Genomic DNA, 72089 nt, shown 5'->3' on the forward strand with positions numbered 1-72089 from the left:
ATCTTCAACCAAAAGGCGTGGACCACGTTGGAAATTGTCAATCAAGCACTCTCCCAATTTGAGGAATGGAATGTGCTTGCATCTGATTCTCATGAAGGTTCTTCTGTAGATGGATCTGTAGATGGACTTGTTCCTTCTTGGTCCTTGCCACCTGAAGGTTGGATTAAGTTCAATGTTGATGGAGGCTTCATTGCTTCCTCTACTATTGGCAGCGGTGGCCTGTTGGCGAGAAACAGCCTTGGTGAGATTTTGGGCATTGCGGCCTTTTCTTACCCGTTTGCTTCCTCTCCCCTTGTCGTGGAAGCCTATGCAATGCGAGATGCTATTCTCTTTGCTTCGAGACATGGGTTGGATCTTATTGAAATTGAAAGTGATTGTCTGCAGCTGATCAATTGTCTCACTGATGTGAATTGTCATATTCCTGCCTCATGCTCAGCGATTGTTCAAGACATTCTTCATCTTTGTCATGATTTTTCTAATTGTGTTTTTTTGTTTGTTGTCAGAGATTGTAATTGGGCGGCTCATAAGTTAGTCTCAAAAGCCCTTAGTGATCCACTTTTTGTTTTAGATTGGAACTTGCTCTATTATAAAAAAAAAAAATTCTAATTTGGTTAAAAAAAAAGTAATTCTAGTAAAAAAATGTATAGTGTATAGTATCAATATGTTAGAGCTAAATATTGGGCGAAATACAAGGGCTATGTATTAAGCCTACACAAAAAAAAGTTTCCATATTCTTCCATTTTCGTCTTGTTCTCTCATTTCATGATAATTGCAGAAGTGACAATGTCCCAAACTTTAATTCCTGCTGCTCATCGGATTTCAGTCTCACGCTCTTGGTTAATTCATCTCAAACTTCCTTGCCGGGGAGAAAAGATTTGCTTACTAGAAGGTCAGTTTTCTCTGCTATTGCTTCAATAGAAGAATAAAACTAGGTTTTTACTAAATACATGTGATTTGGGGAAACTTATCTTCTTTAGAGATTTTCAATTCCAAACTATAATACAACTTCCGGCCAGTCCCGTCGAGTTAACAAATTCTGGAAATAGAACTTACGGAAATGTTATCTCTGGAAAACTCAATTCCTATGAGTAATAATCGATTAGGGTTGATGTTCCAATTAGTGCATTTAACATTAAAATTATAGTTCAAAAGGAAATTCTGAGCCTATGTTATGAAACCAGAAATGATAATTATTCATGATAGATTATGGCTTTATTATATAATGATCTAATAGCTTAATTACTTTTGGTTTGGCATGCTAAACTTTCGATAACAGAGCAAATAAATAGACTAAATAAACAATAAATTAAGCAAAACAAAAATGTATAACCAAAAAATAATTATTGTCTTCAAAATTTATTTACAGAACTTAATTATAATGAAGTTCCTCAATATGTTCCTACAAAAAAGTAATTATTAGTTTCTCTTATTCTCTAACTCTGTCTCACTGGTACTTCCAGCTTGAGATTTGCTCTTATTTACACTGTAAGTTGTAATGGAATGTAATGAAGAAACACATGCCTTCCTAATCATCATTTTCCGATGCCGGCCTGCCCTTTCATACCCATCTTGCCGCTGAAGCTCATTTCAGCTTTGAAACTCAGCTTGGCTTTGATAAGAGTGTCAAATGATGGAGTACAGTAGCCTTTGTTGAACAACAAGTCAGCTAAGAATTTGTTCATTGTTTCAGTGTAGTGAACTCCATCCCAGCTGATGTAGTTTTGGGGGTTTTGGCAAGCTGAAGTGCCCTTTGCGCCACAAAGAGAGTGCAAGTTGAAGTTGTATAATCCACCTCCAGCTCCGCAACATGACTTGAATGGCTCTTGGAAATGGTATGTTTTGTGGTTTGTGATGATTTCTCTGAATGCTTTCCATGTATCTGCATAAACTATTGTGCAGCCTGTGTGTTGTGCTCGGAATTCTTCGATTTTCTTTTGAAGAAGTTCGTTGTGTGCCTTGATCATTGAGTTTATGATTGGTGAACATCCCATTTCATCCCTTCCTTTTAGTGCATTCAAGAATAGTTGCAGTGGGCAACATCCTGCTGGTGGTAACCCTTGAACAACTAGAAACTTTGCTCCTCTTTCCAAAAATGCCTGTTCAAATAAACAAGTTTTAGCAGTGAGAAACAAATAGTCGGGAGAGTCTATGATCGAAAATATGTTAACAATTACAGTTTTTTTGACTAGGCATCAACGGTGGAAGATTCCATCAGTGATGCCAAACTGGTCACATAAGAAGATGAGTGTTTTGAGTGTTGCATACCTTGAGAAATTTGGTGACATGATCGACAGATACTTGTGTAATAGATTGACCGGAAAGTGCAGCACCGAACATGCGAGCATAATCGCTGAAACCAATAGCACCAAGCCAGAAGAGAGAGCCTTGAAGATGGGTCTTGCAAGCAACATCATCCATACCTTTACAAGCTGTATTCTTGAGATAAGTGTTAAACCAATCGACTTGAGTCAATACATTTTGAGGCTTCTGAGACCACATTAAGGTGTTTGGGATTTTTTGCCTAGCAAAGAAGTCAGATTTCAAGCAAGTTGACCCTGCAACAGCAAAGTTAGCTCCACTGGAGAAATTACTAGAAGCTTCCTTATATGCTTGCAGTGAAGGCAGTCCAAGTGAGTCACAAAGGAAATCAATCATCAATTTTCCATTGCTCAATCTATGGCCTTGCAATTTCTTTGCCACAATCGAACCAATAAATGATTTCAGGCCTTTAAGTGCATCAGCATTTCCGGTATCAGTAAATGAGTCACCGAACGCGTAAACCTTATTGAAACAGCCTTTGTATTCTTTATTTGCGCTGAAGGAGCTCTCGCCGCTTGCACTTGCACTTCCACTGGCTTCGCCACCACCTTGAGCTGAAGCTTCACCTTGAGCACCACCTTGGGCTGAAGCTTCACCCTGGGCACCACCTTGGGCTGAAGCTTCACCCTGAGCACCACCTTGGGCTGAACTCTCCTGACTTCCTTGACCAGAGGAACCCTGCTCCATATTTCCACCTGAAGAAGCACCTCCTTGAGTGGTCATAGTTGCAGAACCAGAGCCTGAGCCAGAACCTGAACCTGTGACTGAACCAGAGCCAGAGCCTGACCCAGAGCCTGAGACTTCGCCAGAGCTTTCGCTTTTGCCCGAACCGGAACCTGACACTTCGCCAGAGCTTTCGCTTTTGCCCGAACCGGAACCTGACACTTCGCCAGAGCTTTGGCTTGATCCTGAACCTGACCCTGAGACTTCGCCAGAGCCTTGGCTTGATCCTGACCCTGACCCTGAGACTTCGCCAGAGCCTTGGGTTGAGCCTGAACCTGACCCTGAGACTTCGCCAGAGCCTTGGCTTGAGCCTGAACCTGAACCTGAGATTGAGCCAGAGCTTTCGCTTTTGCCTGAACCGGAACCTGACACTTCGCCAGAGCTTTCGCTTTTGCCTGAACCGGAACCTGATACTTCGCCAGAGCTTTCGCTTTTTCCTGAACCGGAACCTGACACTTCGCCAGAGCTTTCGCCTTTGCCTGAACCTGAGATTTCGCCAGAGCTTTGGCCTGAGCCTGAACCTGACACGGAGCCAGAGCTTTGGCCTGAGCCTGACATTGAGCCAGAGCTTTGGCCTGAGCCTGAGATTTCACCAGAGCTTTGGCCTGAGCCTGAACCTGAGATTTCTCCAGAGCTTTGGCCCGAGCCTGAACCTGAGATTTCGCCAGAGCTTTGGCCCGATCCTGAACCTGAGATTTCGCCAGAGCTTTGGCCCGATCCTGAACCTGAGATTTCGCCAGAGCTTTGGCCTGAGCCTGACCCTGAGACTTCGCCCGAGCTTTCGCCTGAAGCAGAACCTGAACCTGAGATAGATCCTGAAGCAGAACCTCCTCCTCCACCGCTAGGGCAACCAAAAGGACAACCGCCACCGCCATGATGTTCAATGATTTTCTTTAAATGAGCATGGGTTACTGATGAAAAGGATAATGATATGATAAATATTGAAATGCATAAGAATAAGCACTCATATTTCCTCATTTCTTTAGTTTTGATTTTCTAATTTTTTATATATATATATATAGAAGTTACATAAACGTTCTTTTTGTTGTTATTGAAGAACTTGATTTTGAAGTTGCAACACTTTGGCATATTTATACATAGTTTTATCCTACATTGATGAGTGTTCCTCCATAATTGTAGAAGATTTAAGGCTTTCCAGTGTTCCAAGTGTTAACTTTTGAAATGCAGTTTTCCTTTGAATATAGAAAAACCTTTAGTTTAGGAAACAAATATTGACCCTGATTATTTCTCAGGATATTCACTCATTTTAGCTCTTAGGAATGGGTCTTCATTTTTTATTTTTATTTTCAGTATTCTGAAAAACTAATTTACATTTTCAGATTATATTTTGAGGTTGGAATTCGAATTAGATTTTTTACATTTTCTTTTCTTTTCTTTTCTTTTCAGGAGGGAAAAACATGTAGTTTTGCATTTTGCAAGGGAAAGTTTAATTTTATCTATATTGTAAGAAATAGTTTAATTTTGTCCACATAAATCAATTTTAACTCTTTTCCAAAAAATTAGGCATTAATTTGCTTTAGTATTTACATAGAAATTTGTAAAATTGAACTGAAGTTTTTATCGTATAGGAAAAAGTGGAGTATTTTTGCACAACAATAATAAACTTGAACTTCTTCTATAACATTAGGGGTGAGTTTCACTCTTATCTATTTACCTTAACTATTATTATTAATTTTGCTTTAGCCTAATTGAAAAATGATTGGATGTCTTTCTCAAGGCCGATCCTAGGTCTAGAGGCGAAGTCGTAAATGAGGGGTCTTATGTAAAAAAACCAATTATCTAAATTTTTTTATTTAAAACATTTTTTATTACACGAACTAATAAAAACATAGTTTTTCAATAATTTTAACCGAAAAAATTCTTTGTGTAGACACAACGGTCACTGATATAGTTAGGAGGATTCGAAAAGTAATTGAAATATTTGGATAACAATCTGATGATGCTTTTGACAAATTCAAGAATTTCAAATACTGACATCAACAATTTTGGCAAAATCATTTGGGGTTAGTTACACCCATGACCACTGAACTTTACACTTTTTAACACAGTGGTCATTCAACATCTCAAAACGACCGTTGATGGTCTCAAAATAAAAAATTCGAAGAGTTAATAATATTCTAAGGAACTTTAATTCCTATAAATTTTCATTTTGAGGTCTTTTAGGTATTGTGTTAGGAGCAAGAGTGAATTTTTAGAGAGATAACGTTTCAAAAAAAGATGATTTTGGAAAATAAGAAATGTGGTTTCATGGTAAATATCGTTTTGAACAACTTTAATTCTTGAATATTTTCATTTTGAGGTCGGTAACAGTCATTTTAAGTAGTTGGTTAAAGTTGAATGGCTACTGGCGTTAAAAAGTGTAAAGTCTAGTGACCATACCATTAAGAATTGAAATGCAATAGTCACAATCTTAAAATGGATAAAATCCAGTGATCATGAGTGTAATTTACCCAAATCATTTGTAGCACTTTTAATTTCTAAAAAATAGCATCCGCATTGTTATAAGAAAATATAGTTATAAATTTGTATGTTCTAATTGTCTAGGTCTAAGAATTATATTTATTGTCGTTACATCTTTTAAGAATTTTAATTTCTGTATTTCTTTTAACAAATTTTTTATTTTTGGACTCCTCCATCCATGTGTCTAGATGTGTGCTGCGATTTGTTTAGGTCTAGGGTTACTTCTCTAACTATTTCATCTTTTAAGATTTAATTTCTATATTTTTATTATTATTGAAAAAATAATATTTTTGGATCCCTATATTCCTTGGGTCTTGGACAGACGCCCTTCTTGCCCATGCCCAGGGACGGCCCTAGTCCTTGTAAAACTGAGTATATACATGATGTGATGGGTTTTAAAATGAAATGAATTTCACATTAAAAATAGAGAGTGAGAACCTAACTTATATTCATAAGATGTATTTTAAATTCGGAGACTAAAGAAATAGGACTTAGCTTAAAGCGGACAATATATACATAATTTTAGATTAGACTTTTACACTTAAAAGAAAGTTGCATGTAATTTACTCCTAAAATAACGAGAATATATTTCACATTCTATAGAATATATTTCACTACTCTTAAAACAACATGGAATAACTGATTTTTTATTTCAAATAAATCATTAAACAAAGTTTGAAAACAAAAAATCTAGTTAAAAAAGCTAAGAAACTGAAAGATAGAAAAAATTAGAAAACCGACATCGCAATTCTAATCCGGTAAAAAATAAATAATAATGATCTAAAAAGTATTAAAAATATTTAAAACCATTTAAAAAAGAATTAAAAAAACTACAAAACGTTCAAGTTCATATATTTTTATTCAACTTTAGCATTACATAAATTCAATAAGAGTGGATGAAAACCACTAAAAGTGAATGAAATCGTTATAACTCAATTTCAAATCATTGAAAAACATTAATAAATCATAGAAAATAATATCAAAAGCAGCAGAATAGACTTTGCCTTTGATATCCTTCTGTTGGGATTATCCTCGCAAATCGCAGCGGAAAACACAAAATTTCTTCGCTAAATCTCATAAAGTAGAGTAGGATCACAGACACGATAATGGTATGATTAACAAAAACATGCCATTCTTCTTTGGATTGAGAGCGAGACAACTTGAATTAACCAAGAATGAATAAGGAGATGCAACTCTAGCGACCTTCCTCCACATTCTCACACACCGAAAAGCTTCTGATTAGATCGTGTGCTAGCTACCGGTCTATTAAAATTAGGGTTCTAACTTTTTGTGTGTAAACAGAAAACATAGAAAAGAATGTACTAACTTTTCTAACTAGTCTAGAATTTTGAAACAACCCCAAATCTTGGGGGAAAGAGATGGGGGACACTCTAGGTAAAGGGGAGAGTTTTCCAACTCAAAACTCTATTTTATTCTAATTAGGAAATCTGATTTTATTCAATGTAGTGAATTCTAGCCGAGCTGATGTAGTTTTGGGGATTTTGGCAAGATGAAGTGCCTTTTGCGCCGCAAAGAGAGTGTAAGTTGAAGTAGTATAATCCGCCTCCACCTCCACCTCCGCAAGATGACTTGAAGCTTGGGTAGTTCTACTGTCTTTTCTATTACGTTTTAAAGTTCAGTGGTAGTACAATGAAAATAAGTAAAGTTCAATGACTATAAGTGCAATTTATCCACTAGATATATATTAGACCAACTTTATATGATAAATTTTTATTTTTATAATTTATACATTTATTAGGTTTCAAAATGATCAAAAATTTTTAACACTCTTTAACATTAGATGTAAGAGAAATTTATTCTTAACTAGTAAAGCGCTTAATTCCATCGCCTTGGGAAGACCTCTCTTGACTTCCTTGACCGGAAGAACCCTGCTCCATATTTCCACTTGCAGAAGCACCTCCTTGAGTGGTCGTAGTTGCAGAACCTTAAGGAGTGCCTGCTGAACCAGAGATTGAGCCAGATTTTTCAGCTTTGCCTGAACCTGAGAACGAGCCAGATTTTTCAGCTTTGCCTGAACCTGAGAATGAGCCAGATTTTTCAGCTTTATGGGAACCTGAGAATGAGCCAGAGGCTTCGGCTCTATGGGAACCTGAGAATGAGCCAGATTTTTCGGCTTTGTGGGAACCTGAGAATGAGCCTGACATGGAGCCAGATTTTTGGCCTGATATGGAGCCAGAGCTTTGGCCAGAGCCTGAACCTGATATAGAGCCAGAGCTTTGGCCTGAGCCTGAACCTGAAGCAGAACCTGAACCTGAGGCAGAACTTGAACCTGAGACTTCGCCCGAGCTTTTGCCTGAGCCTGAAGCAGAACCTGAACCTGCGCCAGAGCTTTCGCTTTTTCCTGAACTTGAACCTGAACCTGAGACTGCGCCAGAACTTTCGCCTTTGCCTGAACCAGAACCTGAGATTGAGCCGGAGCTTTCGCTTTTTCCTGAACCTGAGACTTCGCCAGATTTTTCGCCTTTGGCTGAACCAGAGATTGAGCCAGAGCTTTCGCTTTTTCCTGAACCTGAGACTTCGCCAGATTTTTCGCCTTTGGTTGAACCTGAGACTTCGCCAGATTTTTCGCCTTTGGCTGAACCAGAGATTGAGCCAGAGCTTTCGCTTTTTCCTGAACCTGAACCTGAGACTTCGCCAGATTTTTCGCCTTTGGCTGAACCTGAGACTTCGCCAGAGCTTTCGCTTTTTCCTGAACCTGACATGGAGCCAGAGCTTTGGCCTGACCCTGAACCCGACATTGAGCCAGAGCTTTGGCCGGATCCTGAACCTGACATGGAGCCAGAGCTTTGGCCTGAGCCTGAACCTGACATTGAGCCAGAGCTTTGGCCTGAACCTGATAATGAGCCAGAGCTTTCGCTTTTTCCTGAACCTGACATAGAGCCAGAGCTTTGGCCTGAAGCTGAGCCAGAGCTTTGGCCTGAGCCTGAAGCTGAAGCTGAGCCAGAGCCTTGGCCTGAACCTGAAGCTGAGCTAGAGCCTTGGGCTGAGCCTGAAGCTGAGCCAGAGCCTTGGCCTGAACCTGAAGCAGAGCCAGAGCTTTGGCCTGAACCTGACATTGAGCCAGAGCTTTGGCCTGAGCCTGAACCTGACATGGAGCCAGAGCTTTGGCCGGATCCTGAACCTGACATTGAACCAGAGCTTTGGCCGGAGCCTGAACCCGACATTGAACCAGAGCTTTGGCCTGAGCCTGAACCCGACATTTGGCCAGAGCTTTGGGCCGAGCCTGAACCTGACATTTGGCCAGAGCTTTGGGCCGAGCCTGAACCTGAGAATTGTCCCGAGCTTTGGCCGGAAGCAGAACCTCCTCCTCCACCGGAAATACCAAATTTGGATCCACCAGCGCAAGCACCAAAATGACAACCTCCATGGTGGTGTCCAATGATTTTCTTCAAATGAGCATCGGTTACTGATGAAAAGGACAATGATATCACAAATAGTGAAATGCATAAGAATAAGCACTCATAAGTCCTCATTTTTCTAGTTTTGGTTTTCTAACTTTTTTTTTTTTTATAAATAGAAGATATATAAATGTTCTTTTTGTTGTTATTGAAGAACTTGATTTTGAAGTTGCAATACTTTGGCATATTTATACATAGTTTTTGTCCTACATTGATGGGTGTTCCTCCATAATTGTAGAAGATTTAAGGTTTTCCAGTGTTCCAAGTGTTAATTTTTGAAATTGCAGTTTTCGTTTGAATAGGGAAAATCCTTTAGTTTAGGAATCAAAAATTGACCCTGATTATTTCTCAGGATATTCACTCAGTTTAGCCCTTAGGAATTGGTCTTCATTTTCTATTTTTATTTTCAATATTCTGAAAAATTAATTTACATTTTTAAATTATAATTTGATGTTAGAACTGAAATTAGATTATTTACATTTTTTTTTTCTTTTCAGGAGGGAAAACCATGTATTTTTGCATTTTGCACTTTAAGTTATTGGGAAAGTTCAATTTTAATATAGTTTAAGTTTGTCCACATTTTAAGACTCGTACAATACATCTTTCGCATTTAACGTACTTTTTTTACGGCCGAGTGATCAAATGATTACATTTTACGCAAGTTTAGGGGCTAACTGAACATTTTTTGCAAGTTCAGGGAGCTATCAGGACACTTTGAAAGTTCAGGGTGCCAATCAAACTTTTTGAATAAGTTCAGGGGGCAAATGATGTATTAAGCCCATTAAAAAATTAAAAATATAGAATGAGATACTAAGTTATAAGTTATATTAATAGAGTGTATTTTAAATTTGGACACTCAAGAAATTGGATTTAGCTTTAACCATGTGTATATAATATTAAATTAGACTTTTATAATTAAAAGAAAATGTATGTAGTGTATCAGTGATTTTACCTGGTCAATGACTTACCAAGTGAATTTGGTAAGTCACTGTTAGATTTAAGTTTGTTAAAATCATATGGTGGAGATTAAAACAATTGTATGGTTTAGCTTTGCACCTTCTATATCTAACGGTGACCGACCAAATTTACTTGGTCAGTGACAACGTGAAAACTACTTTTTACTTTACTCTAATTACTATCACTTGAGTTATAGATACACTTAAATTAATAGTGGGTTCGGGGATGCGTATTTTTAGGAGCAAGTCTGCTAGGCCCACCTTATCCCGACCAATAAAATAAGTCCAAACACAATTAGATAAAACCGATTTAGCCAAATTATTTCAAGTGTCAAACACACGAATTATTTAGAATACTAGAAAATCGAAGGAAGTATTCCTTAAATACTTTTTTTACAACATTCCTAAATCTAAACTTTAGGATGTTTTAAATCTCTGCTCTATGATTCTAATAAGCCTAAATCTAACCGTTTGATCATTTAGGATACATGTGAATACTATTGTATAAATGTTTACTAAGCCAAACGATCTAAATTCTTTACATATCAAAATTCAAGCTACGCACAACTCTAGATTAAAATGCAAAGAAAAAGCATTTTCACATTCAATATCTCTATGAAATATATCTCACTACTCTTAAAACAACATGGAATAATTGAATTTTTGATGTGAAATAAATCATTAAACAGAGTTTGAAAACAAAAAATCTTGTTAAAAAAGCTAAGAAACTGAAAGTTAGAAAAGCAACATTCAGAATCTAGATAAAAAATGATCTAAAAGGTATTAAAAATATTTAAAATGATTAAAAAAAAGAATAAAGCTACTACAATCAAATCAATAAAAACACGTTGTGGACACGGGTTCTATGACACAAGTACGCAAAGAATCGAAGTGGGATGGAGCAGTTTCAGTACCGCCAAGCTTGTAGCCACCCATGGAGATGTCTGATTAAAGGGGCGGAAGTCTTATAGAACTGTTAACAATGGCAAATCATGCAGGTTCTGGACCGGATGGAAGGATGAACAGACGTTAGCAGAAGTAGCGACAGGAAACATCCCAGAAGAGGAGAAATCAAGAACAGTTGAGTCATACTGGGATAAGACGGTGGGATGGAAATGGTCCGAGTTTTCAAGTATCATTCCAGTGGATTGGCTGCTGAAAATAGCGTCGTGTGTCATCTTTGATGAGGTGGAAGAAGAAGACGAATGGAGCTGGCCGGAATCTCCAACTGGTCAATTCACAGTGGCCTCGCCTACCAGCTTCATCAGCGACAAGGAAGTGTTCAGATTCAAGACATGATTTATGAACTAATTTGGAAGCTATGGACCCCTGAGCGTATCAGATACTTCATCTGGATGCTCACAGGGGATAACATTTTATCAAATGTTGTGCGAGTCCACCGGCATATTGCAACTGACCCGTTTTGCAAATTTTGCTCCCAACCTGAGACCGCGCTTCATATTGTTTGCGATTGCTATCGGGGAAAGGAAGTTTGGGCACTACTATAGCCAGAACGGGTGGTACAAAATTTTTTCATTGGGAACATTAATTCGTGGATCAGAATTAACCTTGAATGCACGAGATTATGGGACAGAGTCCGATGGGGTGTGTGGTTTGCAACTGTCGTGTGGTGGCTATAGAGATGGAGGAACTCTGCAATTTTGGACCCAGAGTTTAGAATGCCCAGCGACGTGATCCAGTTCATTCGAAGCTAGAGGGTCGCCTTTGTGAGAGCCTTTTCGATAACGAAGGGAGGTATCAGAGGGGATCAGATGGAGATTAACGTAGGATGGAAGCCACCAGAAATAAATTGGGTCAAAATCAATTCCGATGGAGCTAGTAAGGGAAACCCGGGGTTTGCAAGCACGAGAGGTCTCATTCGAGATAGCAACGGAATTTGGCGAGTTTTTTTTTTTGATGAACTTAGGGATATGCACAGCGGTTCTAGCCGAGCGATGGGGATTATACTTTGGGCTAGACTATGCTTGGAAGCAGGGATTTAGACAGGTCATCATGGAGCTTGACTCGCAAGTTGTAGTCCGACTCATGCAACATGATGTGACCCGACATAGATACTCTTGGTTACTCAGGCAATGCAAAAAACTTCTGGCTAGGAATTGCGTTGTAAGACTTCAGCACGTCTACAAAGAGAGTGACCAAGCTGCTGATTGGATGACAAACTTCGCGGGCTCTCTAGCCTTGGGTCATGTCGAGTGTGGTGTGCCGCCTGCAGGCATCCAGGATATTCTTCATCGAGATAGATTGGGGACTTCTTTTCCTCGCCTAGTTAATAGTTAGTTTCCCGGGATTTCACTCCATGTAACAAAAAAAAAAAAAAAAAAAACAAAAACACATCTACTTTCATATACTTTTATTCAACTTCAGCGTTACATAAATTTAATAAGAATGGATGAAAACTAATGAAAGGGAATGAAATCATTATAACTCAATTTCAAATGATTAACAAAATTAATAAATAGTAGAAAATAATATCAAAATACACTACTTTCAAATAAACTTCAAAAGAGTAACACTTAAACTCAGAACACCAACTTTCGATTCCCCACTTCGTCAAAATTTAGTCTTCATTGGTAGGTGATCTGTAAATTCCACTGTAAATCCTCATCGAGGTCTGTGATTTACCTGACCTTGAAAGTGGGTAGACCTACCTTTACCTAAATTTTTTTCTAAAAGTGTTGGCAATATTTAAGTGCATCATTAATATTCAAAATTTAACATTCAAATATTTAAATTTTTTAAATATTTTTTTATATATATCATTTAAAAAAATTAAAATTAGTGAGATAGAAATACTATAAAATTTATATAAATATGAGATTAAAATTATTTACAATTTATAGATATAATTTTTTTAGATTTCATTAGGGTCAAGTAACCCCACCCTTTTGGATGAAGTTCCGTCTTTTCCATCTAATTTCGTTTTGAACTTTGCAGAGTTCATAACTGACTTGAAACCCTCCACCATGACCATGATGATGACCATTAGCGGTGGACAAAAAATCCGATCAAACCGGTAAACGAATCGAAAACCGGTAACACGAACCGGAAAAAGCGGTTAACCGAATTGGTGAATTTCTTAATGGTTAAAAAAATAAATAGGTACTGGTTTCGGTTTCAGTTTTTGGTTAGCGTGTTGACAAACCACGGTTAACGTTAACCGAACCATTTAATAAATATAAATTTTAAAAAAATATATATATTATATAACATATATTATATAACATAGAGTATTATAAGATTAAAAAAAAAAAAAAGCCTTTAACATATATTAAAAAGTAAAGCTGCCTGGCATAATAAACATAGATCACTATTCTTCTCCTCTCACACACCACGCCACTTACTATCGTAAGTTTGTAACCTCTCTCACACCGCCCGCTGTCTCTCTTCCTCTCCTCCTCTCTCACACCGCCCGCCGTTTCTCTTCCTCACAACGCCGTTCCAACGTGAGACTCCTCCTCTCACACACCACCGTCCTTCCGATCTCGCACACAACCGTTCGTCTCTCCTCCTCACATCACCGCTGTCTCTCCTCCTCACATCGCTGATGTCCTTCCAATCTTGCACACAACCGTCCGTCTCTCCTCCTCACACCGCCGCTGTCCTTCCGATCTTGCACACAACCTCCGTTGATTTTTAGTTAACTAGTGAGAATTAGTTAAAAACCATTAACCGAAAAACCTAATCGAAATTAATGGTTAACCGGTTGTATAGTTAACCGATTGATATGGACCGGTTTCGGTTTGGATGGTTAAAAAACCATTGGTAACGATTCGGTTAATTTTAGTTATACTTTAATTTACTTTTAAACCAAACACGACACGTTATTAAATCTTTACTTTATATTACCTTGGTTCCAAACACAATACAATATTTCATAGGATATTATTATACTTCATCTTAATTACCTTACTTTATCCAAATATAGTATAAGTTATAAACTTATAGGGACAGAATAACTCTTTATTAAAACTTGAAGATAAATACAATACACACATATATATATATTGTGAAAACCAAAACCCTAGCCTTTGCCTCATAATCGTAGTCGACTTCATAAACCGTGTGGAAGACTAACTTTAATCAATTGTTTCCTATACAAATATACTACTCATTTGCGTATGTGGTAATTATCCTTAGACTGCGCCAGAACCTGAACTTGAACTTGGACCTGAAACTACGCCAGAACTTTCGCCTTTGCCTGAACCAGAACCTGAGATTGAGCCGGAGCTTTCGCTTTTTCCTGAACCTGAACCTGAGACTTCGCCAGATTTTTCGCCTATGCCTGAACCAGAGATTGAGCCAGAACTTTCGGTTTTTCCTGAACCTGAACTTGAGACTTCGCCTGAACCAGAGATTGAGCCAGAGCTTTCACCTTTGCCTGAAGCTGAAGCTGAGCCAGAGCTTTCGCCGGATCCTGAACCTGACATGGAGCCAGAGCTTTGGCCTGACCCTGAACCTGACATTGAGCCAGAGCTTTCGCCGGATCCTGAACCTGACATGGAGCCAGAGCTTTGGCCTGAGCCTGAACCTGATAATGAGCCAGAGCTTTCGCTTTTTCCTGAACCTGACATAGAGCCAGAGCTTTGGCCTGAACCTGAAGCAGAGCCAGTGCCTTGGCCTGAGCCTGAAGCTGAGCCAGAGCCTTGGCCTGAACCTGAAGCTGAACCAGAGCCTTGGCCTGAACCTAAACCTGAAGCAGAGCCAGAGATTTGGCCTGAACCTGACAATGAGCCAGAGCTTTCGCCTGAGCCTGAGCCTGAACCTGTCATGGAGCCAGAGCTTTGGCCGGATCCTGAACCTGACATGGAGCCAGCGCTTTGGCCTGAGCCTGAACCTGACATTTCGCCAGAGCTTTGGCCCGAGCCTGAACCTGAACCTGACATTTCGCCAGAGCTTTGGCCCGAGCCCAAACCTCCTCCTCCACCGGAAATATCAAATTTGGATCCACCAGCGCAAGCACCAAATTGACAATTGCCATGGTGGTGTCCAATGATTTTCTTCAAATGAGCATGGGTTACTGATGAAAAGGATAATGATATCACAAATAGTGAAATGCATAAGAATAAGCACTCATAAGTCCTCATTTTTCTAGTTTTGATTTTCTAACTTTTCTTTTTATAAATAGAAGATATATAAATGTTCTTTTTGTTGTTATTGAAGAACTTGATTTTGAAGTTGCAATACTTTGGCATATTTATACATAGTTTTGTCCTACATTGATGAGTGTTCCTCCATAATTGTAGAAGATTTAAAGGCTTTCCTGTGTTCCAAGTGTTAATTATTGAAATTGCAGTTTTCGTTTGAATAGGGAAAAAACCTTTAGTTTAGGAAACAAATATTGACCCTGATTATTTCTCAGGATATTCAGTCATTTTAGCTCTTAGGAATTGGTCTTCATTTTCTATTTTTATTTTCAATATTCTGAAAAATTAATTTACATTTTTAAATTATAATTTGAGGTTAGAACTCGAATTAGATTAAATTAGACTTTTACAATTAAAAGATAATCTCTATCACTTGAGTTATAGGTACACTTAAATTAATAATAGGTTGGCTGCGTATTTTTAGGAGCAAGCCTGCTAGGCCCACCTTATTCCGACCATAAAACAAGTCTAAACACAACTAGATAAAACCGATTTAGCCAAATTATTTCAAGTGTCAAATACACGAATTGTTTAGAATACTAGAAAATTGAAGGAAACATCCTTTAAATACCGTTTTTACAACATTCCTAAATGTAAACATCATGTGAATACTATTGTATAAATGTTTACTAAACCAAACGATTTAAAATTTTTTCCATATCAGAATTCAAACTACGCCACCACAACTCTAGATTAAAATACAAAGCAAAAGCATTTTCACATTTAGTGTACGGAATATATCTCACTATTTTTTTTTTTTGGAGAAATCTCATGACTCTTAAAACAAGATGGAAAAACAAAAAATCATTAAACAGAGTTTGGAAACAAAAAAATCTAATTAAAAAAAGCTAAGAAACTGAAAGTAAAAAAAAAAAAATTAGAATCCAGGTAAAAAATAAATAACAATGATCTAAAAAGTATTACAAATATTTAAAATGATTTAAAAAGGAATAAAACTATTACAATCAAATCAATAAAACATCCAATTTCATATACTTTTATTCAATTTCATTAATAAGAATGGATGAAAACTAATGAAAGTGAATCAAATCGTTATAACTCAATTTCAAATCATTAAAAAAATTAATAAATAGTAGAAAATAATATCAAAATACACTATTTTCAAATAAACTTCGAAAGAGTAACCCTTTTTTAAAAAAATTTTGCGCACAATGCACTTACATTAAAGAAGAAAAAAAAATCCCCATGATGTGATTCGAACCCATGACCTCCCAAGGCATAGGTAAGCTCTCAACCACTAGACTAAGAGCTTCACCACTTCGAAAGAGTAACCCTTAAATTCACAACACCAACTACAATATAAACACGAACAAGACATACAAAATAAACTCAAAAGAAAGAACAAAGAACAATTAGTATAGTGACATTTTAGGCTATAAATTGCATTAGCCAAGCTTAACTGAATTATTTATAAGCCTAGATATGTTGCAGATACTTGGTCTTCTTTTACTCAGGCACCACCAGATACATACACATACATCATTTGGTATTGACCAGAATATTACCAATTGAAAGGTCCATTTTGATAGGGTTTTTGTTAATTGTTGCAAACTGTCGGAGATAGTTCTTTAATACGGACATGATATTTTGTAATTACGGATGTTATTAACTTAGTCTAGTTGCATAGTTTGTTTTGTCATTTTGTAACGTTATATTCTATTTTTGTTACTAATGTAATTTTAACCTTTTAACTTTTTCTTATTAATGAAAATTATTAGTTTTATTCTTATTACTTTTTTTATAAATAAACTAATATTGTTGTTATAATCTATTTAATTTGTTCATATGTTTAATAAATAGCTAAATAAATCAAATAATAAAAAGTAAATATGATAGTGTGGATTAAATATCTCCACAAAAAGCGATTTTGTTTTTGTTGGGATTCTAATTCCTCACAAATAGTAGCACGGGAAATTTTTCCCCACAAAAAAGCATTAGTATTTGTGGCGATTTTGCAATCCCCACAAAATAATAGAAAGATTAGTGGGGAAATTTTCCCCACAAAAACTACATATACTAATGGCGATTATTTCCGCCACAATAAAGAAACTCTATTGGCAAAAAACGAGTTCCCCACAATGAAGAAACTCTTTTGTGGCGAAATAGAATTTCGCCACAGACATATACCAATTGTGGCGAAATATTTTTTCGCCACACATACCTTTAACGTCGCTCTAACAGTGGCGAACGTGTGGCGAATTAATTTTCTCCACAAATGACCTTTAGTGGCGATTTTTCGATCTTCTGTGAGGAAAATTTTCCCCACAAAAAATCTGTTTTCTTGTAGTGATGGTTAAATGCTAGGTACTCTTCATATGGCTTGGGCGGGTGAAACACCCGCCTAGGCCAAAATTGACGTTTTTTTTTAAATTCAAATTTTTTTATTAAAATGGTAAAATTGTTCACATTGGAGCGGTAAGTAGGAAAAATGGGTGGTAAATAGCAACCCACATTAAAAATGGTAGATTTTCTAACACTCCAAATTAGAGTGTTGAAAATCCATGTTATGTAACTATATGTACAAAAATACCATCTTTTACTTCAACTAAAAGTAATCATCCACACATTTTCTCGCAAGGACACAATAGCCCTAGCCTAGCCTCATAATCCTAGTCGACTTCATAAACCGTGTGGAAGACTAACTTTAATCAATTGTTTCTATACAAATATACTACTCATTTGAGTATATAGTAATTATCCTTATCAACCACCTCAAGTTGTATAGGGTGGAAATGAATTATCATAATAAATTAATACAATTTATTATCCAACTATTTTATTTTAATTTATTTTCTTTCTCATAATAATTTTTTCTAGCAAATGTAAAATAAAATTTCTGAAAGTTAGTGTCTTTTTGAAAAAAGTACAGTAAAATCTCTATAATGCATATCCTTAGAATCGGAAAAAAAATATTCATTAAGCGAGATTATTTATTTATCGATAAGTGAATAAATTATTCATTTATCGATAAATTAATAAATTATCCATTTATCGATAAATATTTATTAAATATGTAATTATCTTGTTTAGGAAATATATTATTTGATTGATTTGTAACTATCACATAGCATAATTACAAATCAATCAAATAATTGTAGGCACAATTATAGGTCTTGTTTTGTCACGTCCGTGTCTAAATTTCTAGAATTTATATCTTGATAGTAATATATATTATAATTATTAGGTGTGTGATTTTTATTTGGTGGTATAGAAAAAAATTTGGAGTTAATTTGATGGTGTTATGTGTAAAATAAAAGTTTAGAATAATTTTAAAAGATTATAAAAAGATTAAGGATCAAATATGATATTTTCCAAATTTGGATATATATCATCCAAATTCATCCGGAACCATCGTCATCCTCATCTTCTTTTTCTTTTCTCTATTTCTGATAAATTTATCAGTTTTCTCTGAACCGTTTCTCCACCGTTTCTTTGATTTACGGAGATTCGACCGTCCGAATCACTCGAAATTGGAACCATAGTATCCTTATGCATAGATCTAAGTCCTAACCGAAGGATTTTTGAGTTTCGGCAGTGTTTGGAGGGAAACGTCTTAGACGGAATTTAGAGGAGAATTGAACGGGTGTGTTTTCTTCAATTAGTAGCCAAGATAAGTAACTATCAACTATATTTTGAGTTTTATATATATATATATATATATATATATATATATATATATATAATCAAATAATTTTCAGAAAGTGATATTTTAAGGTTATGCAGGAATTTTGTAAAATTGAGGTTTTCTCGATCTTGCTTTTATTATGAAATTATGGTTCAAATGAAGCTATTGACTATGCTTCTATGTGAATTTCAGATTTGACTTGATTAAGTTGATTTAAGGCTTGATTTGGTTGATTTACATATATACATATATGTTTTTGGTTTCAATATATGTCTATATTGAACAAAATGAATTTGATGATTTCTTACGAATTGTTTTTGGATTGAGAAATCTGTTGCGATTATTGTTGTTATTATTTTGGATTGAAGTCCAAATATGATTTTTATGATACAAGAGGGCTAATTGAAGCCAAATGATTTATGGTTATGAAATAGTTTGGAATTTGATTGTGAAAGGAAATTTGAGTACGTTATGATTTTATGATTTTATATCCATCGAGAGTTATCCGGATCGGTGGTTTTATATTTGAAGACCATGTTCAGTGAGGGACATGGCCTATGTACACAGTCTGAAGACCTATTGGGTATGGCAGCGAAGTGTTGGATAAGACCATATGGGATAGGCAATGTTAAGAGACATCTCGATTATATATGTGGTTATGGATTGATACTTAAGGGGAGAAACTCGAGGATGGATACAATGTTTTAAGTTCATTTGGATTATGTTTTCAGTTATGATTGATTTTGATATAAGGTTTTACGTTTGATTGATTACGAGTTGGTTTGATAAAATATTTATTTGATTCCAAGTTGGTTTGATAAAACATTCATTTGATTATGAATTGGTTTGATGAAACGTTTATTTGTTTTGATTCGTTTTGACAAGATGCTTTATATATATAAAGTTATATGAACTTAAGTTCTGAGTATATTTTATAAGGTTTTGATTAAATCCCTTTATAAATGTATATATGTAGCTATGTTAAGTAAAATTGGTTTTTATAGCTGATAGTTTCTTACTGAGATTTTTGTCTCACCTTTTTAAATGTTTTAATGTTTTTAGGTGAGAAAGTACAAGGTATAGAGAAGGTTGATTGGAAGTTGTTACTTATTGTTAGAATTATTATTAGAACCTTAGTATTACAATTGTAATGTAATGGAGTTGGTAAATATGTTGAGGTTCTTGAATGACTAATGTAGTAAGGATATTGATTTATTTAGAATATATATCTAAGATGAATACTTGAGAAGTTTGAAATTTATGATATTTGGATAATTTGGAGACTTGTTAAGCCCAAAATATACCTAAAATATCATTAACATTTACATCATTTTTATTACGAATTTGTGTTATTTATATCTGTTTAGATTACTTTTACTTTCGAATATCTTTCTTTCTTGCAAGGTACTTGAATATTTGGTAAAATCCAAATAGGAACGAAAAAGGATCTAAAACAGAAGAAAAACCCTACAAAAGGAGTCAAAGATGACGTAAATCGAAAGCGCCAAGTCGAGGACACGAACGAAAGCAAGAAGTAAGAAAACCTGCCGGGCCGCGACAGTGGATCCTAGACCCGCGGCCGCGACACGCGCGGTACAACCAATTCTCCCCTTCGTCCATCGCTCAGCTCAGTGCTACGTCATTCACGGCCGCGGATTACTATCCTCGGTAAGTGCAGAAATTCACCAAGAGCATTTAACACATGCTGAAAATCCAAGAAACGCGTTCGTTCAAGTGGATAAAGACGTCCTTTCACAACGGACACGACTCTTAACCAACGGATACATCACTTCAAACACAACCCTTCAACATCTATAAATAAAGAGTTGATGTTGAGAAAAAGTGTAATGAAATGCTATAATATAGATATAGAAATCAGAGCGTAGAACTTATGTCGAAGTTCTAAGTAAAAACATTTCGAGAGTTAGAAATTAGATTCTGTACAAAACAAGATGAGGTACACATATTGTTTATAGTTTAATTACAACTCAGTAGCGTTTAGACATTGTTCCAGTTTTAGTTTGCATCATGGTAGTGGCCGACCGAATCCCTATTACGAAGTTACAGCGAGAAGATTGAGTAAAGTGTTCGCCCCCGAGCCTGACAACCTCCTAAGGAAACCCAAGGAAGCGGAACCGATCAAGCCATTCACTTGCACGCCCTCGAAGAACTCGATGCTCCTTATTCTCTGTAAACTTGTATCAATTTATATTTCATCTAATAAAGTCCGTTCTATTCGACAAATCGTTATGCAGCACTTATGGTAACCAATCCAATATAAGTGAGGCTGGTGTTTTCATTAATATGCACTTGAATTCAAAATCATTACAAGGAAACTTTGTTGAACACTTAGGCAAATTATCATCTCGAAAGAGTGTTAATTTGAGTAAGGGCAACTATCCCGAAAGGGTTTTGTCGCGTTCAAAGCCAATTAATTAGAGGTTCCGTCATTTATTTCATCATCATAATAATACAAAGTTTAAGTTGTTTTCTTTGCTTAATGCAAATGAACAGATTCATTCCTTTTTCTAATAAGTTCTAAATGTTCCTGTTTTGTAAAATTCATCCTTAAAATCAGAAGATCTTTCTAACAATCGATTTATTCTAAATATATAATCTTATTCCAGCATTTTCAAATACTCAAAGTTTTCAAACTCAATCAAATAAATTTCCTAAATTCAATTAATCCAATTTTCACTTTTTATTTACACTTTATAAATCTAACAAGTTCGAAATTAAAGATTCAAAAATAAGTTTTTCGTTAAAAAACGTATCTCTGTGGGATCGATATTTTTATTACTACAAGCGAAACCGTGCACTTGCGGAAATCGCTCAACAAGTTTTTGGCGCCGTTGCCGGGGATACGCCAAAATTTTTGACAAAATTTTTATTTTTCGCATTTTATTTTCGAATCTAGGTTTATACATTATTTCTATACAACTTTTATATTTTATTTATTTTCAGTTTTATAATATATTTGCTTTCAATTTTGTTTTGAAGGTAGTTTGGCTCGTGTTACAATTTCAAGTTGATGCGCAGTTCACGAAATTCGGGCACGCCACCAGATCCTTTTGATCCAGAAATTGAAAGAACACTTAAGAAAAATAAGAAAAACAACAAAAACAAAGACAAAACACCCTTAAAAACTAAAGTAGTCCAGCTAGAAATTATGGCCGATCCATCGACACTTATGGATTACGCTAGGCCAGGAATGGCCGGTGTAACTAATAGTGTAGTTAGACCCCGTATAAACGCAAATCAATTTGAAATTAAGCCTGCTTTGCTTAATATGTTGCAAAACAACGTAACGTTTTACGGATTGCCTAACGAAAACCCTAATGCACATTTGACAAATTTCTTAGAAATTTGTGACACTTTTAAAATTACTGATGTAACAGCAGAAGCAATCAAACTTCGCCTCTTTCCTTTCACTTTGAAGGATAAGGCAAAAATTTGGTTAACTTCTATACCTGCTGCAACATTTGAAACTTGGGACTAATTAGCCCAAGCATTTTTACAAAAATATTTTCCCTTAGAAAAAACCGCAAGAGTCATCAAAGAGTTGACATCTTTCACACAAAATGATAATGAAACTCTTTATGAAGCTTGGGAACGTTTTAAAGAACTTCAACGTTTATGCCCACACCACCAATTGCCAGATGCACTTTTAATGCAGACATTCTATAATGGATTAAATCCTACGACTAGAGGTTCATTAGATGCTATGTCTGGAGGGTTATTTATGAAGAAAACGTCCGCCCAAGCAAGAGAACTTTTGGAGGAAATGGCAATCAACAGCAGTATGTGGCCCGCAGAGCGTGGACATATACCAACGGCGAAACCATCATCCTCATGTACATCATCGGTTAAAGGTATAATGAATCTTGATCCTGTAGCAATGTTACAAGCCCAATTTTCTGCCTTATCGCACAAAATTGATAAATTTATGGCACCATGCGATCCTAATGATCCGATCCAGAGAGACATTGACTACGAAGGTATGAATGAGATAGAACAGGTAAATTTTGTCCAAGGACAAAACCAAACTACTAATCCTTATTCTAATACTTATAATCCTGGATGGAGAAATCATCCTAACTTTAACTGGAAAGATGGTAATAATAATAATAATGCAAATGCTAATCAATATCGTATAAATAATTATCAAAATCAAACAAGAGATACGATTAGCACTTTATCTTCAAAAATCGACAAATTTATAGATGCTATGAATTGAAAGGTAAGTAATCAAGACGATGGTTTTAAACGGATCGAAAATAAATTCGATCAGCTTATCAAAAACCAATCATCTAGCATCCATAATTTGGAGGTTCAAATTGGACAACTTGCTAAATCAATTCCATCCCGCAAAGAGGGAAGTCTTCCCAGCCAAACGGAAGAAAATCTGAAAGAGCATGTTAAGGCTATCACTCTTCATTCGGGGAAAAACTACTTAGGTCCGGAAATGCCCGGAAATTCAACTTTACCTGGAAATGATTTACCAAAATCCAAAGAAGATACATTAAAATAAAAAGATACACCAATTGACTCTAATCCGAAACCCTTTGTACCAAAGCCACCTTTTCCACACAGGGTCCGAAATAAGGACCATGATAAACAACTGTTATCATTTTTGGACAAACTTAAAAATTTACATATAAATTTAACATTCATGGATGCGATTACGCAAATTCCTAACTATGGAAAATTCTTGAAAGATTTAATTTCAAAAAAGATTAGTTGGGAAGGAATTTCATCCATTTCTCTTTCTGAAGAATGTAGTTCGATAGTATCAAGCAAATTACCTACTAAACTCAAAGATCCCGGATGCTTTACCATTTCGTGTACATTGGGAAATATGGAATTCCCAAGTTGTCTTTGTGATTTAGGAGCTAGTATAAACTTGATGCCATTGTCTATTTTTGAAAAATTAGGTTTAGAAGAAGACATCAAGCGTACCAATATGGTTTTGCAATTAGCGGATCAATCCACTAAAAGACCATATGGTATAATTGAAGACGTTTTGGTAAAAGTTGACAAATTTATTTTTCCTACTGATTTTGTTATCTTAGATTTTGCTTATGATGCTAATTGTCCGCTAATCTTTGGTAGACCATTCATGAACACGGGACGTGCTCTAGTTGATGTGTCGGAAGGAAAAGTAGTTTTACGAATAGGTGACGATAAGATCGAGTTCGATATGAATCAAGCGATGAAATATCCTATGGAGGATTTCGCTTGTATGAAGCTTGATTTAATTGAAGAATGTGTTAATGACATTGTTCAAAGAGAAGAAATAATAGAACCTGTAATGGGCGAAGAATTAGAAGATAAGGACCCAGAGCCTTTGATTCGAGAAGATGGACCAGTTCCGCCTTCAGTAATAGTTCCACCTAAATTAGAACTTAAAGAACTACCAAACCATCTGAGATACACTTTCCTAGGCGGAAGTGATACTCTACCTATAATCATCTCTAACAAATTAACAGAAAATCAAGAAGAAAAATTGAAAGAAGTTGTTAGAAATAGAATAGGAAGTATGGGATGGCAGATTTCAGATTTAAAAGGGATTAATCCTAGTATTGTAATGCATAGGATTCACTTAGAAGAAGATAAGCCACCTAAAGCGGATAGACAAAGACGTTTAAATCCGAACATGAAAGAAGTAGTAAAAAATGAGATTACTAAACTTTTAGACAATGGAATCATTTATCCTATTTCGGATAGTGAATGGGTTAGTCCAATCCATTATGTACCCAAAAAGGGAGGTATAACTGTAGTAAGGAATGATGAAGGTGAATTAATACCTACGCGAACCACCACCGGTTGGAGGGTTTGTATAGATTATAGGAACCTAAATAAGGCAACTAGGAAAGATCATTTTGCTTTACCTTTCATCGATCAAATGATCGAAAGGATAGCCGGTCATGCATTTTATTGTTTTCTCGATGGTTATTCCGGATTCTTTCAAATATATATTTACCCGGATGACCAAGATAAAACAACCTTCACATGTCCTTATGGAACATTTGCATATAGAAGAATGCCTTTTGGTTTGTGTAATGCACCAGCAACTTTTCAACGTTGCATGACTGCAATTTTTAATGATTTCATCGAAGATATCATGGAAGTATTTATGGATGATTTTTCAGTTTATGGAGATTCTTTTGAAGCATGTTTAAAAAACTTAGATAGAGTTCTTTCTAGATGCGAAGAAACGAATTTGGTATTAAATTGGGAAAAATGTCATTTCATGGTCGACGAAGGAATTGTTTTAGGTCATAAAATATCTGAAAAGGGATTAGAAGTGGATAGAGCAAAAACTTCAGTAATAGAAAAATTACCCCCACCAACCACTGTCAAGGGAGTAAGATCTTTTCTAGGACATGCAGGTTTTTACAGAAGATTTATAAAAAACTTTTCTGTGATTTTCAAACCACTTACTAATTTACTTATGAAGGATTCAACCTTCGACTTTAATGAAGATTGTATTAAAGCTTTTGAAACATTGAAAACAGCCTTAGTCAGTGCGCCCATAATTGCTAAACCCGATTGGGATTTGCCTTTTGAAATCATGTGTGATGCAAGTGACCTAGCAGTAGGATGTGTTTTAGGTCAAAGAAAGGATAAAAAATTACATGTTATTTATTATGCAAGTCATACATTGTCCGGTGCACAGTTAAATTACACAACAACAGAAAAAGAGATGTTAGCCGTAGTATTTGCATGTGATAAGTTTAGGTCATATTTATTAGGATCTAAAGTTATTATTTATACAAATCATGCAGCTTTACGTTATCTGTTTGCTAAGAAAGATGCAAAACCGCGTCTGATTAGATGGGTTTTGTTGTTACAAGAATTTGATATAGAAATTAAAGACAAAAAAGGGGTAGAAAACCTTGTCGCCGATCATCTATCAAGACTAGAAGATGAAAACGGTCCTATAGGTGAAACTGTCGGTATACGAGATGATTTCCCCGATGAACATCTCTATCATGTAGAAAGTATCATGTCACCATGGTATGCAGATTTTGCTAATTATCTTGCAACCGATATCATTCCGGAAGGATTATCTCCACAACAGAGGAAGAAATTTTTCTTCGATATTAAACAATATTATTGGGAAGATCCCTTTCTATTTAAATCATGTGGTGACAGGATAATTAGGAGATGTGTTGGAGAAAATGAATATGAATCTATAATAACAGAATGTCATTCCAGCTCGTATGGAGGACATAATGGAGTTAATAAAACGATAGCTAAAATATTGGAATGTGGTTTCTATTGGCCGACAATGTTTAAGGACGTTGGTTCATTTATTACTCGTTGTGATAAATGCCAAAGAACGGGTAACTTAGGAAGGAAAGATGAGATGCCCCTCACAAACGTGTTGGAAGTCGAAATCTTCGACATGTGGGGAATTGATTTCATGGGACCTTTTCCACCTTCCAATGGCAAAACTTACATATTAGTAACCGTTGATTATGTTTCAAAGTGGGTTGAAGCAATTGCAACCCCTACGAATGATTCTAAAGTAGTTATTACTTTTCTTGACGATATATTTTGTAGATTCGGTTGTCCTAGGTACGTTGTTAGTGATGGCGGTACCCATTTCATAAATCGGAATTTCGATATGCTTATGAAAAAATATGGAGTACGCCACCGCGTGTCAACGCCATACCATCCTCAGTCGAATGGTCAGGCGGAGATCTCAAATAGAGAACTCAAATGGATTCTAGAGAAAACTGTTTCGTCATCAAGAAAAGATTGGTCACAAAAACTCAATAATGCGCTATGGGCATACCGTACTGCATTTAAATCACCAATAGGAATGACTCCGTACCGTTTGGTGTATGGAAAAGCATGTCATTTACCAGTTGAATTAGAACATAAAGCCTATTGGGCTATTAGAAAACTTAATTTTGATTTACAACAAGCAGGAAAGAAACGTTTGCTCGATTTAAATGAGTTAGATGAGTTACGTCATCTAGCGTATGAAAATGCGAGGATTTATAAAGAAAAAGTGAAAAAATGGCACGATGCCAAGATTAAAGTCAAACACTTTAATGTTGGAGATAGGGTGCTGTTATTCAATTCACGGCTTCGTATATTTCCGGGAAAACTTAAGTCTAGATGGGACGGACCGTATTTAGTCGTCAAAACGTTCGACTATGGTTCACTAGTACAGAAATGCTTACTTGTGTCGCACTTTTTCAAGTTGTTGTGTCGCACTTTTGTGCGACACAACAGGGACGCGACACAAGAACTTTGCATCGCTCTTGAGAGCAACACAAGCTACTCATCTATTGTGTCGCACTTGTCATGTGTGCGATACAATAGAGCGATAACTCTTGTGACGCGCTTCTAGAGTGTGCGACACAAACTCCCCAATTAATGTGGTACACTTTGTATCGCTCCTTCGTTACGCACGACGCAAAATATTGATATTTTTTTTAAAAAAAATGTACAAAATTTTCCAGCACCTAGCATAAAATTTTATAATCAAAATTAATTTTATTCTACATGATATTATAGAACGTACACATAAAATTACAAGTACCATACATATTCAAAATATAATTACAACTTAATTTGTTCAAGAAACAGTTGCATATATAACAACTAATTCAAAGTATAATCCCTTGGTCAGCAATTTCTTTCCTGAAGACGTGAGACTTTATGGCCTTGATGCTTTTAGAGGAGCTTCTCGACCCAGATTGAAAACTAGACCGAGACTTGGCAGAACCACCAAACCGACCCCCACCAAGATCACCCCCAAAAAAATTGGAAAACATGTCATTCAGGCCAAAACCGAACCTGAACCACCAAAGGAAAATGAAAATGATTTGGAATCTTCCTAGGCCCCCATATTTTTCCATGCATCTGGTTTGAAGCTTAACTGAGTTTGTCCCTGTCCACCGCTTGTGAAATAACTATAGCCACTCTGATCACCAGGAGAGCCAACACCAAACCCAGGGTTGCCTTTCTCATCTCCATATAGGTCGTAATTCTTCCTCTTCTCTTCGTCTGATAGAATCTCATATGCTGATGAGACGGAAAAAAAGAAGTAAATACCTTAACTAGAAAATTGCATTTTGTTCAGAAAAGAAACAACAAACCAATTTCTTATTGATATAATAATTGAATTATGAACAAACACAGCCACCTTAGTTAATTATGGAATCTGCTCACTGCACCAAAAAACCTAACTTACCTCGAGAAGTAGATCTCTTTTCCTCAACACCAACCCAGCATCCATTAATCATGGTGGGAGAAGCCTAAAATACAATGAAAAAACGCCTAAATTGAAGACCTTATGAACATAATTCAATAGGGAAAAGAAATAGTGTAAGGTAAACTGGAAAAGCAAACATAGAACACAATTATGGAATTAAGGGAATGACAATAATACTGTTAAAGTTGGCATTTTGAACAAAAGCCTAAAGTATCCATGTGTGTCATTTAAACAACATCAACACAAGAAAACAAAGGGAATGATAATAATAAAAGAAAAAGGTTCAGATTTCTGTACCTTCTAAGCTGTCAATTGAACAGAAGGGTAGTCCTTTCGAATCTTACCCTTGACTAAGCCAAATGGTCATCCTGCAGTAACAAGCAAAAGCTTTTAGACAAGATATGAAATCACATCGTCATCTTTTTGCCTTTAACATCATGTTATTTGCTCAGCATTTTGTAGAATGGCTGATCTTCAAATATGCTAAATTAGTCGATGTTTTGATGACTTAAGACACAATATGGACAAAGACATCCTAATAGTGATCACTATCCGATTCAACAATTGTAACCAAGTTATTCAATAATTTGAAGCATGAAAATATTCAGATTTTCAAGATCAGACACATACATACCACTCAAAAACAATAAAATCATACCATAGAGGTTGAAGGTGCTCCTCATATCACACATCTTTTTATTTTTGCCGAATTCAAAGCAAATGAAGCAAGATGCCAATCAGAACACAAACTCTAGAGACCGTTGACATATGCTAGCAAAATTAATCATGCAATTTGTGATTCAAAAATTGGGGTTTTGACCTTGTGGATCATATTTAGTAGCAAAAGAGACCGCATAAGAATTTAGGAACTACATTATTCTAAATTATTCTATTGATACATGTACAAAACTATACCTAGTATGAAGGGTTGTTTAATAACACAAAATGACAAAATACAGCTCAAAACCCTTAGTTGGATAGATAACAAATCTAAGAACTCGGAAAACTGTACAAAGCAAGGTCAACGCTTACTTAACGAACAAACACAGCCACCTTAGTTAATTATGGAATCTGCTCACTGCACCAAAAAACCTAACTTACCTCGAGAAGTAGATCTCTTTTACTCAACACCAACCCAGCATCCATTAATCATGATGGGAAAAGCCTAAAATACAATGAAAAAACGCCTCAATCGAAGACCTTATGAACATAATTCAATAGGGAAAAGAAATAGTGCAAGGTAAACTGCAAAAGCAAACATAGAACACAATTAGTTTTAGCCAAACTATAATAACTTTCCAAATTATTCTATATAGCTAATCATTAAATTCCTTGTTTATTTAAGTTTATGACTTGTAGAAGTTCCAGAAGCATAAGGCAGGAAAAGATCATCTCTACAACTTTCTTTGGTGGATCATTACGGAAGCCAATTGACAACAAATGGCAAACACCATGACAAATAAGTTCTATCTCTGAAATCGTGCAAATGAGAAGAAGAAGCTTTTAGAAGTGCTTGGTCCCTCAGAAGCACCTAAGAACTTTTCAACAGTCAATTCACACAAACTGTGTTTATATAACGGTAGTTGGAATCACATAGCGAATGTTCTCAGCGTCATCAGATCTGTACACCTAAAGAAGTGTCTCGTGAAAAGATAATAAGGAAACAGAAAATCAATGCCTGAGAATCGAAAAGGCATACAGTTTCATAAGATTCCATCCCAATCCATAAGCCATTTAACAGCAATTTCAACAATGGTCCCGAAAAAATCCCCAAATTCACCAAGCAAGCCAAGAGCAACCATAGAGGAATCGAAGTTATTAGAAGAGGCAGTGGAATTTTTACAGGTAAAAGAACAGAAACCATTAACAGAAGAACAAAAACCATTAACAGAAATCGTTAACAGAAGAATAGAAATCATTAACAGAAGAACAGAAACCATAAACAAGAACAGAAATCATTAATAAAAGAGAAATTTCCACAAATCTGTGAAGCTATGCAGTAGGAGGCGTTGAAGTTGTCCGATCGGAGGCTTTGAGGTGGCACAAGCCTTGCCACGGTGGAACAAATGTCAGGCGGCCGACCGTATGGGGAAGAAAGGAGGTGGCGGCAGTTCGATGGGGAATAAGAAAACAAAGAAAGAAATCGTGATTTTTAGGTCTGATTTTTAGGGTTCATTTTTTTCTGGCTTTGAGGTGGCGGCAGTTTTATTTAACCTTTTTCTTTTTTTCATTAAGTTTTTTAGACAGAAAAAATATGTTTTATGGTTTACATTTTTTTTAATTTATATCATTTTAATAAATTGTATAAATCTGTAACAAAATTGTTAATCTATCAATATTTTATTTTAAATTTATTTTTTATATTTAAAAAATTATAATTAATATTAATATTATACCAATTATTAATTAATAGTTTTATATTAATTAAATTATTTTTTATTTTTAATTAATTTATATGAGATAAGTTTTTAAGTTTATATATATATACATGCTATTTGATTTTCATCCTTTTTTTTAATTCTTTAGTATTTTAATAAATATAAATAAAAAGTAATTATATTCAATAGTAGTTCGTATTAGTTGTGTCGCACTTTTAAAAATGAGCGACACAAAGATAACACACTCATTGTGTCGCTTTGTTAAGGGCGCGTCACAAGATTGCACTTGTGTCACACTGTAAGACATGTGATACAAGAAGTAACTCATTTGTGACGCACACTCTTAAAGCATGACACAAGTGATGACACAGGATAGTTAGTTGTGTCGCGTTTACAGAACGCGCGACACTAGTTACTTTGTTGTGTCGCTTTATCTTCAAGTGCGACACAAGAGGTGTGACACAAGTGAGCATTTCTGTACTAGTAGTTCTTTGGAACTTGAGGAAACTAATGGTAAGCGTTTCAAAGTTAACGGTAATCGATGTAAAATCTATTACGAAAATATTTCCGAAATAGGAACTAGTTTCGTAACAAGATTTCCTTACATTTAAATCATTTCATTTTTCTTTTATTATTTTTATTTTTATTTTATTTTTATTTTGTTTTGTTTTAGATTATATCATTTTATTAGAATTTTAGATATATAAAAAATATATTCAAGTCATGATTTTAATTAATTTTTAGGAATTTCATAAAAATTAGAAAATTCAGTGATTCTCAGTTGAGAATTTCAGATTCTCAGTTGAGAATTCACATATATGAAATTCTTAATGAGGTAGAAATATTTCTGGACTTATAGAGAATTTCAAATTCTCAGTTGAGAATTTAGGCATGGCTAGAAGTCAGGAAAATTTCTGGACTTGTAGAGGATTTCAGATTCTCAGTTGAGAATTCTGATTGAAAATTGAAGGAAAAATTTCTGAACTTACCGAGGATGAGGATTCTCGGTAGAGGATCAGGAGTTTAGAGTTTTGACAACTGATTTTCGCAGGAAAATCAGCGTGTTGCGACCGCGGGTCAGCATCCACGACCGCGACACGGGGGAAATTTTTGCCCAGATTGAACCTTTTCTCAGCAGTTGTAACTATTCAGAATGAAACACTAAGTTTTTCTCATTTCTAAAAGGTTTGTTTCATGCCTTTTCACTTCGAAACAACACCTCTTTTCGTCCTATGATCTTATATATAGGTACTAGAGGTCCAGTTTTCTGTCACTTTCTTTTTCATCTCTATCAGAACTGTCTCTGATTTTCTTACCATTCATAAAATCCAAACACTAAGTTCAGAACTTTTCTTCCTTACTCTTTCCAAAAATCATGGCTTCCTCAAACACTTCATCTAAGAAAGTTATTACTTCACGCAATAAACATGTGGATATATCAGAGCGTTATGGATGTAACTTTCCTATCTTCAATCACGATGAGGGAAGGCGCTTCCTGAAACTTCGATACACTTTCTTTGTTGGAATGCTGTACATGGACGACTTTCTTAATGATCAATTAGGAATTAAGGAAGATATGAGTCGTTACATGGAGAGACTAGGATGGACCAGATTTGTCGATATGAAGTTTCCTATAATTGGAGACTGGGTGTTAGAGTTTTTCTGCACTGTGCGTTTTGTTAACAAGCGTCGTGTGCGTCTCAGTTTTCGTCGGCATGGCAAAACTTTCACTTTTGGATATCCTGAATTGCATGCTTGGTTTGGTTTTCCTTTGAAGGATACTACCAAACGCCATCATGGAAGAGATATGACGTCCACTGATATTTGGCGAATGCTCACCGGTATCTGGCCTTTCCACCCAAAACTTGCCTATAATAAGTCTTTCTATTCCAACTCTATACTATATTTGCATAAGTTTCTGAGTCACAGCCTGTTCGGTCGCACGTTCAGTAGTGTCGTCCAAGAATCTGATCTTTATGTCCTTGGCGATATATTTCAAGGCAACGTGGTTGATTCTTCAAAAATTCTGATGGAGGGTCTTGTTGCCGCATCTAGATCCAAGGCTAAGAAGGTTGGGTTTGGGAATATTATATGTGGAATAATTCTAGGGACCAAGGGAAGTATTTCTGTTCCTTGGAGTGATGCTGAATCTTTCCCGATGATAGACTATGAATTTTTAGAATTTGAAGGTCTAGTCAAGCGAGTTTTTCGATCCGGACCAAATTTTCTTTCTGCACCCGAACGACAAGCCTTCGTGCAGTTGAAAATTGATCGATTTAGGGCTAAGAAAATCCCGATTAAAAGGGACGAATTTTTAGCATAGTTTGTGTTTTATATTGTTTGTAAATATATGTACATCAATGTTAATAAATAAATTTTCTTTTTGCACTATATTTCGATTTTGGTTATATGGTTGCATTTTAATTTCATGAATTTAGACCATTGAATCAATTAAATGCAAACTTAATCTATTTATGACTAATTAAATGTTAATAATTGCATTTCAAGTTCCTTAAATAAGATTCATTTAACTTAACTTATTGAATGCACATAAATGTTTCAATTAATTTTAGTTCCAAACCTTTCATATTCATAATTTTAACATTCATTAATTAATGCAATTTTTATTTTCATTTTCCATTAATAAGGATAAACCTTTGGTTTTCCTTATCATTTAATGATTTTCATTTATGTTTTAAGTACAGATTACATTTTTAAAGAGTTCAGGATAGGATTTATCAAGAAAATGCACGAAATGAAGTAAAAAAAAAAGCTGAATTTGGGAAGCTACGAGGTGATCCGCGACCGCGGATGCGCTTCCACGGTAACATCAGAAAAAATCCAGAAAATTTCAGACACAAGATTCGCTGCCCAGCGCGATTCGCGGCCGCGAATGTTGGATTCTCGGTAACTTCAGATTTTTCTTCTCAAATTTCAGAGGATATGTTGGTTGAAAAACGCGATCCGCGACCGCGGATATACATCCACGACCGCGACACGCGTACTTCAGGCACTCTAGGTCCGGTTTTAGACCTATTTTTCCATTCTTCCTACACCTTTTCCTTTTCTATTTAACCTATACCTATTCTTCTTCCTATTCATCCTCTATTTACACCTTTTCCTATTCAACCTCTAACTATATTAATTACTCTTCCTATTTCAACTATACATATTCCAATTCCTATTTCTACTCTAACTATTTACCTTGTTATTCAAACCCTATATATACCTATTACCTACACACACCTTACATCACCTCCAATTTTAACCAATCCCCTACTCTTACCTCTTCCCAATACTTCACTTTTACTCTTCCCAATTTCATCATTACCCTTTTCAATCACCTAAACCTTTCAATTCAAGTCTACATACAACCTCTACTTCATCTTTAACCTCAAGCTTTTCTCTCTTTTCATCTTTTTCATCTTTTTCTCTACAACCCTAACATTCATAACACATAAACACCACAACCATGCCTAGAGCAAAGCGTGTTGGACACAAGCCAGCTATAACTGAGGCTAATCGCCTTAGGGTTAGTTGCGGGGCTTATTTCGACATTCATTCTGAAGAAGAAGTTGGACGTTTCAAGCACTTTTCACACGCTAATCGTAAGTTCGTGGATATGCAGTTTCTTAACTTTGATTCGGTAAGAAAGTTGAACTTCTCTACACAAATTACTGCTTTTATTGAAACTTTGGGATGGGAAACTTTTGCTTCTATGCGTTTTCCACAAATTCAAGAGTATGTGGTTGAGTTTTTGGTTACTTTAACAATGAACAAGAAGAGGACTGAAATTTCTTTTCGGAATAAGGGTATTACCTATACCGTTGATTATGAGGCTATGGGTAACATGTTTGGTTTCCCTACTAGTGACTTTTATGATAAGCCTCGGGATTTTGATAATAACTCTTTTTGGCAAACTCTGTCTGACCAAACTTCTTTTGATTCTAAGAACACTTCGAGCAAGTTAATTAAGGATAATTGTGTGTTCTTCTTTCACAAGTATTTGAGTTTTTCACTTTTTGGTCGTGTTGAGAGTTCGAAGATTCAAGTCCGGGATTTGTTTGTTTGGGATTGTTTGTTCAAGGGTTTGCGGGTGGATAGCATTGGAATGCTTTTTGATAATTTGTATCGTGCTTCGAGGGCTCATACCACTCAAGTCCCTCTCGGTAATTTGATCACCGCTATTGTTTTGGGAGCAAGGGATGAATTGGCTACTTTTGATATGTCTACCTACCATGGATATGTTCCGGTTTTGGACATTGCGGCTCTTGAGCGGGCTCATTTATTGGTTTCTGCGGCTCCTCCTGTTTTTATTTCGTATGCTACCTGTATTGCACATCTTCGTGGCACTATGGGTGGAGGTGCTTCTAGTTCTCATAATGTAGGTACCGATGAAGAAGGAGCGGAGGAAGGTGGAGAAGCTGCCCCACAAGCCCAAGCAACCCAAGACACTGATCCGGTGGATTTAAGGCGGATTTTGAACCAAATCAACGCAAATAATCGTCAAATGAATTTGAGAATTGATGATTTGGTGGAGAACAATATGGTGATGAATGACAACCTCAATACTTTGAGGCGTGCGCATCGTTCGACTCGGCATCGGATGCTTTCATTTTTCCGCCGTCGAAATGTGGAAACTTCACCAACACCTCCGGATTCCCCGCCACATGCTTAGATTTTATCTTTTATTTTTATCTTATCTTATTTCAATTTCAGTTTCGTACATTTTTATATTTATTATGTTTCGTACAATTTCCAATTTCACTTTAATTTTATGATGAATGTTTTTGCTATATCTTTCGTTTATTTCCATTTGTTTTATCTTTAGTGTTTTATCTCCATTTTTGCCCCCATGAGGACATGATCCAATTTAATTGTGGGAGGAGATATTTACATATATCATTTTATGCAAACAAATGAATGAATGAATGTATGCATCACTTGTTTTTTTTAAACTATAAAAGCAACATATATATTGCAACACTTTTTAACTACATTGCAACAAATGACAAAAACTTAACATTTTTTTTATGAAATATCATTTTTTACATTTATCAAATTAATCATAAGTTATACATCTTTTATGATTATTTTTAGGTTATCATTATCGATAGAAATAAATATTTCTATACGGGTAATATTTTTCAAAATATTTTTCACAAATCTTCGACACGATTTTAAGTAAAATTGTCTCGCGTGAATGTATTTAAGTAAAAATTCTTTATTTTTAATCTCTATTTCATATCATGAAATTCATGATACAATAAATCTTATTTTAAATTTTCAATTAGGTTTATAGGCATTAAATTGAACTAACAATTTTTAGCTCGGTTTTGATTTTGTCTTACAATAACACCAATTGAAGTTTTTAAGGAAACTATAGCCACAATACATGTTGAATTTTAAGTCAATATAGGATGAATGTGCTAATTTTCTTTTTCCCAATTCATATTAATTAATCAATAAATCATATTCTTAACTTTTGGCCACGATTGAGACCAACCTTATCACAATCGAGGTATGAAAGGGAAGAAATTAATAAGTAAAGCGTACTTTTGGCCACGGTTGCGACCACCCTTATCACGATCGAGGTATGAAAGGAACGTTTAAATTAGAAAAATTAAGCGTGTTTAAAGTTTAAAGTAACGATTGCGTCCACCCATGGCATGGTCGGTACCTCTTAAGCAAACACAAAACAAATGCATATAAAGTTACGATCGAGACCACCCTTATCACGGGCGTAACTAAGCAAATAAATTAAACTTAATACTCATATATAATAATTCAAGTTTGGGAAAGGAAATTTGGTGCTTTGAAATGCCTTGAGATGGAAAACTCAATAACATGCGTGCTTACATCGTCCCGAATACTTCAATTTAAAAATTGAAATACAAGACGAATGATATATCGTATTTATACTAAGTTAGTTTGATATTTTGCGTATAAATTTGCCATACGAAGTTAGTCTTTTCGGCTTAACTAATTTAAAAGGTAAACACAAAGATATATGTTTTATTTTTATAAAGAGATTAGTTAAGGAATAAATTCAGTGAAATTTTGCTCGGGACTAGCAAAAGACTAAGTGTGGAGATTTGTTAAGCCCAAAATATACCTAAAATATCATTAACATTTACATCATTTTTATTACGAATTTGTGTTATTTATATCTGTTTAGATTACTTTTACTTTCGAATATCTTTCTTTCTTGCAAGGTACTTGAATATTTGGTAAAATCCAAATAGGAACGAAAAAGGATCTAAAACAGAAGAAAAACCCTACAAAAGGAGTCAAAGACGACGTAAATCGAAAGCGCCAAGTCGAGGACACGAACGAAAGCAAGAAGTAAGAAAACCTGCCGGGCCGCGACAGTGGATCCCAGACCCGCGGCCGCGACACGCGCGGTACAACCAATTCTCCCCTTCGTCCATCGCTCAGCTTAGTGCTACGTCATTCACGGCCGCGGATTACTATCCTCGGTAAGTGCAGAAATTCACCAAGAGCATTTAACACATGCTGAAAATCTAAGAAACGCGTTCGTTCAAGTGGATAAAGACGTCCTTTCACAACGGACACGACTCTTAACCAACGGATACATCACTTCAAACACAACCCTTCAACATCTATAAATAAAGAGTTGATGTTGAGAAAAAGTGTAATGAAATGCTATAATATAGATATAGAAATCAGAGCGTAGAACTTATGTCGAAGTTCTAAGTAAAAACATTTCGAGAGTTAGAAATTAGATTCTGTACAAAACAAGATGAGGTACACATATTGTTTATAGTTTAATTACAACTCAGTAGCGTTTAGACATTGTTCCAGTTTTAGTTTGCATCATGGTAGTGGCCGACCGAATCCCTATTACGAAGTTACAGCGAGAAGATTGAGTAAAGTGTTCGCCCCCGAGCCTGACAACCTCCTAAGGAAACCCAAGGAAGCGGAACCGATCAAGCCCTTCACTTGCACGCCCTCGAAGAACTCGATGCTCCTTATTCTCTGTAAACTTGTATCAATTTATATTTCATCTAATAAAGTCCGTTCTATTCGACAAATCGTTATGCAGCACTTATGGTAACCAATCCAATATAAGTGAGGCTGGTGTTTTCATTAATATGCACTTGAATTCAAAATCATTACAAGGAAACTTTGTTGAACACTTAGGCAAATTATCATCTCGAAAGAGTGTTAATTTGAGTAAGGGCAACTATCCCGAAAGGGTTTTGTCGCGTTCAAAGCCAATTAATTAGAGGTTCCGTCATTTATTTCATCATCATAATAATACAAAGTTTAAGTTGTTTTCTTTGCTTAATGCAAATGAACAGATTCATTCCTTTTTCTAATAAGTTCTAAATGTTCCTATTTTGTAAAATTCATCCTTAAAATCAGAAGATCTTTCTAACAATCGATTTATTCTAAATATATAATCTTATTCCAGCATTTTCAAATACTCAAAGTTTTCAAATTCAATCAAATAAATTTCCTAAATTCAATTAATCCAATTTTCACTTTTTATTTACATTTTATAAATCTAACAAGTTCGAAATTAAAGATTCAAAAATAAGTTTTTCGTTAAAAAACGTATCTCTGTGGGATCGATATTTTTATTACTACAAGCGAAACCGTGCACTTGCGGAAATCGCTCAACAAGACTCCTAAGTATTGATTGTGATCTTTCTATTTCACACCCGATGCTAATTGAGGTCGTCTAGGGTCGGGTGTAACATGTTTTTTGTAAACATATTTAGCATTGGAGCTACTAAAGCTCCGGGGGTTGATGGGCTTCCTGCCGGGTTTTACCATAAGCACTGGGAAACTGTAAAAGATGGAATTTATGGTTTCGTCAAAGGGGTTTTTAATGGGTCGGAGGATATTAGGCTAGTAAATAAAACTCTTCTGGTCCTGATTCCTAAAGTGGATAAGTTGTCTTCCTTCTTGCAAATGAGGCCTATTAGTCTGTGTAATGTGCTTTATAAGGTGATTACCAAAATTGTAGCCAATAGACATCGTTGTATCCTTCATGATACTATTAGCCAAAATCAAGGCAGTTTTGTCCCGGGGAGACAGATGATGGACAATATTGTTATCGCTTAGGAGATGGTTCATTCAATGAAGATCAAAAAGGGTAAGCGTGGCATTGTGGCCCTGAAACTGGATCTGGAGAAAGCTTATGATCGGTTAAACTGGAGTTTTCTTCTGGATAGTTTGGAAAAAGTTGGGATCCCGGATACCTGGAGGAGTTTGATTGAGGTTTGTATTTCTTCTTTTGTTTTCCAAGTTTTAATTAATGGGGATTTGTCCGAGGAGTTTACTCCATCCGGGGTATCCATCAAGGGGACCCTATGAGCCCGTTCTTATTTGTTATTGTTATGGAGAGGTTATATCATCTCATCCAAGATGTTGTGAAAATGGGAAGGCTTCATCCGATTACCATTAATAGATTCTGTCCCCCGATCACCCATTTATTCTTTGCTGATGATGTTATGATCTTTGTGGAAGGAAATGAGGAGCAAATTGGTGTGATAATGGATATCCTGACCAACTTTTGTCCTGCTTCAGGCCAAAAGCTTAATATCCAAAAATCTAGAATGTTATGCTCTAAGAATACGGACCCAAGGGTTGGTAAAAAGTTGATTGAGATTTTTGGTATTCCTCTAACCAAGTCTCTTGGTAACTATCTGGGGGTTCCTCTCCATAGTGACAAAGTTTCAAAATCCTCTTTTAAAGAAATCTTCGATAGGACTAATAAGAATTGTGCTAATTGGAAAGCTAAAACCCTTTCCCTTGCAGGCCGCTTACTTTGATCCAGTCTGTGAATGGTGCTGCCTCGAATCATTTAATGCAAGCTCGTAGGCTGCCTGAGCCGCTTCATAATGGCCTTGATAAGATCAATCGTCAGTTCCTATGGGGGGATTCAGAAGAGGGGAAAAAAGTTCATCTGGTTCCCTGGAAAGAGGTGTGCCAATCTAAGAATATGGGTGGGTTAGGGATCAGACAAGCCAAGGATAATAATAAAGTGCTTTTAATGAAGCTTATTTGGAGGATATGGCAGAATCCGGACGCTCTTTGGGTTCGGTTATTGCGCGGGAAGTACAGAAAGGATAAGATTTTTGGGGGCCCAAAAGAGAGAGTTCCTAATTGTTCTTTCTTATGAAAAGGGGTTAACACTGTGTTTTCGAAGTTCTGCTCTGGGATTTGTTGGAATGATACCTGGCTAGATAAGATACCTTTATCAGAAGGGTGTACTTCTCCGTTGCCTCTGGAGATCCGAAACTGGAGTATCGCTGATGTGGTGGATTCAGAGGGAGATTGGGTTTGGTCGAGATTCGAATCTTACCTTAATCTGGAAACGCTCCTAAAAATTCGTGGAGTTAAAGTTTGTAATAAAGAGGAGGATGGGGATAGTCACTGTTGGTCCTTTATAAACAATGGTACTTATTCCTGCAAATCTGCATTTGAAGCTTTCAGTCTTAACTTGGATACCCCTCCTTCAATCTCTTGGAAGAATATTTGGGCCTTAAAAGTTCCTTATCGCATTAGGAGCTTCCTATGGCTTAGCGCAAAGAATAGGTTGCTTACTAATGTGGAAAGGAAGAGACGCCATTTAGTTGAGGCTGATACTTGTTGTAGGTGCAAAGTTCAGGCAGAAACCATCTGTCATGTTCTTAGGGATTGTACGAAGAGTAAGAATGTGTGGAAGAAAGTGATTTTGAGCCAGTTGCTACCTAACTTCTTTGCCCACTCTGAAAACGATTGGTTGTTAAATGGTATTAATGGTTTGTTATTACCTCAGATGGAGCATGGTGTTATCCTCTTTGCCGTTGTCTGTCACCAGCTTTGGCAGTGGAGGAATTCTGAGGTGTTTGGAGAAAAAGCTATAGTGATTCCTAATCTACCTGATTATTTCTCCAAGAAAATTAACACTATTATCAATAGCTTCAAATGGGATTATTTAGCCAATACTAGCCAGAGATCTGTTGAGCATCTTTTGGGTTAGAGTAGACCGGGGAAAGGGATTGTAAAATTAAATACTGATGGCGCATATCTTGTGGACGATAGAATTGCGGCTGGAGGGGTTCTGAGAGATGTAGAGGGCAATTGGGTGTCTGGATTTACTCAGAATCTGGGGATGAGCTCGTGGATTCTAAAAAGGTTGCTCGTGGATTCTGACAACCTTGAAGCAGTTAATATGATTGCTAACAAAAAGGCTATGTGCTTGAGTAGCCAAAACCTTGTTAAAGATATCAGAAGATTGTGTTCTTCATTCGATACTATCTCTTTTTGTCATGTGTACAGGGAGCAGAATAGGGTGGCTGATCGCCTTGCTGCGGAGGGCCATGAAAGGATGCCAGGAATTTCAACCTTCTCTTCTCATTCGAACTTTCTTTGTTCGATTCTGTCTGATGATCGGGTGGGGGTTAGCTTCCCTAGGCTAATCCCGGGTTAGGTGTTGGTTTTTGTTGTTTTTTCTTTCCCTTTCCTACCAAATACATATATATATATATATATATATATATATATATATATATATTGTGTAATTTAATAATTATTACTTTATATTTTCATTGGGCCCTTAAGGATTTAAATATTTTTTATTACTTAATACATTTAGCGAGGTTATTACTTTAGTCCATTGGCCCAAGTCGGGACCGAAAGAATTTATTATATAATCGAGGTTATTACTTTATCAAATATTCATTTATCGAGGTTTAACTGTAATTTGAATTAATTTTATTTCATATCAAATTAACCTATATAAACTTAATTATGTATAATCAATTAGTTAATTATTTATGTGAAATTCTAGACCACAAAATATAATTCTTAAAATATAAACATTAAATCCTAAATTATAAGAACTAAACTCTAAATATGTGATGTATCATCAAATTATAAATATATGACGTGTCATCAAACCATTGTTATCATCATCCATACATCGAACGTATACCAAAATTTCTCTTTTAGTGATGATACTACTAGAAAAAACGGAAATTTTTTCTTTTGCTTTATTGTTACATCCATCCACCTGGCTAGTAATTTGGTGGCATGTAACACAAACCAATAAAAAAATTAACATCGACAACTAATTAATTAAATATTTTTTTAGGAAATTATTTAGATTAAATTCTAGACCCCAAAATATAAATATTAAACATTGGGCTTCAAAATCTCTCTGCAACCGGTGTCATCAGCATAGTCAGTGATCGCAAACCAAATAGACTAAGCCATATGAAGAGTACCTGGCTGGTGCTTGCACGTCTTTCCATTCCAGAGTCAATCGTAAAATATAACCCAAAAACTCTAAAATATTTCATGTATCATCAAATCAATGGCTCGACATACAACATCATATATGCATGTGACTTATACTAAAATTTATGGTTTTAATGATGATGAAAATACTACTGAAAAAATTTCCTTGTTTTAAGATGTTATCTATGCATCAGGCTAATAATTTGATGACAGATACCACATCGAACAATTAAAAAAATTAACATGTGAAATTAATAAATTAGTTGATATTATCCGAATAATATCAGGATCCCTGTGTCCTCATCTTGAATCAACTATGATGTTCGAAATAAGGAAGACCATAAGATTAAACTACACATGATTCATGAATAAACATCTCTCAAGAAACATTGATCAATGAGATATTCCGTGAATCCTCTTTGAATCAAAATCCTTCACTAAGATTAAGGAGTCCCAATCCAGGTATATTTCTAACTACCTAAAATACATCCATTATCCAACATAACGTAACATAACATACCTTAGCATAACATAACGTACCTTAGCATAACATAACATAAGGTAAGTTAAGGTAACATATAATGTAACCTAACATACGTAATGTAAGCTAACGTAATGTGGCGTGACATAACGTAACATCATGTTAACGTAACATAACTTAGCATAACCTAACTTACCTTAGCATAAAAAATTAAGGTAATATAATGTAACGTAACATAACAAACGTAATGTAATGTAACGAATGTAACGTAACATGTGACATAACGTAACATAACATGACTTACATAACGTAACATAACGTGACTTAACGTAATGTAATGTAATATAACGTAACGTAACATAATGTTATGTTACGTTATGTTACGTTACGTTATGTTACATTACATTACGTTAAGTCACGTTATGTTATGTTATGTAAGTCATGTTATGTTACAAACATAACGTAACGTAATGTAACGAATATAATGTAACGTGTACATAACATAACATAACATGACTTGCATAACGTAACATAACGTGACTTAACATAATGTAATGCAACATAACGTAGCGTAATATAACGTAACATAACATTATGTTATGTTACGTTACGTTACATTACGATACGTTACGTTACGTTACGTTATAGTATGTTACATTAGTTTACGTTATGTAACGTTACCTTCTGTTTTGTTATACTAATGTACGTTACGTTATGCTAAGTTAGGTTATGTTATATTATGTTACGTTAGTTTAGTTAAGTTACTTTACGTTTTGTTATGCTAATGTACATTACATAATATGCTAAGTTACGTTATGTTACGTTACATTATATTACATTACGTTACATCACGTCATGTCACATTAACATGATGTGACGTAATGTGATATGACATAACATAATGTCATGTCACGTAACGTAATGCAGTGTTACATAACATAACATAACATAACGTGACATGACATTATATGATGTAACATAATGTCACATCACATAACCTAATGTAATATCATGTCATGTAATGTACCATAACGTAACATAATATAATATAATGTAACGTAATGTAACCTAACTTAACGAAACTTAATGTAATTTAGCATAACATAACTTAACATAACTTAATTTAATGTAATCTAACATAATGTAACTTAGCATAATGTAACTTAATGTAACGTAAGGTGACAAAACGTAATGTAACATAATGTAACATAATGCCATGTAACGTAACGTAACGTTACATAACATAACGTCATATGACGTAATGTAACGTGATATAATGTAACGTAACATAATATAATGTGATATGACATAACGTAACATGATATAATGTGACATTACGTTATGATACGTTAGGTTACATTATGTTACGTTATATTATATTACATTATGTTAAGTTACACTAAGTCATAATAAGTAACATAACATAACGTAATGTAACGTGACATAACATAATGTAACATAATATGACGTAACATAACGTCACATCATGTAATGTAACATAACGTGACGTAACGTAACGTAACGTGACGTGACGTGACGTGACGTGACGTGACGTAATGTAACTTGACGTAATATAACGTAACATAACGCAACATAATGTAACATAACCTGATGTGACATAACATAACATGGCGTAATGTAAGGGAGCGTAATATGATGTAACATAACATAACATAACATAATACAATACAATGTAACGCACTACACCATAGATGGCCAATTGCAACGACAAGAACATGTTGCATCAGGAGCGTAAGAGTGTTACAATGTGCCACAAAAATAGGCTAAGGCAACACTTTCGACCATTCCAAAAGCGTTGGTATACTCACCATTGCCTTAGCTATCAAAGGCAACAGTTACTATCTCTAATGCAATGTAAGGAGAAGCGTTGCTGTTTTAACAGCAGAGGCAACAAAATATCTCAGAATAAAAAAAGGCAATGTTCTTTGAACGTTTAAAGCAAAATTTTTAAGATAACAAAGGTATTGCCTTAGTTATGTTGTGGCAACATTTATAAGTAAATGCAACACTTATTTTAACATAAAACAACACAGTTTTGTGTTCAAAAGCAACGATGTGTAAGAGTAAATGCAATATTTTGTAACCCAAAGCAACACTTTATATTTTACAAACGCAATGTTATTTTAGACCAAATGCAATAGTATTTTTCCAATAGCAACGTTTCTCTATTAGCACAAGCAACAGTTTTTTAAAGTAAAGGCAACACTATAACTTATAGCAATACTTTTTGTTTTATTCTGCAACTCTTGGAAATCCATCTCGGGGCGCCTAGTAGCCCTCCTTCACTGACAGACTCCTAATAGCGCGAGGATAGTTGAGCCGCACCGCGTAGTGCATAGGGCGGTTCCTAAGCCGAGCCGGGCTAAGAAAGCTGGTACCTAAGAGGTAGGAGGGCACTAATTCGATTCGTATTTAATACGTAATTAGCCCCAGAACTAGGGATTTCAAGCTATAAGCAAGCCGGATAGGTTTCGAAGAAAGCAAGAAAGAGGAACTAAAAGTCTCTTCACGATATTTTTATCATAATGCAACATTTCTTTATTCAAGAGCAACATTTTACAGTTGTAAAATGCAACGATTGTTGATGTAAATGCAACATATTTTATTCTTTAAAGCAACTATTTACAATATGTAATGCAACACTTGATTAGAGATTGGGCAACGATCATTCAAATAGATAACAACATAACATTCGTTTACAAAAATGTAAACTGTCAATCAAAGGTACCTAACATTACAATTCAAAACTAAAATAAGTATCTAATAACCATAAACATAAATAAATCATTTTTCCTTCATCAACATGCATCCGAAGGAAAAGAGTCAGTGGCATTAGGAGAAGCAACAACCCCATCTAAATTTAGATTCAATGTTGTGTTCATTTGCGCCAACCTTTGTATAATAGTGGCAACTTGAGCTTCCATGGTCTTTTTCATTTCATCTCTAACTTCACTCTTTAGTTCATTCCTTATCTCCTCTCTAACTTCATTCCTCATTTCATCTCTAACTTCATTCTTCATTTAATCTCTAACTACGGCTTTGATTTGTTCAATTGTCTTATTAGACATATTTTTCTTACCCATAAAACTTGAAGATTCAAGGGTCTCTTTTCTTTTCTTGATGTGGCATATCCTACCAACAAGCCATGAACGACCATGAGATGATGCTTCACCAAGTATTTCCTCAATTATCTCAGTATTTTCCCCTCCAGCTGACAACTTTTCTTCAAGCCTTGCCTATAATCCAAATAATAGAAATGATTATTGAATGAAATAATCCAAAACAACTGAACTCAAAGAATCACTCAAACCAGTAAATCCAATCTTCAAACATCAATAAATATAGACTTTAATTACTTAAGTCATTAATAACCTATTTATAAATGCTATTAAATTTGCTAAACCAGCAAAAAAATACCTCTAACGTTGACCTTGATGAGCAATATTTCTCCTAACGTAAAAAATAGCACAATTAAGGGCCTAAGATTCAGGATTTGGACCCATTTTGGACATAGATGATAAATGAAATTAAATGTCACTATTCAGTATAAACTAATCATATTAATTATAAATAACAAGTTTTAAAACTCATTTTGCACTTACCAACTTTTTGCGGATTCGTGCAAATCCAATTGGACCACAAGTATGTTGATCCTTGATTAGTTTTCGATTTGTTGAATTTTTTGCCGCCAATTCCCGAAAATTTGAAATAGAAAATGTCAATATATTATCAAAGTGAGATTTGAGATATTTAAAATTTTATCTCGACTTTGGCATCATTCCAAAATTGGAGGAGCGTCTCAAATTCTTTGTGTGATAAAAAGTTTGGTCTATTTTTCCTCCTATCATTATTGTTATCATAAGCCTTATAATAACTTTTCTTGATGCGACTTTTGTACACCCTCCAAGCATCGGACATAGTCTGCATCACCCATGGCTTCTCGTCTTCGCTTATAATATACTTTTGCTATAGAGTCCATGAAATTTAATAATCATTAGCATAAACGATGCAATAAAATTACTCTTTACATCACAAAGGACAAGGAAACCTATGCGAGTAGTTTAATTAAATAAATAAAGGGTTGTACCTTTACAAAATTCCATAACTCATCTTTACCATGTACTTTATGCCAATTGATGTGGTCCAAACACACATATTACCTTGCTAAAGTTCCCAAAAAATTACTGAATTCAGTCCAAACTCACATTTGAGCTTTCTCATATTTCAAATTAAAGCAACAAAGCACAAGAGCCCAAGCACCAAAATGCAGAAAACTCACCACACTAAAACTAATTATTACCAAGAGCCTAAACACCAACACAGAGAAAGAGCAATCAAATTAAAGCATCAGAACCCTACCATTGTATAAGCCTATAAGTCAAAGTGAAATTTAAACATCCAATTTGAACCCATACTTCCAAAATAAAGATAATTATAAGAGACTGAAATAAAGATAATTCTAAGAGACTGAAAACCTATACTTCGAATTGATTTTACTAAATTAATTAGTTAAATGAAAACTAAAAACGCATAAAAATGATTCATCAATAAGAGACTGAACACGGATCGTAAAAATACCTGGAACAGCTTTGGATCACAGGTGGTTTTGAAGGCATCCACCACCCTCAAAGACCGAACCCTAATGAACGAACGTTGAACTGGAGTTCTTGTTACCAGACAAGCGCAGATTAGTAGAGGGAATCAGTAGCCAAGTTTACGGATTTTGTATCTCAGAAAGAAGAATCGTAGAAAGGAAGGAAAGATAGACGTAAGATGTTAGAGTTTTTACTTTTTGGGATTTTGTTTATCTTCTTTTATCAGGGTTTTTACTTTTTGGACGTAAGATGGCGCCAATTTTTTTTACTTTTCCCGCCCAAATTTCCTCTTACTTTTTATGGTTTACAAAACTTTTGAAGTTATTGCTTGGTGAATATATTTATAATTAATATGGAGATTTTGTTTTTAAAAAATTAATATGGAGATTCTACCTTAATTGAATACTTGTAGGTCGATTTTTTTGCATTTTACTTTTTTTTCCTTTTATTGCTTTTGGAGGGAAATTCTAGAGTAAAAAAATTGGTGGAATTTTAGGATATTATATTAGTGTGAAATTGTGGAGAAAAAACAATATATATACTTTTGGTCAATGCATATATTTTTTATTAGATATATTTTGTGGGAATTTTGAAATAAAATTTAGAATTTTTTTAATAACAAATATTTTTTTAGTCATTTTATAAAATTAGGTATATTATTCTATTTTTATTAAATTAAATGCACCACTTGAATAGTTTCTTTACATGATCAAGTTGAATAATGCAATGTTATCTCTAAATATTGTCTAACGGTTGCCTTAAGACAAGCAAAATGAATAAAAAAATATCAAAAGCAACACGTTATCTAGTACCGTTGCAATCTACATACATGAATAGTAGCAATCAAGTAAATTTAGCTAATGCAACATTTGAAGGCATCACTTTTTAAAAGTTGGTTGCAATATGCAATCTATGGTGTAGTGACATAACATAGCGTAACATAACGTAATATAACGTAACGTAATGTAACGTAATGTAACATAATGTAACGTAAATTAACATACGGTAACATAACGTAGCGTAATGTAACGTAACATAACTTATTGTGACTTAGCATAATGTAGTGTAACATAGTAGCATAATGTAACGTAACATAACTTATTGTGACTTAGTGTAACGTAACTTAACATAATGTAACATAATATAATGTAGCATAACGTAACTTAAAAAACTTAATGTAATTTAGCGTAACATAACTTAACATAATATAACCTGACCTAACAAAACTTAGTGTAACTTAATTTAACCTGACCTAACAAAATGTAATTTAACATAATATAACGTAACATAACGTAACATGACATGACATAATGTAATGTAACATGACATGACGTAACATCATGTAATGTCGTGTCACGTTACGTAACGTCACGTCACATAACGTTGTGCAACTGATGCAGAATATAAAAATAAAATATCTTAGTTTTTTTAATGATGTTTAAAACTGATCCAACTTACCAATATTAAAGATAAAGTTACTCTTTTTTACTAATATTAAATTTAAAATTGTACTATTTTAAATATTTTTACACTTTATAAAAAAAATAAGGAAGAAACATTTACAATTTTATTTTAATACATATTATATAAGCTTAAACCATATGCAACCCCTTGAACTTGTCAATTTTGGTCATTTTGCCCCCTGAACTTACGGGACGACCTATTTGGCCCCTCAACTGTGTAAAAATGGTATTAGCAACCCCCTATTTTCATTATAACGGAAACAAAATGAAATTCCAACATTAGTACAAGTGTTCATGGAAGTATTAGAACCAGCCTGCATATATGTAACCTTATTTGCAGCTTCTTTTAGTAGTGCATAACCATATATATCATTTTTACAAGAGAACTTATGTACTGTCTCTAACCTCATTTGCAACTTATTTTAGTAGTGCATAACCCTTTTTATTATGATATTGGTGTTTGCAATGAGAAATGTCATAATTGTTTTCATTATAATAAAAACAGGGGGTTGTTAATACCACTTTTAAATAGTTGAATGGGTAAATGGGTCGTCTCGTAAGTTCAGGGGGCAAAATGACTAAAAGTGACAAGTTCAGGGGGCTGCGTATGGTTTTGGCCTACTATATATTCATAAAATGGCTTAATATATCATTTGTTTCCTGAACTTGTCCAAAAAGTTTGATTGACCCCTTGAATATTTAAAATGTTCCGATAGCTCCCTGAACTTGCATAAAATATTCAGTTAGCCCATTGAATTTGCGTAAAAATGTAATCAATGATCACTCGGTTGTAAAAAAAGTAGGTTAAATGAAGATATATTGCACATGTCTTAAAAAAGTAAAACAATCAAGATTGGGGTATGCGGTTCTAATGTTAGAGAAGACAAGTTTTATAGTTGAGTAAATAAGAACTTTCTTTTTAATCTTTTCTGTGAATTATGTAATAACATTTTAAGTTTAAGACTCGTGCAATATATATTCGCATTTAACTAACCTTTTTTTTTTTGCAACCGAGTGACTAGTTTATTACATTTTATGCAAAATCAGGTGGCTATCTGAATATTTTATGCAAGTTCAATGAGCTATCAGGACATTTTGAAAGTTCAGGGGTCAACCAAGTTTTTCGGACAAATTGAAAGAGGAAATGATGTATTAAGCTCACAAAGATTGATAAACAATAGCCGAAGTTAACTTTATATAATTAAGGGTTAATTACAAATAACTACCCTGTGGTTTGGCCGATTTGCGATGTGGTACCTCTGGTACTTTTTTTTTTGCAAACACAACCTCGAGGTTATCACCGTTAGCAAAATCAAGGAAACGGTAAAAATTCTGTTAAATCAAATGGGCATTTTTGGGAAAAAAATTCACTTGTTTGTTTGACTTTTTTAGTTGACCTTCTTCTTCTTCCTTCTCTCTCTCCTCTCTCTCCTTCTTTTTCCATTCTTCTTCCATTGTTGTTCTTCCTCCTCCTCATTTCTTCTTCTTCTTCTTCCTCCTCTTCTCCTTTCTTCTTCTTCTTCTTTTTTTCTAAAAAAATTCTAAAATTCCCAGACGTTGAAGAACGTTTGGAATTTCCAGACGTGATTCATCATCACATCTGGAAATTCCAGACGTTCTTCAATGTCTGGAAATTCTAGACGTGATCACATCTGGAAATTCCAGACGTGAATGTCTGGAAATTTCTAGATGGAAATTTCCAGAATTCTGAAATTTTTTTTAGAATTCTGAAAATTTCCAGAATGGGCTACGCTGATGATTTTTTCAAAGGACAAATAATCTGTCACATTCCTCAGAGTCTGCATAGTGTAGTCTGACTGGTTCACAACGTATTTTAGAGTATGCAAAGCATTATTATGAAAATCATCCTGACCAATAGAGAGAAGAATGCATCCACTCGTTGCGGCACATGTGAAAACTATCAACAATATGAGATATATCCTCTGAGATCTCTCTGATTTTTCGCCTTTTATGTTGATTCTCCATTGGAAAAAATACTGTAATGCAAGGGCCAAACCAAATATGAAAAACCATATGATGCCTATAATGAAACATGAGCTCCTGTGAAACCAACAGTAGCCCAATAATTCCAGGATTCTAGAAAATTTCTAGAATTTAAAAGAAATAGAAAAAGAAAAGAAAAAAAAGGAAGAAGAAGAGGTAGAGGAGGAGGAAGAAGAAGAAAATAGAGGAGGAGGAGGAGGAGGAGGAGGAAGAAGAAGAAGATGATGAAGAACAATGGAAGAAGAAGATGAAGAAGAGTGAAGAAGAAGATGGAAGAAGAAGGAGACGAGAGAGAGAGAAAGAAAAATAATAAAAAATAAAATAAAATTCGTTTTTCCTAAATTACCTCCTACCATGTCATCATCTTAACAGTTTCTATCTATTTGCCTTGATTTTGCTAACGGTGACAACCACAGGGTTGTGTTTGTAAAAAAAATACCACAGGTACCACATCGCAAATCAGTCAAACCACATGATAGTTATTTGTAATTAACCCTATAATTAATTACAACCTAGAATTGTTTCAAAAAAATAAAAATAAACTTACAACCTAGAATTTCATAAAAAAAGAAAATATAATCTAGAAACTAGGAAGAATTAATGCTAATTAGTAGAAAAAATAGCATTAACTAAGTTATAAAAAGAAGAAAACATTTATATGTCTCAAGATCACATTAGTTATTTTGTTAAACAAATATTTTCTAGCCAAATAGCATTATCCTTTATAATTAATTTTTGGGTAAAGTTCAAATAAAACCCCTGTGGTTTCACTAATTTTCAGATAAATGACTATGGTTTACTTTTTGTCAAAACGAGGATTGATGTTTTTAACTTTAACAAAATAAGGACTTTTTCGATTGATACTATTAAAATCACCTTGGACGACTTCAAAAATGACATATTTTAAGAACTACTAATATTTTAAGCAACTTTAATTCTTCAACTTTTTTATTTTGAGATTGTTTAGGTGATGTTTGGTAAAGAGAGAGAAAGTTCCAAAAAAGATGATTTTCGAAAATCGAAATGCAGTTCCGTAGAAAATATGCCATTGAACAACTTTAATTCTTGAAAATTTTCATTTTCAGGTAGTTAAAGATGGTTTTAATAGCATTAATCCAAGTTTGAAACCCGAATCCTTGTTTTGACAAAAAGTAAACCACAGTCCTTTATCTGAAAATTAGTGAAACCAGAGAGGTTTTATTTGAACTTTACCCTTAATTTTTATAATTGGAAGAATATAGTATTATATTTTGAAATTTAGTATTATAAATCATTCTAATAAATTTATACATTTTTCAAAAATATTGATCGATGAGTAATATCCATTAAAAAATAATCCATATATACATATATATAACTTATGATGAGGGCATCCTTCCTCTAAGCCCGAGTCTGGAGCTACGAGGCGGAACACGGGAGAATCCATCGAAGGAAGGCGAAAGCAAAGACAAACCAGAGAGCACGCGGAGCGTGCCTAGCAAGACGCGAGGCGTGGCGAGTCCCGTTTCTGAAGGAGTGTCAAGGAACTCAGGGACGCAGAGCATCCCAACTAGTACGCGGGGTGCATGTGGCAGCTTCCAGCGAGAATCATCTCAAGAGGTCAAGTACGCGGCGGCATACGCTTAGGACGCCATGTGTAGATTCCAACCCATAGAGCCACCCAGTCCAGGAGCTCAACTACGCGAGGCGTAGTCCTGAAGACGCCACATGTAAGGAGCATCATCGAGCGTCCCCAAGTTCAGAGACTCAAACACGCTGGGCGTAACTCCTGGGGCGCGGGGCGTACTCTGCTGGAAGGATACTTCTCCTCCAAGTTCTTACCAAGAGGGGACCATTACTGTTGGTGTTAATTACTATTTTGCCACCAATCCCTTATTACTAAACTACCATGGACTCTTTCATTTCCTATCCTACCTTATTCACATGTTTTGCCCAAAACCCTATTCATGGGTTTTTAGCCTTTTCTCTTCTTATTTGGGAGAGTATTTAAACTCTCTTCTTTGTAATGTTTGATAACTTTGATGAATTAAAACTAAAGAGCCTCCATTGGAGCTTGGATTTTCAATTCTTGGGTTTACTCAACCTTCTAGTTTGAGCTAGAGAAGATTGCACTCTTTGTTGGTTTATGATTAAAACCTCCAGTCGATTTCAATCTACATCAGTTGGTATCAGAGCCGAGGCATTTTCCTTCCCGGTGACTTCTTCTCGGAAATGGTTCAACCACGTATCACAAACGAAGCCACCTGATCCACAGAACAAAGAGTTGAGGCGTTAGAAGGCAACTTGAAGCATCTAACAGAGTCTTTAAGAACGTTTGAGGAAATATATGACACGAGTACCCATTAGATTCTTCTTGCCCTTGAAGAACTAAAGATCAGACACCGCAACACTCAAGCTCTTCTAACAGGAGAACCCCACCGGCGGCAAGAAGAGCAACCCCGACTTCAACTTGAGCGATAACCCACTCCACCTCCTAGAAGGAATCATGCACCACAACTACCAATGGGCCCTAGGGTTCAAGAGGTAAGACAAAACAATCCCCTAGTCATTACAAATGTGGATAGTGATAGTGATGGGGATTTATTTGATGACTATGATATGCCTATGATTGCTAGAAATATGGGGATTAGGATGAATGATGATGTTTGAATGATAGGCATAGAAATGACATGCATGTGAATGATGTTGTTGGTCCCGCGCATGTGCATGTCGGGAATATAGATATTGTGCATGATAATGTTGTAGGTGGTTATAAAAGGGAGAATGTTGGGTTGAATGATCCGTATGGGGGTCAAGGTAATGAAAGAGGCGGATATGGGAGAGAGCCGAATTTGAGAAGGGCATATGGAGGTAATTTTGAGCGGGATGATGCTTTTAAGCTAAAAGTGGATTTACCGTCGTTCGGGGGAGAACTCGACATAGAGGGTTTCCTTGATTGGTTGTTAGGGGTGGAACGGTTCTTTGATTATGCGGGAATACCGGAGGATCGGAAAGTCCATTTAGTAGCTTACCGGTTGAAAGGAGGAGCTTCGGTATGGTGGGATAATATGAATGAAGGAAGAAGAAGAGGAGGAAGGGAGCCGATTAGATCTTGGCTTAGAATGAAATCGATGTTGCGGAAGAGGTTTCTACCACCCGACTACGAGTAATACATTTACAGTTCTTATCGAAATTGCTCACAAGGTGCAAGGAGTGTGCACGAATACACCTCGGAGTTCTTGCGGCTTTCGGCAAGGGCTAACTTATCGGAAACCGAAAGCCAACAGACTTCAAGGTATCTTGAAGGATTGAGGTACAACATCCAAGACCGAATTGGGATGCAAATGGTGATTCGGGTGTAAGACGCCCGTAATTTAGCATTAAAGGCCGAGGCACAGTTGAGTTTGAGGGGACGTGAAGGCTATAGGAGAGCCGGGACTGAAGGTACTTATGGAGGGAGAGGAGCTCCCAAGGGGATTGATAAAGGCAGGGATATTGCAAGTTCAAGTGATCCCAAGGCACCAAGTGTGGGAAAGGCACCTAGTGGAGATGTGAGGCCTTTTAAGGCAACACAACCCCCTACAGGCAACAACCCCTATGCGAGACAGGCTCCATTCAAATGTTTCCGATGCAATGAGTCGGGTCACTGTTCCAATGAGTCTCCCAAGAGGAGAAGTGCAAATTGAAGGTAAATAGGCAAACGTTTGGCAGCGAAAATATAAAAATTTTAACCTATTTCCTTAAACCAAGATCCGTTAATCGTTATTTCATATAAAGAGGGTCAGAAGGAAATATCTTTTGAAGAACTATCTACCGTTGTAAGCGAAGTGCCCTCAACTCTAGATCCAAGTTCACGAGCATAAAACAAAACACAAATATAAAAAAATATAAGAATTCAACCAAGTAATAGCAATCAAGATAGATTGCCTCTAATTAATCAACACAAGATCAAAAGAATGGAAACGAGCGGAGCAATTTCTTCCTCTACAATAGACTAGTCAAAATTCTCTCTCTATTAGGGATTAACCAAGTACACCTATAAAAGGGGATATATATAGCCTCTTGTATCTAAACTTTAGTTAGATAGAATTAGGTTACTTCTTTTGAGTTTTATTCTAAAATAAAACTTCATAAATATTATCTATGGTTTTTAGATAACTTCTTTAGAGTTTTATTCCAAAATAAAAACTTCATAAATATTATCTATAGTTTTAGATAACTTCTTTACAGTTTTATTCTAACATAAAAACTTCATAAATATTATCTATAGTTTTAGATAACTTCTTTATAGTTTTATTCTAAAATAAAAACTTCATAAATATTATCTAAAGTTATATCTAAATATAAAGATAATATTAGGTTGTTTGGTAGAATAATATTTAGAAGCAATTTAATCACTTTAAATCTTCTAACTTAATTATTCCATAATTAATTTATCAACAATTATAATCTAATCATAATTGACTAAAATAAATTAATTCTCACATGTATATATATAATACATGTATTTCCTCTTTTTATTATTTGGGCCTTTATATTGGGCTTCCATCTATTAATTAACATCCATTCCTCTTTTGGTTCCAAGTTTTATGTGTGACCCATTAGGTTCTTATTGCTTCTAGCCGTATACAACTATTAAATTAATTTTCTCAGAATTATATTTAATCTTTGTATAACGGAATGAGTGCGCGAACTATGATTGGCAGATCCGAAACATTCCCCTAGAGCTATAAGAAGATAGGTTGATTCCGTCGTTGATCTTTCCGTATTAGTTACAGTATAATTCGATCCTTTGTCAACTACATCCTTGAACAGAATCTTATGACTATGGGCAATGTCAAGTCATATATAGCGAGACGTTCGTTTTACTTATACATGCCGAGTTAACTCCAATTAGATAGGTTAAGTGAAATCTACATTTCAAGTCTTAAGCTATCACCTTGCAAGGATTTAGTGTTAAGTCTTCCACAAGCGATCCTTGGACATATCTCCCATTTATCAGGAGTGACAAATGCTCAATCCAATGTATAACTATCCTGCAATTACTTAATGTGATACCTAACGTTTGCCGTACACACCCCAGAGTCATCCCTGTTATGGATCGTGTTACAACAGGATCAAAGCATCACATTCCATAATCCAGAATCACTAATTAACATTCCTTTGAGTCTTAGGATTACTTATACCTATTAATACCAATGAGATGAACATGTGACAAGGATAAATCTACCCATCCTGTTATCTCAAGTCGGGTCCCCAATCCTAATGAACCCCATGTAACTGTCTAGATATCTGCATATCTGAAGCTTGTGAGATCAGCTCTCTGTCTCGACAGAAAATATTGTTACATGCAAGTCTCAACTGTGTTATGTCAATCCTTATTCAAAACATATCACTTGACTTGGGGTGGTTTTAAGTTTATTAGTTTATTATAATGTTTCGTCTCACTTTATGCTTGTATGAACACTTTATAATCACTTTAAATAAACTTAGGGATTTCCTTTTATTAGACTTATTTAGTTCTTTAAAAGAGGTTGCCTTTATACGGTTATGAAACCATATCTTGTTAAAACAAATGACATAAAGAACAATTCATTTACATTAGGTTTATATCCTGGACACTAAACCCCAACATACTCCCACTTGGACTAAAGCCAATTGTTTCTAAAAACATTCCCAAAAGCATTCACATGACCACCATGAACCTTTTGGGGTAAGGCATTCTTTAAATGGATCTATAAGATTGTCCTTTTATGGGCACTCTGTTTTGATTCACATGACCACCATGAACCTTTTGGGGTAAGACATTCTTTAAATGGATCTATAAGATTGTCCTTTTATGGGCACTCTGTTTTGATTCTCATATCTACTCTTGTTGTTATCTCTTGGTAGAGATAGTAACGACTGAGGTAGTGTTTGGATGTATTATGAGACTGCGGGTCCTTGGCAAGAGCAACGGCTCTATTGTTAATCTCATTAACAATGTCAGGTACCCCACCTAGTTCATTAATGAACTACCTTTCCAAACTTCCTATCAGCTGTTTCCACAGCTGCTACATACTCTGATTTTGACCTTTGGCTCAACTACGGTTTCCTGCTTGGAACTATTCCAGTTAACCGTACCTCTTTCAGAATAAACTTGTATTCTGTGAGATCATCTTTATCTGTTTGATGACTTATATCTGAAAGTCTCCAACTTTCAATTTATCATCTCTATATACTTGGAACATGTCCATAGTTTACCTTAAGTACTTAAGATTGTCCTTGACAATAATCCAGTGATCATCACTTAGATTGACCTATAATCGACTTTGTCATGCTTAAAGTAACAATGATATTAGGTCTAGTGCGAAACGCTTTGAGCACTTTGTCAATGCATTTAGATTGGGAGGGGTCAAGCAGTCTTCTTAATCTTAGATCTTAATCTTTAAGATGTAAGCTGCTTCTCCTTAGTCTATTATGGAGAATTTTATCCGATAACCAAAATTTTCACCAATTGTAGTGTAGCCATGTCATTCCCATTAGTAGAATATCATCGAAATGTCATACTAAGTAAATGACCAAGCTCCCACTAGTTTACATGTAAAGGCTCATACGAGCTCCCACTAGTTTACATGTATAGGTTTGTAAGAGTCTCCTCATAAGCTGTAGGTTCATCGTCTAATACTTGAACCTCTTCGTTGTCTCCCACTAGAAATCCAAATCTCTTTGGGATTTCATCGGCTCCCACTATAAATCCAAATCTCTTAGGGATTTTGATGAACTTGACCAGACCAATGAGTTAGTAATGTCACCAGTGTCTCATCTTGTGAGACAGATTCGTGTTCCACTATCGCTTCCGCTATTTCAGCCTATCCTTCCTTTTGAACTTCATCAAGTTCAATTACGCTTTCTATTTATGTTTCTAGAGAAACTCTTTCTTTAGAAGTATAGCGTCTTTGGATACTGTTACTTTTGATCATATGGATGATAGAAGTAATATCCTACTTTTCTTTCGGATATCCAATGAAGAAGTATTTATTAGATTTAGAATCTAACTTATCTGATGTGTTTAACACATGCTGACCACCCCTAAACTCTCATAAAAGAGAAACTGGGTTTCTTTTTCCATGAACAATTCAAATGGAATAGAACTGGCGGATTTTGTGGATACTCGGTTTAAGGTATATAAGGTGGTTTCCAAGGTGTAGCCCTAGAACATCTTTGGAAGAGAGGTTATGCTCATCATGGATTGTACTATATCTGATAGAGTACAATTTCTCCTTTCAGATACATCGTGGTGTATACGGAGGGGTCCATTGTGAATGAATCCATAATCATTTAGATAATTCAGGAAAACATTTGAAAAAAAAAATTCTACCTCGATCTAATCGAAGTACTTTAATAGACTTTCCTGTTTGAATCATTTGAACTTTCTCAAAAGTTTCTGACTTATGCTTCATTAAGAAGATGTATCAATATCTGGTATGATCATCTTATGAAACTAATGAAGTGACTGAACCTTTTTCTTTGCTTGTGTTGATATATGACTAACTACATCTGAATGTACTAGTCCTAGAGTGTCTGATACACATTCTCCTTTATTGCTAAAGGGTGTCCGTGTCATCTTTGCCTTTAAACAAGACTTACATGTGTCCATTGATTCAAAAATCAACTGAGTTTATAAGCCCATTCTTGATGAAGCTTGAACATGTGTTTTTCGTTTATATGGCCTAGGTGACATTCCCACAAGTAGGTTGAATTATCTATCTTTTAATTCCAAATGTAGAAGCACCATCCTGACCCGTCTTCTAAAGAGAGTCCAAGTACATCTTACAGTTCTTCTTCCATTTCCTTTCTTTACCATATTAGTGGCATTCCCTACTTGCTTTTATTGACTTGGGTTCTTTAGAATTTGGAAACTTCCCTTTTCACTCGTGAGATCCCTCAATACCAAGTTCTTACATCACTTTCTTAAGATTTGGGCTCAACTGACTTGAGCATATTCAATAGCTCTTCTATAGAGGTCTTTGAGTTTATTCATGATGAGCTTACGAATAAATCTTCAGGAAGGATCGCAGAACTAAGTCGACACTTAATTCAAATCTAATACTTGAAAGCTTCTGTGATGTAATCAATCGTCTTGACACAAAGTGTCATAGCTGCAAGTGTGATACATCCTGTACGTTCGTCATCTGATTGGTGCTTCCAGCAAACATCAATCTTTTGACAGGAGCATCATCTACTAGGGCATTGGGCATCGGTATGCCCAATCTTTTCGAACTTCAAAACAATTTTGAGTTTGCCAAAGTCGTCGGTGAATTTTGAACTATTCAATTTGTTATCGGTTAAAATATTATGTAGATCCATTTTATTAGATATGATGATTCAGAGTATTTACTTTAACTTGGGAGTGAGATAGAGTGACGTATGTTTATTCATTTGCTTTAAAGTATATCAATTTAAAAATTATAGGTCTTTTAATTCATTTTAAATTGCTCCCACTATTTTGCCAAATTAATAGCCCTCCATATTAATTCGAAGAATTTCACAAATCCTTTAGTGAGCTAGGATCCTAACTCCTGAAATTTCACCTTGAGTTTATTCAACAAGCTGGTCTCATTTGTTAGGTAGATTCATACAATCAATCACATCAACAATGCGATTCCTAGGTTATTGGGTTACTAAGCACATTAGTAACTAATATGTTATGCATATTAATCCCAACCATATTGCCCTTTAGTTTATGACAACATGAGTTTACCCATCCAATTATCATAATCTAATTTAAGTATTACCCCATATTCATGAAAAAGCGATTTTCGATAATTCAGGTGTTACCATAAGACCACGAGCTTGAGTTTACTCAACAACCCAAAGGCCCCAGTACTGCCGGCTGAATTATAATATTAGGGAGGGGCAACCGATTTTAATAACTTGCTTATCTACTTAACTTTTAATTAGCAAGGAATTTTTATTTTAAGTCTCATAATCTAACCTAGTCTTGATTTGCTTTAGCATACATCAGACAAATACAATTTACATTGGTAGTTATGGACATATCATCTAAATTATTCCGTTGAGCCAGAAACGAAATAAAGGTCACCCTAAGGTAAATACTAACTATTACATATTTATCCTCCAGGTCCTCCGTCTTTTCCTTGACGCCTTGAAATTATATTAACATCAATTTCTATACTACTAGAGAATACAACTAATTTGAAGGGACTTAGATGAGAAGAGAAATTACAACAGAGAGTAGCTAAGGCAGGACACGCAGGTCCTATTTTCCAAAAATACCAAAAGACTAAATAACTATTATAGAGGGTCCAAATATGTCCATAACACCAAACATGCAAAGACTCAATTAAATAAATTTAATTGGTTGATTACATAAACCCTTTATGTGATATTTAAGTTAATCAAATTAAACTTTTAGATTAATTACATTTTCAATTTTCCTTTAATTAACTTTACTATCTAATTAACCTTTAATTAATTTTGTATCATCTATATTTTATCTTAATTAAAGTATATGAAATATAAACTTAATTAGATACTTCAAAATACAACTATACAAAAATTAATTATTTGTGTTCAATTATTTACCAAGATTATTTAACGTGTTTAATTCAACCGTATCACATACAAATAATTAAACTTTGTAAAATCAATTCCAGAACACAAAACTTTTAAGACGAGAGATTATACATCATTGTGTTTAATCATTTTACCAAAACCGTTTAAAGTGATTAACTAATATATCAAGTATATTTATTAAGCAAAAAATGGTTTGCAAAATTAAATTAAAACACATACCATTACCATATCCTTTTATTAATTATAACGATTAATAAATTTATATGGGCTGATTCGTTGTTTCTAAATTTAATTTTGTATCAATGAAATAGTTTATCTAATTAACTGTATCAAAACATCTTAATTAGACAACTGAAATCAATCTATACAATTTAAAATAGACAACGATTAAATCATGTGGATCGATTAATTCTATATATATTTTAATTTTAGTTTTCTGAAAACCAAAAATATTCAGAAAAAAGTAAAACCGAAAATCAGGGGACGAAACTTGATTCGTCCCCGTCGCGGATCGCATCCACGACGCTGGCGGTGTTGCTGCCAAAGGGGCAGCAACATAGCCGCCCAGCAAAAAGAAGCAGCATCTCAAAGGAGCTGCTACTTCAAAGTTGGCAGCAACTCAAAGAGTTGCTGCCAACATAAACTTTTTTTTATTAAAATTAAAAAACTTTAATTCTTTTTTATAAAACTCTGTTTTAAATCAAAACTCTTTTAATTAAAAACTTAAATTTTAATTTCGAATATATATATATAAAACTCAGTTTATATTTATATAACCTTTTTCAAATATATATCTAATTAATCAATTCTAACCGTTTCGTTTAAATCGTTAACAAAATCAAAATTTTCAAAGATTAATCGAATTAACTCTTTTAATGATTCAAACGGTTAAACCCTTAATCCACAAAACACGTATATCTTAATCTCATCTTAACCATTTATCTTTAAATTAATTAACCGAATATAATTGATTAATTAACCTAACAATAAATCTATTCAATCTGATTGAAAAACCCTTTTATTTTCATATATGAAATAACGGATTTAACGCAGGCTCTGATACCACTGAAGGTAAATAGGCAAACGTTTGGCAGCGGAAATATAAAATTTTTAACCTATTTCCTTAAACCAAGATCTGTTGATCGTTATTTCATATAAAGAGGGATAGAAGGAAATACCTTTTGACGAACTATCTACCGTTGCAAGCAAAGTTTCCTCAACTCTAGATCCGAGTTCACGAGCATAAAACAAAACACAAATCAAACGATATTAGAATTCAAACAAGTAATAGCAATCAAGATAGATTGCTTCTAATTAATCAACACAAGATCAATGATAAAGAGAAAGAGATGAAATCAATAGAATGGAAGCGAGCAGAGCAATTTCTTCCTCTACAATAGACTGGTCGAAATTCTCTCTCTATTAGGGATTAACCAAGTACACCTATAAAGAGGGATATATATAGCCTCTTGTATCTAAACTTTAGTTAGATAGAATTATGTTACTTCTTTTGAGTTTTATTTTAAAATAAAACTTCATGAATATTATCTATGGTTTTTAGATAACTTCTTTAGAGTTTTATTCCAAAATAAAAACTTCATAAATATTATATATAATTTTAGATAACTTCTTTATAGTTTTATTCTAAAATAAAAACTTCATAAATATTATCTACAGTTTTAGATAACTTCTTTATAGTTTTATTCTAAAATAAAAACTTCATAAATATTGTCTAAAGTTATATCTAAATATAAATATAATATTAGGTTGTTTGGTAGAATAATATTAGAAGCAATTTAATCACTTTAAATCTTCTAACTTAATTATTCCATAATTAATTTATCCACAATTATAATCTAATCATAATTGACTAAAATAAATTAATTCTCACATGTATATATATAATACATGTATTTCCCTTTTTTATTATTTGGGCCTTTATATTGGGCTTCCATCTATTAATTAACATCCATTCCTCTTTTGGTTCCAAGTTTTATGTGTGATCCATTAGGTTCTTATTGCTTCTAGACGTATACAACTATTAAATTAATTTTCTCAGAATTATATTTAATCTTTGTATAACGGAATGAGTGCGCGAACTGTGATTGGCAGATCCGAAACATTCTCCCAGAGCTATAAGAAGACAGGTTGATTCCGTCGTTGACCTTTCCGTATTAGTTACAGTATAATTCTATCCTTTGTCAACTACATCCTTGAACAGAATCTTATGACTATGGGCAATTTCAAGTCATATATAGCGAGACGTTCGTTTTACTTGTACAGGTTGAGTTAACTCCAATTAGATAGGTTAAGTGAAATCTACATTTCAAGTCTTAAGCTATCACCTTGCAAGGATTTAGAGTTAAGTCTTCCACAAGCGATCCTTGGACGTATCTCCCATTTATCAAGAGTGAAAAATGCCAAATCCAATGTATAACTATCCTGCAATTACTTCATGTGATACCCAATGTCTGCCGTACACACCCCAATGTCATCCCTGTTATGGATCGTGTTACAACAGGATCAAAACATCACATTCCATAATCCAGAATCACTAATTAACATTCCTTTGAGTCTTAGGATTACTTATACCTATTAATACCAATGAGATGAACAGGTGACAAGGATAAATCTACCCATCCTGTTATCTCAAGTCGGGTCCCCAATCCTAATGAACCCCCTTTCATTGGATCCATGTAACTGTCCAGATATCTGCATATCTGAAGCTTGTGAGATCAACTCTCTCTCTCGACAGAAAACATTGTTACATGCAAGTCTCAACAGTGTTATGTCAATCCCTATTCAAAACATATCACTTGACTTGGGGTGGTTTTAAGTTTATTAGTTTATTATAATGTTTCGTCTCACTTCATGCTTGTATGAACACTTTATAATCACTTTAAATAAACTTAGGGATTTCCTTTTATTAGACTTATTTAGTTCTTTAAAAGAGGTTGCCTTTATATGGTTATGAAACCATATCTTATTAAAACAAATGACAAAAAACAATTCATTTACATTAGGTTTATATCCTGGAACAATTGTCTAAAGGACACTAAACCCCAACACCAATATGGTTGAGCGGTATGAAGATGATGATGAGTACGATGAGGAAGGGGATGTTTGTTGTGACCCCATTGATGATGATTATGAGGGAGAGTATGAAGGGGGGCAAGCCATACATGTGGTGAGAAGACTCTTGATCTCGAGCAGAGTGGAGGCGGACCAAAGACATCAATTGTTCCAAACTCGATGTCTAGTGCAAGGGGTGAGATGTAATGTGATCATCGACAATGGCAGCCAAGAGAACATCATTAGCGACACCGCGGCTAAGAGGTTTGGATTGATGATTGAAGCACACCCTAGTCCTTATAGTGTGGGGTGGATCAAGAACGTAGGAGAGCTGAAAGTCACTCAAAGGTATAGGGTACCTCTTGAGATAGGAGAGTATCGGGATGAAGTCTTTTGTGACGTTGTGGAGATGAATGCTTGCCACCTATTGTTGGACGTCCGTGGCAATTTGATAGGGATGTTACCCATACCGAAAGAAAGAACACCTATCGGTTTGTGAAGGACGGGATTCATTATGTGCTCACACCTCTTGTAAGGGAATCCAAGACTAAGGAGAAATCTACCTTGATTGTTTGTCCAACTCACAAGGCGTTTATCAACGAGTGTGAGGAAAGTCAAACGGTCTATGTAGTGATGGTGAAATCTAGTACACCGTCGGAGAGGGTAGATAGCAAAGGGGAAGAAGTTCCGGAAGAAGTCGAGAATTTGCTTAATGAGTTTCGTGATGTGTTCCCGGAGGAGTTACCATATGGGCTACCACCCCTACGGGACATCCAACACCATATCGATCTTATGCCGGGAGCTAGCTTGCCTAGTCTACCTCATTATCGGATGAGTCCCAAGGAAAGTGAAGTGATGAAGGAGAAGGTGGAAGAGTTGATAAGGATGGGCTATGTTAGGGAGAGCATGAGTCCATGTGCGGTACCGGCTTTGTTGACACCCAAGAAAGATGGGTCGTGGAGGATGTGTGTGGATAGCCGAGCCATCAACAAGATCACTATTCGGTACAAGTTTTCGATTCCCCGACTTGATGACATGCTTGATCAATTAAGTGGGTCCAAGGTCTTCTCCAAGATTGATTTAAGGAGTGGGTACCACCAAATCCGGATCAAGGAGGGAGATGAATGGAAGACGGCGTTTAAGACGCATGATGGGTTGTATGAGTGGCTAGTGATGCCATTCGGGATGACCAATGCATCGAGCACTTTCATGAGGTTGATGAACAAAGTATTGCGTCCGGTGATTGGGAAGTTTGTGGTGGTCTACTTTGATGACATTCTCATCCATAGTAAGGCATTGGAAGAGCATGTGGAGCACTTGAGGACCGTATTAACCTTACTCTGGGAGAATCAACTCTTTTCCAATACTAAGAAGTGTGACTTTGTGATGGGGAGTTTGGTGTTTCTCGGGTATGTGGTCAGTGGGAGTGGTATCCGGGTTGATGAAGAGAAAGTTAGAGCTATTCGGGAGTGGTCGACTCTGAAGACTGTTGGGGATATTAGAAGCTTCCATGGGTTAGCTACTTTCTATAGATGGTTCATCCAGAATTTCAGCGTTATTGTGGCTCCTATGACCGAGTGTTTGAAGAAGGGTAGAGGTTTTAAGTGAGGAGATGAACAAGAGAGCAGTTTCGCCTTGATAAAGGAAAAGCTAAGCACCGCTCCAGTTCTAGCATTTCCAGATTTTGATAAGCTCTTCGAAGTTGAGTGTGATACGAGTGGAGTAGGAGTTGGGGGAGTGCTAATGCAAGAGAGGAGGCCCATTGCGTATTTTAGTGAGAAGTTGTGTGAATCGCGGCAAAAATGGGCCACCTATGACAAGGAGTTCTATGCGGTAGTGCGGGCTCTCAAGACGTGGGAGCACTATCTCGTCGGGAAGGAGTTTATGTTGTACACCGACCACCAAGCCCTCAAGTATTTGGGAAGTCAAAAGCAAATCCGGAGCTCCATGCATGCTAGATGGTCCGCTTTTGTGGATAAATTCCTTTATAAGCTTCTCCACAAAGCAGGTCAACAGAACAAGGTGGCGGATGCCTTGAGCCGAAGGATAGCTCTCTTGAAAACCATAGCCTTGGAGTTAGTGGATTTTGAGCACACCAAGGGAGAGTATGAGGAGGATCCGAACTTCGGGCTTGAATGGGAGAAATGTAGAAGAGGTACCGAAGAGAGCGGGTATCAGTTAGTGGATGGGTTTCTCATGAGGGGTAGCCAATTGTGCCTTCCAAGTATGTCCATACGAGAAAGAGTGATCCAAGAGTTACACGGAGGGGTGTTGGGGGGACACTTTGGAAGGGACAAAACCTTTGAAGCGGTTAGCTCCCGTTACTATTGGCCTAGAGTAAGGAGAGATGTGGCATACATCGTGGAGCGATGTGAGGCGTGCCAAACCTCCAAGGGGCATGCTACTAATACCGGACTACGCATGCACCTCCCGATCCTGGAGACTATTTGGGAAGACCTTTCTATGGACTTTGTGTTGGGGCTGCCGAGGACTCAACGGGGTATGGATTCCATCTTTGTAGTGGTGGATAGATTCTCAAAGATGGCCCACTTTATCCCGTGTAGGAAGACTAATGACGCCACCGCCATCGCCAAGTTGTTCTTCCGTGAGGTAGTGAGGCTACATGGGGTCCCAAAGAGCATAGTGTCGGATAGGGACACGAAGTTTGTAAGCCACTTTTGGCGGACTCTTTGGGCCATTCTTGGAACCACATTGAAGTTTAGCACCACGGCCCACCCCCAAATGGATGGACAGACCGAAGCGGTAAATCGGACCTTGGGAAATTTATTGAGAAGCAAATGTCGAGACAAACCCAAGATGTGGGATTATGTGCTCACCCAAGCCGAGTTTGCCTACAACTCCATCGTGAGTTCCACTACCGGGAAGTCCCCTTTCGAGATAGTATACACCAAAGCACCTAACCATTCACTTGATTTGGGCGAGGTTCCTAAGAGGGAAAAGAAGAGTGTAGCCGCACACAACTTGGCCAATGACTATCATAGAATGCACCAAGAAATCCGACATAGCATTGAGGAGAAAAATAGTCGGGTCAAAACCAAGGTGGATGAACACCAAAAGGATGTACAGTTTGAGGTTGGGGATGAGGTGATGGTGTACTTGGGGAAAGAATGACTTATACATGCTCCAAGTAGCAAGTTGAGGCCGAGGAAGTATGGTCCCTACCGGATCACGAAGAAAATTAGTGCCAACGCGTACAAACTAACCCTTCCCAATTGGCTTGGGAAAATGTCTTCTTCTTTTAACGTGCAGGATTTGAGCTTGTGGAAGCCGGATGGATCATTGCCAACTCAGGTGCCCGAGATGGAGTCCGACTCTTTCAAAGAAGGGGAGAATGATGAGGGCATCCTTCCTCTAAGCCTGAGCTCGAAGCTACGAGGAGGAAAACGGGAGAATCCATCGAAGGAAGGCGAAAGCCAAGACAAACCAGAGAGCATGCGGGGCGTGCCTAGCAAGAGGCGAGGCATGGCGAGTCCCGTTTCTGAAGGAGTGTCAAGGAACTCAAGGACGCAGAGTGTCCCAACCAGTACGCGGGGCACAGGTGGAAGCTTCGAGCCAGAATCATCTCAAGAGGTCAAGTACGTGGGGTGTACGCCTAGGATGCCACATGTAGATTCCAACCTATAGAGCCACACAAGTTCAGGAGCTCAACTACGCGGGGCGTAGTCCCGAAGACGCCATGCGTAAGGAGCATCATCGAGCGTCCCCAAGTTCATAGACTCAAACATGCGTGGCGTAACTCCTGGGGCGCGGGGCGTACTCTACTGGAAGGATACTTCTCCTCCAAGTTCTTACCAAGAGGGGATCATTACTGTTGGTGTTATTTACTGTTTTGCCACCAACCCCTTATTACTAAACTACCATGGACTCTTTCCTTTCCTATCCTACCCTTATTCACATGTTTTGCCCAAAACCCTATTCATGGGTTTTTAGTCTTTTCTCTTCTTATTTGGGAGAGTATTTAAACTCTCTTCTTTGTAATGTTTGATAACTTTGATGAATTAAAACTAAAGAGCCTCCATTGGAGCTTGGATTTTCAATCCTTGGGTTTAGTCAACCTTCTAGTTTGAGCTAGAGAAGATTGCACTCTTTGTTGGTTTACGATTAAAACCTCCAGTCGATTTCAATCTACATCAACTTATAATACCATATTATAAAATATAATACTATAAATACAATATATGAATATATGCATTCCATATTTAAATTTATCATATATACTCTAGTATCATTTTAATTTAAAAAAAAAAAAGAAAAAAAAAAGTATGTGCAGTCAAAATAGAATTGGTATGGAGAATAAAAAGCATGGAATTGAGAAGGCAAGGAAATCATTAATGTGAGACTTTGGATTCATTTTTCATCCAACCAGTTGTTCTCACTTATTCCTGGTTGTTCTTCTTCTTTAAGCACTTGTTTCCTCTTGCGCACATCATGAACTCTTCCACTGAACAGGCAGTGACCCTTGAACAAGCAGAATATGTTTTTCTCCAAATTCCTCTTTGATCATTGGTTCTCCATTTTGGTCTTTTTGCTCCTCCAAAATATCAATTTCACTCCAATTAAGCACAAGTGATCTACCAAGGTCCTTTTTCTTCAATCTATAGAAAAATCACTTAAAATTCCCACTAGCTTAATTATCCAATTAAATCATTAGAAATAAGGGGTAAAAATAAGTATAATATACACATATCATAGAGCTTGGCCAGAGCTCAAGTCTAAATAGGGTGTCCCAATGATAAAGAGCACAGAGCATGTGGTGAACCGTGAAACAAAAGTGTAAAAATAATGCAAGTCGAACGAGGGGCCGTATTTTTGGTCGGTCTCCTTAAGTAGGGAGAGGAAGTGAAACGTCCTATTGCCAACCTGCCTTTATGAGAACGGTCCAAAGGACGCCACCTGGAGAAGTGGTTGGCAAAAGGCGCGTTACTCCGTAGAGACCCTAGGGCGACGAACGATCACGCTTCAAAATTTGAATTTATGACTCCCCTATCCATTGGATTTTATCGAGGAAATGAGAGCATGTGAAAGAAGTACCTAGTGACCTATGATGAGACATTTTACTTTTTCAGACTTTTAGTTTGCCTCCCAGTTTCCAAGGACAGTCTGTCCATGGAAAGGTAAATCAACTCCCTATTTGAATAGGTAAAAACGTAAAACTTAACCCTTGTGGAAAGGTGTAAGTTTTACATCTTTGCTTGCACCAGAGATACTCATTACGGACCAATGCACGACACAAAATGGATCTAAACTACCTTTAACAAAATTTTAACAAAATTTTAACAAAATTTGAAATGCAAACTAATTTAAATGCAAAGTTACTTGTGCTACAATTGCTGTTTGTAGCGAACACCCTGTTTGTGCTTCTACTGGCGTGGGGGGTCTTGGAAGTGAACTGTATCGATCTTCCTTGTGTGATCATTCTCTAGATAGGGTTTTGGTCTTTGCCCATTCACCTTAAAAGGTTCCTAACCCTTGTAGGTGTCGCAGCCTCGCCCGGGCGGACCGGGGGGTGGACACCGTTGACGATAGATGCTGTGATTGGCGCCGAAAGCAACCAATTGCGGAATCAAGCTGCTCGGCAGGACCAGAATCTGGAGTATGAAAGAGTCGCCACCCACGAATGGGAAAATGAACACCGATCCCTTGCGGGAGACCGGTGAGGGTTCGGGAAACTTAGGTACGAGCCGATAAGGCTAGCTCCTTTCCGGAGAAATGCTACTAGGCACCCCGATATCGCCTGGTAATGAACCATCGGCCTCCTACTTAGCGTGTTAGGCGATAACGGACTAATCGTATATTTTTTTAAGTTTAAAATTCATTTGAAACCTTTTCTTTCTCGCTGTGAAAACCGTTTTGAGCATGTTATCGAAAGCCATTTTATTAAAGAATCACCCATTTTGCATGAATTTAAAGCGTATAGGAGAGAGAGGGGGGATAGAAGAAAGGATTGATTTATTTACAGTGTGAGTTATGCTTCACATTATACATTACATCTATGCTAATCTCACTCCCGAAAACGAATTTATTTACATGGTTCGTACCTTAATCGCCGTTGGAACGATTTAGATATGTTTCAAAACCCCGTTAGTTTACATAATGTTCACTTGAATCGTCGTTGGAACGACTCGGGCGTTTGAAAACGTTGAAATGAAAAGTTTTAACAAGAAAACGTGATTAAGCATACAAGTCCATTTATTTTTGTACAAAACCATTTGAATAGGAAAATGATTCAAAACTCTATTATTTACCAATAAAAACGATTTTAATTACAAGGTTCGCTTAATCCATTGTTGGAACGAATTAAGGTTTCAAAACGTGACATTTTAGAAAACCACTTGGAACCAAAAAAAAAGAAGTCAAAAATTCTTATTTACATTTTGAATGTCTCCAAATGCCTTTAATTTACACAATTAAATTGAGATCCTTTTGTGGCTTATTTTTCCTATTTTCACTCTCTTTAATCTTCATAACCACAACAATTAACAAATTTAATCTAAATCCCCCCCAATTCAAATACGTTTAAAGAATATACACATATAGAAAATCCAAAAAGAGGATAAATATACATATTTATATATATATATATAAACAAAAATGGTAAAATAATACATATAAATCCAAAAGTGAGATAAGAAAAATACTAATAATGTATATATAAGTTATTAATAAATGAAAACGGTAATATATATAATACTAGATACGATACACTTTTATTCCAATTCAAAACATGTAAAATGATGGATAAAATTCATAAAATAAGAAAATTATATTTAAGCCAAAATAGTTTTTATACATATTAGATATATAAAGAGTAAACCACTCAAAATAAAAGGGAAAAAAACATATATATATATACATATAGTTTTATAAAACCAAATTAATATAAATTATACCCAAATGTACAAAATGCATAAATAATCATTAGTTAGACACCCCTAAAATAATTTTAATCAATATATTACATAGTTATATACATATATATACAAGTATAAATATCAAAAAGTTGAGAAAAGAGAGTTAAAAGAGGAATTTTTAGATTCCAGCAAATTACCGACGGAAAATCAGTCGCTAATCTGCTGTTAGTGACAGAAATAGTAGAACATCAGAAACAGTCCCTATACTTTTTAGATTTATTGAAACACTTTAGATTAGATCTATTCTATCGTTTTGGACCTCCGAACTACCAAAATTGGATCATAGTCAATGACGGATGTTCCTATAACGATGTTTTATTTTAAAACGTTAATTAAAAAAAGTTTTTCTAAAATCTATATATATACAACGTTTTAATCCCGAACTACCCTCAAACGGGATCACGGTTCGTATTGGGACTTAAGACGACGTTTTTTATTTCAAAACAAAATCAAACGTTTATTTGACGTGTGACAGAATTTAAATAAATACGGGAAAATAAATAAACATGAAAAAATAAATAACTAAATAACTAAATAAAACTATATCCTAAAAATAAATAAATGAAGAAAATAAATAAAAGAAATGAAATGAAACGAGTCTAGTCCTCGGATAATACCTCAAGATCGGTATTGACGGCTGATGTCGGTTGATTCCACGAGTTGTGATTTTTCGGGTTTTTTCGTGTTTAGAAAATTTGAGATTTTTTAGGAAAAAAATATTTTCTCCCAAAAAAATAACTTTCTCTCTCTAAAAATGTCTAGAGTGAGAAGCTCCCCCAAAAATCCTCCAAAAATGCATGGGGACCGTGCCTTTTATAGGCACGGATCCGAAGAAGTTTTGGGCATCGCCGACGGGAGTTGGGCGACGCCCAAAATAGGTTGGGCGGACGCCCAACGTCGTTGGGCGTTCGCCCAACCTTTGTTGGGCGTCCGTCCGACGTCGTCGGGCATCGTCCGACGACGGCCAGGCGATGCCCGACACGGCCGGGCGGTCGTCGAATGGCCGTTGAGCGACATTGACCATGCATCGAGCCGCGCCCGATGCTCGACGGGCGACGTCCACTCTCCAACGGGCGACGTCCGATGCTCGGCACGTCGGACGGGTGCCCGACGTGCCACGCACCGTTGTTTATGGAGCGACGATCGCTACTGGGAGCGTCATTCGTCAGTCACCGACCGACGCTCGGCCTCCGGGGCCTTATCGCTCACTGTCGTAACAGTGAACGTGCTCGACCTCACTCAGGAGACGCCGAATTTGTTAGCAGGGCTTTCAAGTGCCAGCTCTCCGAGCTTTTCTGTTTATTTTTAAATTTTCTAATTAATGGAATCAACCGACTTGGCCGTTTATCGTGGGTTTTCATCACAGGTCCTCCGACTCGGTGTCTACAGTTGCCCTTACTTTTCTATTTTGACAGTGATGTGTGTTTTTTTGAAAACATTTTCCGTGAACGCAACACATGCAATGGGAATATATTAAAGTAAAATACACATATAGAGTTGGAGGAGGAATACCTGATCTCCGCGCCGCACGCTCCTGCCTTGTCTCTGATCTCTGCTTTGTATGTCCCGTCCTTGCCTTTGAATCGGCTGCCGACGGACGCTTCTACTGGGGACTCTGGTCTAGATCGATCTTAAGTAAATGGCTCTTTATAGCAACCCTAGTCATCGACCGTGGGTGAAATGGCTCTCTATAGCAACCCTGGTCATCGACCGTGGGTAAAATGGCTCTCTATAGCAACCCTGGTCATCGATCGCGGGTGAAAATGGCTCTCTATAGCAACCTCGGTCATCAACCGTAGGCAAAATGGCTCTTAATAGCAACCTCGGTCATCGACCATAGGTAAAATAGCTCTCAATAGCAACCCTGGTCATCGACCGCAGGTAAAATGGCTCTCAATAGCAACCCTGGTCATCGACCGTGTGTCAAATGGCTCTCAATAGCAACCTTGGTCATCGACCGTGGGTAAAATGGCTCTATATAGCAACCTCGGTCGTCGACCGTAGGTAAAATGGCTCTTTATAGCAACCTCGGTCATCGACCGTAGGTAAAATGGCTCTCAATAGCAACCCTAGTCATCGACCGCGGGTAAAATGGCTCTTTATAGCAACCTCGGTCATCGACCGTGGGTAAAATGGCTCTAACTAGCAATTCAGAATTTCAAAACACTATCGTCTGCATTTTGACTGGGGTTACTGTCTCGTGTAATGGAGTTGTTGATAGGAATGTCTTTACACTTTTTTCTGGGACACTTTAGACTGAAAATCATTTTTTTATCGACTGTTGTCTGTATTTTAACTGGCGCCACTGTTCTATAAATTTTGGCTGTCATCTGGAGTCTTCTCCTGGGGGTATTGGCCACCGCCTGGCTGAAGCGCAGGCTGAAA

At 35.9% G+C, this 72089-nt stretch overlaps 1 protein-coding gene, 1 long non-coding RNA gene and 1 other non-coding gene across 6 annotated transcripts; 1 reads left to right on the plus strand and 2 right to left on the minus strand.

The window, feature by feature from the left end:
• The first annotated feature begins 711 nt into the window (after positions 1–711).
• Positions 712–15041, plus strand: LOC136229557 (uncharacterized). 4 transcript variants are annotated; one of them, XR_010689164.1, is made up of 3 exons: positions 712–889; positions 1691–1832; positions 10897–12457. XR_010689164.1 is itself a non-coding variant. In XM_066018427.1 (3 exons), the coding sequence occupies exons 2-3, from the start codon at positions 1830–1832 to the stop codon at positions 14885–14887; spliced, it is 834 nt and encodes a 277-aa protein (XP_065874499.1). In that variant the 5' UTR covers positions 712–889; positions 1461–1829; the 3' UTR covers positions 14888–15041. The 4 variants fall into 4 exon arrangements, 2 of the variants coding, with proteins under 2 accessions (XP_065874499.1, XP_065874498.1); XR_010689163.1 differs by lacking the exon at positions 10897–12457 and adding an exon at positions 4450–7423; XM_066018427.1 differs by lacking the exon at positions 10897–12457 and adding an exon at positions 14057–15041 and having other exon boundaries at positions 1461–1832.
• Positions 15042–22256: 7215 nt separating this feature from the next.
• On the minus strand, positions 22257–22363 carry LOC136231507 (small nucleolar RNA R71). Its single transcript, XR_010689883.1, has one exon. It is a non-coding gene; the product is annotated as a small nucleolar RNA R71 (small nucleolar RNA).
• Positions 22364–27193: 4830 nt separating this feature from the next.
• Positions 27194–30144, minus strand: LOC136230308 (uncharacterized). Its single transcript, XR_010689342.1, has 4 exons — positions 29046–30144; positions 28242–28312; positions 27924–27987; positions 27194–27754 (listed from the first exon to the last, which is right to left on the minus strand). It is a non-coding gene; the product is annotated as an uncharacterized lncRNA (long non-coding RNA).
• Positions 30145–72089: the final 41945 nt, after the last annotated feature.

The sequence above is a fragment of the Euphorbia lathyris genome, chromosome 5 (genome assembly GCF_963576675.1).
Source record: "Euphorbia lathyris chromosome 5, ddEupLath1.1, whole genome shotgun sequence".
In the NCBI taxonomy this organism is placed as follows: Eukaryota; Viridiplantae; Streptophyta; class Magnoliopsida; order Malpighiales; family Euphorbiaceae; genus Euphorbia; species Euphorbia lathyris.